Here is a 72,089-nt window from a genome sequence, read left to right as displayed (position 1 = left end):
ATCTGGTGTTCTTGCCCTGTCATCCAGCCCTTATGGAAAAAAGTCTACACACTTCTCCAATCCCTCGGCCTCACCCCTCCATTCACCCCAGAAGCTGCCCTTTTACACATGCAGATGCCGAATTCTCCCTCCTCTAGAGAAGCCCTCACAATCTATGTTCTCATGGCCACAAAATTAACCCTAGCAAGGGCATGGAAAACAGTAGAGTCCCCGATCCTATCCCAAGTAATTTCCACTGTACACTATATAGGCCAAATGGAGCAATACTCATACAAAGTACTTGACAAGACTGATTCTTTCCATGAAATTTAGTTCCCATGGATGGCGAAATTTCCAAATTGGTCATCAAACTCTTAAATACCATTTCAGGTCCCTTCCTTGCCCTCGCCCCCCCCTCCATTCACCTTTCATCTCCCCCCCTTTCCTCTTCCCCCCCCTTCCCCCCTTTTTTTTTTCCTTTTCTCTCTTCTCCCCCTTTCTCCTCTCTCTCTTCTTCCTCCTTCCTCCTTTTATTCCTCCCTAACTCTTATCGCACTCATTTTTTATGAGCTTTACCCCCACAAAACTTAACAAAATCTATGTGTCAACACCACCACATCCTAAACCTCTGACACAGTTTACATCTGTAGATTCATACCAGATCACCTTCAGAAAAGAGACCCTATTCTTGCCTATGCCCACCCCCTTCATAATGTTACACACGTATATAAATGTTCAGCTTATGCCATATCCATTTATGTATTTCAGTTTTACATATGTACAGCCTAACTTTTCTGTATTTTTAGGCACTATTGTTTTGTAATAATTCTGTCTCAATAAAAAACTTTTGATTGAAAAAAAAAAACACCTGCCTTAAAATGACAGGACGGGCCATGGACTGGATACACCACAAGAGAAATAAATTTATCAGGTAAGCATAAATTTTGTTTTCTCTTCTAAGGTGTATCCAGTCCACGGATGATCCATTACTTGTGGGATACCAATACCAAAGCTATAGGACACGGATGAAGGGAGGGACAAGGCAGGCGCTTAAACGGAAGGTACCACTGCCTGTAAGACCTTTCTCCCAAAAATAGCCTCCGAAGAAGCAAAACTATCAAATTTATAGAATTTAGAAAAAGTATGAAGCGAAGACCAAGTCTCCGCCTTATAAATCTGTTCAACAGAAGCCTCATTCTTAAAAGCCCATGTGGAAGCTACCGCTCTAGTAGAATGAGCTGTAATTCTTTCAGGAGGCTGCTGGCCAGCAGTCTCATAAGCTAAGCGGATTATACTTCTTAGCCAAAAAGATAGAGAAGTTGCCGAAGCCTTTTGGCCTCTCCTCTGTCCAGAGTAGACAACAAACAATGCAGATGTTTGACGAAAATCTTTAGTAACTTGTAAATAAAACTTTAAAGCGTGAACCACGTCAAGATTGTGTAATAGACGTTCCTTCTTTGAAGAAGGATTAGGACACAGTGACGGAACAACAATCTCCTGATTGATATTTTTATTAGATACCACCTTAGGCAGAAAACCAGGTTTGGTACGTAACACTACCTTATCTGCATGGAAAATGTGATAAGGGGAATCACATTGTGAAGCAGTTAACTCTGAAACTCTTCGAGCCGAGGAGATAGCTACTAAAAACAGAACTTTCCAAGATAAGAGCTTAATATCTATGGAATCCAAAGGTTCAAACGGAACCCCTTGAAGAACTTTAAGAACTAAATTTAAACTCCATGGCGGAGCAACATGTTTAAAAACAGGCTTGATTCTAACCAGAGCCTGACAAAACGCCTGAACATCTGGAACCTCAGCCAGACGTTTGTGCAAAAGAATAGACAGAGCAGAAATCTGTACCTTTAAGGAACTAGCTGATAAACCCTTCTCCAATCCTTCTTGGAGAAAAGATAATATCCTAGGAATCCTGACTTTACTCCATGAGCAACCCTTGGATTCACACCAATGAAGATATTTACACCATATTTTATGATAGATTTTCCTGGTGACAGGCTTTCGCGCCTGTATTAAGATATCAATGACCGACTCGGAGAAACCACGCTTTGATAAAATCAAGCGTTCAATCTCCATGCAGTTAGACGCAGAGAAATTAGATTTGGATGGTTGAAAAGACCCTGAAGTAGAAGGTCCTGTCTCAGAGGCAGAGTCCATGGTGGAGAGGATGACATGTCCACCAGATCTGCATACCAAGTCCTGCGAGGCCACGCAGGTGCTATCAAAATCACCGAAGCTCTCTCCTATTTGATCTTGGCAATCAGACGAGGGAGCAGAGGAAACAGTGGAAACACATAAGCCAGGTTGAAGGACCAAGGCACTGCTAGAGCATCTATCAGTGCTGCCTTGGGATCCCTGGACCTGGAACCGTAACAAGGAAGCTTGGCGTTCTGACGAGATGCCATGAGATACAGTTCTGGTTTGCCCCAAAGTTGAATCAACCGTGCAAATACCTCCGGATGGAGCTCCCACTACCCCAGATGAAAAGTCTGTTGACTTAGAAAATCCACCTCCCAGTTCTCTACTCCTGGGATATGGATAGCTGATAGATGGCAAGAGTGAATCTCTGCCCATCGAATTATCTTTGAAACCTCCAACATTGCTAGGGAACTCCTTGTTCCCCCTTGATGGTTGATGTAAGCTACAGTCGTGATGTTGTCCGACTGAAATCTGATGAACCTGACCGCAGCTAGCTGAGGCCAAGCCTGAAGAGCATTGAATATCGCTCTTAGTTCCAGAATGTTTATCGGAAGGAGTGCTTCCTCCTGAGTCCATGATCCCTGAGCCTTTAGGGAGTTCCAGACTGCACCCCAGCCCAGAAGGCTGGCATCTGTTGTTACTATTGTCCAATCTGGCCTGCGGAAGGTCATACCTTTGGACAGATGGACCGGAGATAGCCACCAGAGAAGAGAATCCCTGGTCTCTTGATCCAGATTTAGTAGAGGGGACAAATCCGTGTAATCCCCATTCCACTGACTGAGCATGCAGAGTTGCAGCGGTCTGAGATGTAGGCAGGCAAACCGCACTTTGTCCATTGCCGCTTCCATTAAGCCGATTACTTCCATACACTGAGCCACTGAAGGGCGAGAAGTAGAATAAAGAACACGGCAGGAATTTAGAAGTTTTGACAACCTGGCCTCTGTCAGGTAAATCTTCATTTCTACAGAATCTATCAGAGTTCCCAGGAAGGAAACTCTTGTGAGAGGGGATAGAGAACTCTTCTTTTCGTTCACCTTCCACCCATGAGACCTCAGGAATGCCAGAACAATGTCCGTATGGGACTTGGCAATTTGGAAATTCGACGCCTGTATCAGAATGTCGTCTAAATAAGGGGCTACTGCTATGCCCGAGGCCTTAGGACCGCCAGAAGTGACCCCAGAACCTTCGTAAAGATTCTTGGTGCCGTAGCTAACCCAAAGGGAAGAGCCACAAACTGGTAATGCCTGTCTAGGAAGGCGAACCTGAGAAACCGATGATGATCTTTGTGTATCGGAATGTGAAGATAAGCATCCTTAAAGTCCACGGTAGTCATGTATTGACCCTCCTGGATCATAGGTAGGATGGTTTGAATAGTCTCCATCTTGAAAGATGTGACCCTGAGAAATTTGTTTAGGATCTTGAGAGCTAAGATTGGTCTGAAGGTTCCCACTTTCTTGGGAACCACAAAGAGATTTGAATAGAAGCCTTTTCCCTGTTCCTCCTTTGGAACTGGGTGGATCACTCCCATAACTAGGAGGTCTTGAACACAATGTAAGAATGCCTCTCTCTTTATCTGGTCTGCAGATAATTGTGAGAGGTGAAATCTTCCTTTTGGGGAAGAAACTTTGAAGTCCAGAAGATATCCTTGGGACACAATTTCCAACGCCCAGGGATCCTGGACATCTCTTGCCCAAGCCTGGGCGAAGAGAGAAAGTTTGCCCCCTACTAGATCCGTTACCGGATCGGGGGCTGATCTTTCATGCTGTCTTAGAGGCAGCAGCAGGCTTCTTGGCCTGCTTACCTTTGTTCCAGGCCTGGTTAGGTCTCCAGACCGGGTTGGACTAGGCAAAATTTCCCTCTTGTTTTGCATTAGAGGGAGTTGATGCATCGCTCGTCTTAAAAGTTTCGAAAGGCACGAAAAACAGAATTTATGCTTACCTGATAAATTACTTTCTCTTGCGGTGTATCCAGTCCACGGATTCATCCTTACTTGTGGGATATTCTCATTCCCTACAGGAAGTGGCAAAGAGAGCACACAGCAAAGCTGTCCATATAGCTCCCCCTCTGGCTCCGCCCCCCCAGTCATTCGACCGACGGTTAGGAGAAAAAGGAGAAACCATAGGGTGCAGTGGTGACTGTAGTTTAACATAAAATTTTAACCTGACTTAATTGCTAGGACGGGCCGTGGACTGGATACACCGCAAGAGAAAGTAATTTATCAGGTAAGCATAAATTCTGTTTTCTCTTGCAAGGTGTATCCAGTCCACGGATTCATCCTTACTTGTGGGATACCAATACCAAAGCTTTAGGACACGGATGAAGGGAGGGAACAAGACAGGTAACCTAAACGGAAGGCACCACTGCTTGCAAAACCTTTCTCCCAAAAATAGCCTCCGAAGAAGCAAAAGTATCGAATTTGTAAAATTTGGCAAAAGTATGCAGTGAGGACCAAGTCGCTGCCTTACAAATCTGTTCAACAGAAGCCTCATTCTTGAAAGCCCAAGTGGAAGCCACAGCTCTGGTGGAATGAGCTGTAATTCGTTCAGGAGGCTGCTGCCCAGCAGTCTCATAAGCCAATCGGATGATGCATTTCAACCAGAAAGAAAGAGAGGTAGCCGTCGCTTTTTGACCTCTCCTCTTACCAAAATAGACAACAAACAAAGATGATGTTTGTCTGAAATCCTTAGTTGCTTGTAAATAGAATTTCAAAGCACGAACCACATCAAGATTGTGTAAAAGCCGTTCCTTCTTAGAAGCTGGATTAGGACACAGAGAAGGAACAATAATTTCCTGGTTAATGTTCTTATTAGAAACAACTTTAGGAAGAAACCCAGGTTTGGTATGTAAAACTACCTTATCTGCATGGAACACCAGATAGGGTGAATTACACTGCAAAGCAGATAATTCTGAAACTCTTCGAGCAGAAGATATGGCAACCAAAAACAAAACTTTCCAAGATAATAACTTAATATCTATGGAATGTAAAGGTTCAAACGGAACCCCTTGAAGAACTGAAAGAACTAAATTTAGACTCCATGGAGGAGCCACAGGTTTATAGACAGGCTTGATTCTGACTAACGCCTGTACAAACGCTTGAACATCTGGTTCTGCTGCCAGACGCTTGTGTAAAAGGATCGACAGAGCTGATATCTGTCCCTTTAAGGAACTAGCTGATAAGCCTTTCTCCAATCCTTCTTGGAGAAAAGACAATATTCTTGGAATCCTAATCTTACTCCTCGAGTAACCCTTGGATTCACACCAACAAAGATATTTCCGCCATATCTTATGATAAATTTTCCTGGCGACAGGTTTTCTAGCTTGGATCAGAGTATCTATGACTGATTCAGAGAACCCACGCTTGGATAGAATTAAGCGTTCAATCTCCAAGCAGTCAGCTGCAGAGAAACTAGATTTGGATGATGAAAGGACCCTGAATTAGAAGATCCTGCCTCATTGGCAGTGTCCATGGTAGAACAGATGACATGTCCACTAGGTCTGCATACCAAGTCCTGCGTGGCCACGCAGGCGCTATCAGAATTACCAAGGCCTTCTCCTGTTTGATTCTGGCTACCAGCCGAGGGAGAAGGGGAAAAGGTGGAAAGACATAGGCCAGATTGAAGGACCAAGGCGCTACTAGAGCATCTATCAATGCCGCCTTGGGATCCCTGGATCTGGATCCGTAAAGGGGAAGTTTGGTGTTCTGACGGGACGCCATCAGATCCAACTCTGAAATGCCCCAAAACTGAGTCAGCTGAGCAAATACCTCCGGATGGAGTTCCCACTCCCCCGGGTGAAAAGTCTGACGACTTAGGAAATCCGCTTCCCAGTTGTCTACTACTGTATGCTAGTCGTGATGTTGTCCGATTGAAATCTGATGAACTTGGCCATCGCTAGCTGAGGCCATGTCTGGAGCGTATTGAATATCACTCTCAGTTCCAAAATGTTTATCGGGAGAAGAGACTCTTCCCGAGACCATAGGCCATGAGCTTTCAGGGAGCCCCAGACCACACCCCAGCCTAACAAACTGGCGTCGGTCGTCACAATGATCCACTCCGGTCTGCGGAAGCACATTCCCTGAGAGAGGTGATCCTGAGACAACCACCAGAGAAGAGAATCTCTGGTTTCCTGGTCTAGTTGGATTTGAGGAGACAAATCTGCATAATCCCCATTCCACTGTTTGAGCATGCACAATTGTAGTGGTCTGAGATGAATTCGAGCAAAAGGGACTATGTCCATTGCTGCCACCATTAATCCGATTACCTCCATGCACTGAGCTACAGATGGCCGAAGAATGGAATGAAGAGCTCGGCAAGTGCTTAGAAGCTTTAACCTTCTGACCTCCGTCAGAAATATTTTCATTTCTACCGAGTCTATTAATGTTCCCAGGAAGGGAACCCTTGTGAGCGGGGACAGAGAACTTTTTCGGTGTTCGCCTTCCACCCGTGAGACCTTAGAAAGGCCAGAACAATATCCGTATGAGCCTTGGCTCTGAGAAAGGACGACGCCTGTATCAATATGTTGTCCAGATAGGGTGCTACTGCAATGCCCCGCGGTCTTAGTACTGCTAAAAGGGACCCTAGCACCTTTGTGAAAATTCTTGGAGCGGTGGCCAACCCGAAGGGAAGGGCCACAAACTGGTAATGCTTGTCCAGAAAAGCAAACCTTAGGAACTGATGGTGATCTTTGTGGATAGGAATATGAAGGTACGCATCCTTTAGATCCACGGTAGTCATATATTGACCTTCCTGGATCATTGGTAAGATTGTCCGAATGGTCTCCATCTTGAAGGATGGAACTCTGAGGAATTTGTTTAGAATTTTTAGATCCAGGATTGGTCTGAAAGTTCCCTCCTTTTTGGGAACCACAAACAGGTTTGAGTAAAAACCCAGTCCTCGTTCTGTAATTGGGACTGGATATATCACTCCCATCTTGAGTAGATCTTCTACACAGCGTAAGAACGCCTCTTTCTTTGTCGTGTCTGAAGACAGACGAGAAATGTGGAACCTCCCCCTTGGAGGAGAGTCCTTGAATTCTAGAAGATATCCCTGAGCAACTATCTCTAATGCCCAGGGATCGGGAACATCTCATGCCCAAGCCTGAGCAAAGAGAGAGAGTCTGCCCCCTACCAGATCCGGTCCCGGATCGGGGCTTACCCCTTCATGCTGTCTTAGTAGCAGTTGCAGGCTTCTTGGCCTGTTTACCCATGTTCCAGCCCTGCAAAGGTTTCCAGGTTGCCTTGGGCTGTGAAGTTACCCTCTTGCTTTGCGGTCGCAGAGGTTGAAGCAGGACCGCTCCTGAAGTTGCGAAAGGAACGAAAATTAGCCTTGTTTTTAGCCTTAAACGGCCTATCTTGCAGGAGGGCATGGCCCTTTCCCCCGGTGATATCCAAAATAATCTCTTTCAACTCGGGACAGAAAAGGGTCTTTCCCTTGAAAGGAATATTCAGTAACTTTGTCTTAGACGACACATCGGCCGACCATGATTTAAGCCAAAGCGCTCTGCGCGCCATGATGGCAAAACCAGGATTTTTCGCAGCTAACTTAACTAATTGAAAAGCGGCATCAGTGATTAAAGAATTAGCCAGCTTTAGCGCTTTAATTCTATCCATAATTTCGTCATATGAGGTCTCCGTCTGGAGCGACTCCTCCAGCGCCTCAAACCAGAAAGCCGCTGCAGTAGTTACAGGAATAATGCAGGCAATAGGCTGGAGAAGGAAACCTTGTTGAACAAATATTTTCTTTAGTAAACCTTCCATTTTTTTATCCATAGGATCTTTGAATGCACAACTGTCTTCAATTGGTATGGTTGTGCGCTTGGCTTGTGTTGAAACTGCCCCCTCTACCTTAGGGACCGTCTGCCATGCGTCCCGCCTGGGATCTATAATGGGGAACATTTTCTTAAAGATAGGGGGGGGGGGGGGGAAAGGGTACACCTGGTCTCTCCCATTCCCTATCCACAATATCCGCCACCCTCTTCGGGATCGGAAACGCATCAGTGTATACAGGGACTTCTAGATATTTGTCCATTTTACACAATTTCTCTGGGACCACCATGGGGTCGCAATCATCCAGCGTAGCTAATACCTCCTTAAGCAGCACGCGGAGGTGTTCCAGCTTAAATTTAAACGCTAAGGAATCGGATTCTGCCTGCTGAGAAACCTTTCCAGTGTCAGAAATTTCTCCTTCGGACAGCCCATCCCTCACCGACACTTCAGAGTGTTGTGAGGGTACAACAGATAAATCATCCAAAGCTTCTGATTGCTCATACTCTGTTCTTAAGACCGAGCTATCATGCTTTTTAGGAAAAACTGGCAGTTTGGATAAAAATGCTGCAAGGGAATTATCCATGACTGCTGCTAATTGTTGTAATGTAATAGGGGCCAATGCGCTAGAGGTACTAGGCATCACTTGCGCGGGCGTAACTGGTAACATTTATAAGTGAAACATGTGATCTTTAAAATGTTTAAACACATTAGCACACTTAAAACACAAATGTAAAGGGGGTTCCACCATGGCTACTAAACACATAGAGCAACGTCTATCTGTAGGCTCAGACATGTTAAACAGACTTAGACAGCACTCAAATACTGAAAAATACAATTTGAGAAAAAACGGTACTGTGCCTTTAAATAATAAAAAGCGCTCACTTTTTTACTAAAACACAAAAAATGATCCAATCTCCCTGAAATTTTTACCACACTATCTTAATGCTTTGGAATGATTGCACAGTAAGTTTCAAGTCAATTAACCCCTTAATGCCCAAACCGGAGCAACCTAAAGCTTACAACCGGATAGCAAACTACAGCACCACGCCACAGCAATCTGCTGTGGCCCTACCTTGCCCCTGGGGATTAATTTGATGAAAATAAGCCTCTATGAAGTCCTCAAGTATTCTGTGGACCCTCCACGTGAAGCTGCATGAAGCTGTCTGTAATATGAACTGCGCAACTGAGGCGCGAAATTTAGGCCCCCTCCCTCTCCACTCCGGAGTTGTGGGGCCTTCAAAACCCTTAATAGGTGTCTAAAATTCTGCCATGTGGAATAAAAACCCCATAAACCACTCCAAAAGTAATAAAAACTTGTACAATCGTCATATTTTCACTATAAAATAATCGATTGCCCCTTAACAGTGTCCACCAGTCTTTGAGCCCTGTTAATTAAGCCTTCCTTCTATACTGAGTCTCAGAATATGGCTTATCTTCCCCACATGGGGATTCTTGTCAGTCTTCTAGCATTACTAAATCTTGACTAGAAAAAGATGACTGAACATACCTTGTAGCAGTTAAGCCTGCAAACTGTTCCCCCCAACTGAAGTTTTCTGGTACTCCTCAGTCCTGCGTGGGAACAGCAGTGGATTTTAGTTACAACATGCTAAAATCATTTTCCTCTCAGCAGAATTCTTCTTCACTTTCTGCTAGAGAGTAAATAGTACAAACCGGCACTATTTAAAAATAACAAATTTTTGATTGAAGATATAAAAACTACAAATCTAACACCACATTCACTTTACCCTCCCGTAGAGATGCTACTTGTTAGAGCGGCAAAGAGAATGACTGGGGGGCGGAGCCAGAGGGGGAGCTATATGGACAGCTTTGCTGTGTGCTCTCTTTGCCACTTCCTGTAGGGAATGAGAATATCACACAAGTAAGGATGAATCTGTGGACTGGATACACCTTGCAAGAGAAATTAGTTTGTTTGGTCCTTAATTTATTAGACCTATCCTGAGGAAGGGCATGACCTTTTCCTCCAGTAATATCAGAAATGATCTCCTTCAGTCCAGGCCCGAATAGGGTCTGCCCCTTGAAGGGAATGTTGAGCTTAGACTTTGAAGTAACGTAAGCTGACCAGGATTTAAGCCATAGCGCCCTACGCACCTGTATAGCAAAACCTGAGTTCTTAGCCGTTAGTTTGGTTAAATGAACAACGGCGTCAGAAACAAATGAATTGGCTAGCTTAAGCGCTTTAAGCTTGTCAAATATATCATCCAATGGGGTTTCTACCTGTAAGGCCTCTTCCAGAGACTCAAACCAGAAGGCCGCAGCAGCAGTGACCGGGGCAATGCATGCAAGAGGCTGGAGAATAAAACCTTGTTGAATAAACATTTTCTTAAGGTAACCCTCTAACTTTTTATCCATTGGATCTAGGAAAGCACAACTGTCCTCGACGGGAATATTTGTACGCTTAGCTAGGGTAGAAACTGCTCCCTCCACCTTAGGGACCGTTTGCCATAAGTCCCGTGTAGCGGCATCTATTGGAAACATTTTCTTAAAAATAGGAGGGGGAGAGAACGGTACACCTGGTCTATCCCATTCCTTAGTAATAATTTCTGAAAACCTTTTAGGTATTTGAAAAACATCAGTGTAAACAGGCACTGCATAGTATTTATCCAATCTACACAATTTCTCTGCAACTATAATGGTGTCACAGTCATCCAGAGTAGCTAAAACCTCCCTGAGCAACACGCGGAGGTGTTCAAGCTTAAATTTAAATGTAGACATATCAGAATCAGGTTGAAGCATCTTCCCTGAGTCAGAAAAATCACCCACAGAAAGAAGCTCTCCTGCCTCAGCTTCTGCATATTGTGAGGGGATATCAGACATAGCTACTAAAGCGTCAGAGAGCTCTGTATTTTTTCTAGTCCCAGAGCTGTCTCGCTTTCCTTGTAACCCTGGTAGTTTGGACAATACCGCTGTAAGGGTATGATCCATAACTGCCGCCATGTCTTGTAAAGTAAACGCCATGGGCGCGCTAGATGTACTTGGCGCCACTTGAGCGGGAGTCCCTTGAGCGGGAGTCAAAGGTTCTGACACATGGGGCGAGTTAGTCGGCATAATTTCCCCCTTGTCAATTTCCTCTGGTGATAAATCTTTTAAAAACAGAATATGATCTTTATAACTTAAAGTAAAATCAGTACATTTGGTACACATTCTAAGAGGGGGTTCCACAATGGCTTCTAAACATAATGAACAAGGAGTTTCCTCTATGTCAGACATGTTTAAACAGACTAGCAATGAGACCAGCAAGCTTGGAAAACACTTTGATAAATGTAAACAAGCAAAAATTAAAAACGGTACTGTGCCTTTAAGAGAAACAAATTTTGTCAGAAATTGAAAAACAGTAATAAAAAGCAGTAAATCTTACGAAATTTTTACAGTGTGTATAATAGACTAACAGAGCATTGCACCCACTTGCAAATGGATGATTAACCCCTTAGTATCAAAACTGGATCAAAAAAACGATATAAACGTTTTTTAACAGTCACAACAAACTGCCACAGCTCTGCTGTGGCCCTACCTGCCCATACGACTTTTGAAGGCACAAAAACCCTTTGTAGAGGTCCTAAGTGTTCAGGGGACTCCTTCAGGGAAGCTGGAAGTCTCAAGCTGCAAAAACTACTGCATGATTTAGGCCTGAAATTAGGCCCCTCCCAACCTGTACTCACAGTGAGAGGGCCATAAAAAACTATCCCTAGGCAAAATCTAGCCAGCCATGTGGAAAAAACTGGGCCCCAATAAAGTTTTATCACCAATATGTAGAAAAAACGTTTAAACACTTCCAGCAAACGTTATCTTATTTTCAGTAATGTGAGAAAGTAATAAGAATATTACCTTTTACAGCAAGCATGATACTAGTCGTTATTAAATCACTGTAATCAGGCTTACCTTAAATAAATCCGGTATTAACAGCATTTTCTAGCATATTCATTTCTCTAGAAAAATTTAAACTGCACATACCTCATAGCAGGAGACCCTGCACGCCATTCCCCCAGCTGAAGTTACCTCATCTCTTCAGTTATATGTGAGAACAGCAATGGATCAAAAAAATGATATAAACGTTTTTTAACAGTCACAACAAACTGCCACAGCTCTGCTGTGGCCCTACCTGCCCATACGACTTTTGAAGGCACAAAAACCCTTTGTAGAGGTCCTAAGTGTTCAGGGGACTCCTTCAGGGAAGCTGGAAGTCTCAAGCTGCAAAAACTACTGCATGATTTAGGCCTGAAATTAGGCCCCTCCCAACCTGTACTCACAGTGAGAGGGCCATAAAAAACTATCCCTAGGCAAAATCTAGCCAGCCATGTGGAAAAAACTGGGCCCCAATAAAGTTTTATCACCAATATGTAGAAAAAAACGTTTAAACACTTCCAGCAAACGTTATCTTATTTTCAGTAATGTGAGAAAGTAATAAGAATATTACCTTTTACAGCAAGCATGATACTAGTCGTTATTAAATCACTGTAATCAGGCTTACCTTAAATAAATCCGGTATTAACAGCATTTTCTAGCATATTCATTTCTCTAGAAAAATTTAAACTGCACATACCTCATAGCAGAAGACCCTGCACGCCATTCCCCCAGCTGAAGTTACCTCATCTCTTCAGTTATATGTGAGAACAGCAATGGATCTTAGTTACAACCTGCTAAGATCATCAAAAACCACAGGCAGACTCTTCTTCAACTTTCTGCCTGAGGCTAAAACAGTACAACTCCGGTACCATTTGAAAATAATAAACTTTTGATTGAAGATAAACTACCTAAATTCACCACATCTCTCTAGCTACTTCCTATCTTGTCGAGAGCTGCAAGAGAATGACTGGTAGGTGGCAGTTAGGGGAGGAGCTATATAGACAGCTCTGCTGTGGGTGATCCTCTTGCAGCTTCCTGTTGGGAAGGAGAATATCCCACAAGTAATGGATGATCCATGGACTGGATACACCTTACAAGAGAAAATTGGGTTCAGGGTCCCTTTAATCATCACATGTATCTGTTAGCTTACAACATCCTGGCATTCTGCTAGCTTATCTAAAAACAGTGCAGAATTTTATCTCCCCCACCGGAGGAGGCATCCTGGCTTGTGATGTGTATCTTTCTTTGTTCTACACATCTGTGTTTCAGAATAAGAGGGGGTCGATGCCATCCGCTTTAGTGTCATTTACAGTGCAGCTAACACTTTAGATATTAGCTAAATGAGATATTAAATTATGTGATATCCAATGCCATTCAGCCATACCCTGACGAGTTACTATACCTTGATGAGTAACTATACACTATTCCCTGAGGAGTTACAATACCCTATACCCTTATGAGTTACTATACACTATACCCTGATGAGTTACTATACCCTGATGACTTACTAGACACTATACCCTGATGAGTAACTATATCCTGATGAGTTACTATACACTATACCCCAATGAGTTACTATACCCTGATGAGTAACTATACACTATACCCTGCTGAGTTACTATACACTACACCCTGATGAGTTACTATACGCTAATGAGTTAATATACCCTGATGAGTTACTATACACTATACCCTGATGAGTTACTATACACTATACCCTGATGAGTTACTATACCCTGATGAGTTACTATACACTACACCCTGATGAGTTACTATACACTATACCCTGATGAGTTACTATATCCTGATGAGTTACTATAAACTATACCCTGATGAGTTACTATATCCTGATGAATTACTATATACTATACCCTGATGAGTTACTATGCACTATACCCTGATGAGTTACTATACACTATACCCTGATGAGTTACTATACACTATACCCTGATGAGTTACTATACACCAGGAGTGGGCAAGACGTCTATCCCGGTCTACCAGTGGACCGCAAGTGAATTTTGAGGTGACCGCCTGCCTTGCCTACATTATTTGACAGGACACGCGCACTGTATATTTAGTAACTGCATAGACACTCCCATCAGTTCCTGAGAGAACCGCATAGCCACGCCTATTAGTTCCTGTCATTTCATTTTATTCCGGCCGAAGCTCTCTATTTGCATTTTTTTAAATCATTGGAGGATTGCGGGAGTGGGCGTGGACACTGAGTTAGAATTCTATCCGAGCTGAAGTGTAGATTCCTATAGGCGCGGTCCTAATCTAAACACTTTAATCAGACTGTAGAACCTCTCTATTTGCATTTTCTTTATTGGAGGATTACGGGAGTGGGCGTGCACACTGACTTAGAATTCTATCTGAGCCGGAGTGTAGATTCCAATAGGAGAGGTCCTGACCTAACCATTTCAATTAGACTGATTAACCCGCACTGTTCCTCCAGTGCCACTGCCTTGCCTACAATACATTATTTGACAGGACACAAGCCACGGTATAAGACTGCTTAACCCGCACTGTTCCCCCAGTGCCACTGCCTTGCCTACATTATTTGACAGCGAACAGTGCAGGTTAAGAAGTCTTATATCGTTGCTTGTGTCCTGTCAAATAATATATTGTAGGCAAGGCAGTGGCACTGGGGGAACAGTGCGGGTTAAGCAGTCTGATTGAAGTGGTTAGGTCAGGACCGCTCTCCTATGGGAATCTACACTCCGGCTCAGATAGAATTCTAAGTCAGTGTGCACGCCCACTCCCGCAATCCTCCAATGAAGAAAATGCAAATAGTGGTTAGGTCAGGATGAGTTGAAGTGGTTAGGTCAGGACCGCTCCTATGGTGTTTTTTTTTTTTTTGTTAGGTGACCACATCACTTGGAAAAAAAATTGAGGTAGCCCTTGCCTTACAAAAGTCTGCCCACCCCTGCTATACACTGATGAGTTACTATACCCTGATGAGTAAATATACACTATACCCTGATGAGTTACTATACCCTGAGTTACTATACACTGATGAGTTACTATACAGTATACCCTGATGAGTAACTATACACTATACCCTGAGTTACTATACACTATACCCTGAGGAGTTACTATACCCTGATGAGTTACTATACCCTGATGAGTTACTATACACTATACACTGATGAGTTACTATACAGTATACCCTGATGAGTAACTATACACTATACCCTGAGTTACTATACACTATACCCTGATGAGTTACTATACACTATACCCTGATGAGTTACTATACCCTGATGAGTTACTATACACTATACCCTGATGAGTTACTATACACTATACCCTGATGAGTCACTATACATTATTCCCTGATGAGTTACTATACCCTGATGAGTTACTATACACTATACCCTGATGAGTTACTATACATTATACCCTGATGAGTTACTATACCCTGATGAGTTACTATACATTATACCCTGATGAGTTACTATACACTATTTCCTGATGAGCTACTATACCCTGATGAGCTACTATACATTATACCCTGATGAGTTACTATACACTATTTCCTGATGAGTTACTATACACTATATCCTGATGAGTTACTATACCCGGAGTTACTATACACTATACCTTAATGAGTTACTATACCCTGATGAGTTACTATACACTATACCCCGATGCGTTACTATACACTATATCCTGATAAGTTACCATACACTATACCCTGATAAGTTACCATACACTATACCCTGATGAGTTACAATACCCTGATGAGTTCTAATACCCTGATGGGTACAATGCTCTGTATAAATATGATGAGTATGCATACGCTGATGAGTTACTATACCCTGATGAGTTACTATACACTATACCCTGATGAGTTACTATACATTATACCCTGATGAGTTACTATATACTATACCCTGATGAGTTACTATACATTATACCCTGATGAGTTACTATGACCTGATGAGTTACGATACCCTGATGGGTACAATGCTCTGTATAAATATGATGAGTATGCATACGCAGATGAGTTACTATACCCTGATGAGTTACTATACACTATTCCCTGATGAGTTACTATACACTATACCCTGATGAGTTACTATGACCTGATGAGTTAATATACCCTATACCCTGATGGGTACAATGCTCTGTATAAATCTGATGAGTATGCATATGCTGATGAATATGCTGTACTGTATAATGATGTATCTATACACTGAGTACACTGCTCTGTAAAAATATGAGTATGCATACGCTGATGAATATGCTGTGCTGTATAATAATGGAATATCTATATACTAATAGTAAACACAAGTTGCACTTTATAATATACACTATGCTGCACACTATAATGGTGAATATCTACACACAGATAATGACCACATAGGCACACACCTATGTATAGATTGGCTGTTATGGGCACCCCACCTTCACTGGTACCACTAGAATTGCTGCACCAATGGTAGTTCTGCCCCTGTATCATTGGGAAAACATTAAAGGGGAGAACATTTTACAGTAAACTACACCTTCACATCTGGAATTGAGAGAAGACATTGTGGACAAAAAGGCTGATTTTGCTTATACATCACTGATTGCTATATACCATGTGATATAATCACATGACCGGACAATGCCTAAACTACAGAAGAAGGAGCTCTGTATGAGACACCGCTGTTTAGAAGAACTGGCGTATATCACACAGATAGATATTAACTAAAAGGACAAAGTAACTTTATTTCAGTTTTAGAAACCATTTTTGTGGATGCTCTGCAGTATGTACTCTATACGTGGAAGATTCTAACACTGTAAGACAGATTTGGGCTTTCTTAAATTAAAATGGAAGTATACATTTTAAGCCAAAATTTGGATACATCATTTTTATCTAACTTTAGGCTTGGGCATTTTATTTCTATAATGTAGAAGACGTCCCACATTTTTTTTTTTTGGGGGGGGGGTTTCCTTTGTGTAAGTAAACATTAACTTACTGATATATATTTTGAGTGTTCTTACTACATTTTAGGTAAATTTTTTTAGAAAACTTTGTGGTAATAAAAAAAAAAATATCTGATATACTGGACATATTGTGGCTTGGTTTTACTTTTAGTATTTTGTAGGTGGCTTTACACAGCTGAGAGAAGAAATCATACAAAGGGTAGCAGATTTAGGCTCAAGGTTGCGGAGAAGGGGAGAGAGAGAAAAAGAGAGAACGAAAGAGAGAAAGAGAAAAAAAAAAAAGGCAAATAATAAAAGAAACCAGGACATGGCAATGAAGAACAATAAAAACCAAACCAAAGCTGAAAACAAATTCTCTGTGAGTCAATTTATGTCAATGTTCTTTGCCTTTATGTATTTAAGGTTAACAAAATAATATTTAGTACTTGTATAAAAATATAACCAAGTGAAAGAGAATTCGATAACACAAAAATTACAATATACAATTTTAATAAATTACAATGTTTAATATCCACATATAAAAGTGTTTTATACTTCTTGTTTCTTTTCTTTATCCAGCTCTGGTTTAATGCTGCTGTCCCCCACGAGCTCTTTAAGCCTTGATAAATGAAGTAAAGCCCTTAAAAAATAATAATAATAATAATAATAATAATAGTTTAGAGAACGCTATAAAACAAAGCAACATAAAATAAAAAAAAAAAATTAGAAAATGTCATTGTTGTTGTAACTGATTATGATTATTATATGGGATGTCATTAAAGGGACATGAAACCCAAAATCTTTCTTTCATGATTCAGATATGTTTCCCAACCGCGGTCCTCAAGTACCCCCAACAGGTCTGGTTTTCAAGCCGAGACACTGCGAAATGCGCGTCAGGCGCTATCAGAGACCAGTTAATGCCTATATCAGATTCCACATATTAGTTACGTATAGACTACCTTGGTAGCTACCTGATATTGACTTATTGTGTTTTGGCATCAGGCGTTTAGTCTCAGAGCTGCACTTACCGCTCCAGTACAGCACTTTATAGGTAACATGTAGTGAGGTTAATCCTCTTGTATAGATTATAATCCTTTTGTGCAGTCCGTGAGCCCTTTCTGGTTTGTGCGGTCCTAAGGGTTGCCATTGCCTTCACTTGATCCTTAATTTTGTAATCTGGTATAACTGGTTCTCATCTTTATGTGTTTAATTTTTAATGTAAGTTTTATGTACACCTACAGGGTCAGTTCACATGTTTTATCTAATTCAATAATAAATGTTAAGTTTTAATATAAAATTCCCCCTCTTTTGGTGGTCTTTCCTACCTCATTTATGTATTAATCAGTACGTGTGAATGCTCCATTACTGTCCACTTTCCCTTTTCTCTTTTTGAACTATTCACATTTAGACAGTGAGCACCCCCCCCCCCAGCACACTAATTTTGCTATGAGGATTGTGATACCTTTCTGATTTGCCAAGGTTTATTCTATTATTGATAACACTGGCAACTAACCTATTTTTGTCTATGGGGTACTAATGGATATATTTCCCTGTAATCTATATTATTCTAATACTGGTTTTCAATCAAGCTGAACCAGTGCACAGGTGAAATAATCAGCTAATCAGTAACCATGGTTACTAACCTGCTCTCGTCCATCAGCCGATTATGTCACCTGTGCTCTAGTTCAGCTATAATGAAAACCAGGACTGTTGGGGGTACTTGAGGACAGCGGTTGGGAAACATTGAGAATACAATTTAAAAAAAAAAAAAGTTTCCAGTTGCATTGTTTTCATGTTTGTTGAAGAGATATCTAGATATGTAGTGCTACCGTCTAGTGCTCTTGCTAATGTATAATGTTGATGCAAAAATGCTGCCATATAGTACTGAAGAAATGTGCACTCTCATGAGTTTACCTTCCTGCTTTTCAACAAAGGATAACAAGAAAATAAAAGAACATTTGATAATAGAAGTAAATTGGAAGGTTGACTAAAATTGTGTGTTTTATCTGAACCATGAAAGAAAAATATATTCAAAAATTGGAGAAAAACTTATTTTAAAAGCTCATATATATCAACATATAATATAAATTGGTGCCGACCCTTAAACCAATAGGCAACCATGAAAGAAAACGATTGGGATTAATGTCCCTTATGATTTTCATTGCACATTTACTAAGCTTCAGTGGCTATTGAATTCACTTGCTCCAACCTCCTGCTTTCTATGTAGGAAGAAAAATAAGTCTGTGCATTGATTCCCAGGCCCCTTAAACTAGTGAGGCTCACGTTAGCCACGGTTTATCAAATAGACAGAAATCTGCTCACTTTAAATGTTCATCTTCTCAATCATAAGCCTCTTTCAGGAATTATAATTAATGTAAAATTAATTTCAGTCTTTAAAAGGACATAAAACCCAAACTGAATTTCACATAAAAGAGCTAGATTTGTAAGTTATGGGAGAGTTGGAATAAGTGTTTTTTTAGAAATCTGTGCATTTAACTCCTATACGGTATAACCATAGCAGCTCATCACTGCTGCCATTACTTATGTCTGATAAGATAGTTATTTTGGTTACTTAAAGAAAAAAAGAAGAATTCTGAACACTTACTTTTGTAGAGATCTATTAACAGGAGACATTTCTTGATCAAAATCCAACAAATGAGAATCAGCTTCTTTAGAAATCTTAAAAACACAAAGGTTCAAATATATATTATAGAGTGAAACCAATCCAATATTCTTGAATACTGATAAAAAAAAACATTTCCAAAATGGGGATAAAACTTTGCATTGCCACGAAATTTTGCGACATCGTGCCTCTCGAGTCACTCCTCAGATGATCAACTTACTTTTTCAAAGTCATCCACCTGGGCTGTGGTTTTGCACTGATTTAAGGTTTGTTGAAATGTTTGCAGGTTGAACAGCATGTGCTTCAGAGCTTCAACAGAACCATGGTGGTTTCCTCCAGAGAACGTACTTGTCTGAAAAAAATCATGTGACATTGGTAAAGAGACTAACAGACATTCTTACACTATACAATAGTTCCTTCGTATGTAAACACTTTTGTGCAAGGAGACCTTTATAAAAGCTGCTAACTGCTCTATCGTCTCTTTAACCCCTTGAGTGCTAACCGCGGCTCTGAGCCGTCGCATAGTTTCCCACTCTGGTGCTAATGACGGCTCAGAGCCGTTGCTAACACTCTCCCTGTGATATACCTTTAAGGTATATCCCCGCCCAGGTACTTGTTCCTCCCTATTTATAGGAGATCAGTGGCACCCAATCCTTGCCTGAAAATTGAAGCACATTTGTGTGGAAGTAACAGTCCTCATAGTTATCTACTTATTCCAGACCTGGGATTATATTTCTCCTAACCTCTCTCTACCTTAACATCTATCCCTCAACTACGCTTAACTTACTTTGTATTCTAATGTAGTAACTTTAAGGTTACTCGTAACATCTTCTCAGCTCCGGTTCTGTTACCATCCACACCGTATCCAGGAGCCGGCGGATCTACTTCTCAGCGTTCCGGAAGTCGCACTCACACCGCAACCTCGGACCGGACCGGTCCTGCTGTTACTTTCTCCCCGCATTAACGCAACTTCCAGCAGATATTCAGCAAAGGTAAACTTTACTCCATTTATTGTTACCTGTTCACACGGATATATCTTCCTCTATGGACTGTCTATTATACCTATTGAGGGTAACCAACAAACAACCTAATATCTGTAAGAGGATTGTTGCGATATGAAAGGACTTGTAAATATTTTATGTGTGTAAGTGTGAGTGCGTGAAAACGTCTGAAGACTTAAAGTGACAATATTCAAAGTTAACCCTAGCTGATTGCATCAAGTTAACTCTTAAGTGATTCTGAGACTTGCTGCATACAAATATACTCAAGTCCTATTGTTATAAGCTTATGATTTGATCAACTTACAAACCTATTGATCATAATAAGTTAAGCATCCATTCAGTAACTGTCTCACTATTGTCTTATCAGGTAATGGTAAATATTCTTTATCTGGTTAGACATATACAGAGCAACATTCCCTATAAAATACACTACAAAGTATTCCTGTCCCAGACAGGACATCACACTCCCACCTTGAGGGAGATCTGGGGGGTTCCACCCGCTCCTACCCCAGCGATCGTGCCTGTAGAGTGACAGGCATCGCCGGGGCTTCCCGTTTTGCGTGGTGACATCACGCGCAATAACGTGATGACTTCACCGCACAACTTTATTTATACTTAACAATGTTAAGTATAGGAGGAGGGGGCATGCTGCTTAGAAGCCTGTATCTCAGGCATCTAAGCAGCTACAGACCCCCAAGATCCACCATTGGAAAGGTAATCACCTTTCCAAAAGTTTAAAAAAAAATTGTTCAAAATATAAAAAAACATTAAAAAATCTTAGCACCCAGGTGGGAAAGTGCTTAGCACTCAAAGGCTTAAAAGAGCATGCTTTAAAAACACTAAGGGCTAGATTACAAGTGGAGCACTAATTTATCGCGTGCCCATAAACAGGCAAATTCACCCATTCACGGGCGTGATAAATAACCAGCCATTACGAGTGGCTGGTTATTGCTACCTCGAGCTCGCGGTAGCAGTTAGCGCTCCGAAAATTAACCAGAAATCAGATTTCTGGTTCATTTTCTAAATGACTTCCAATTGCCCCAAAATTTCAGTTAAAGTTAGTTTAAAAGAATAAAGAGAGTAGCATCTTTATTTTTTAATAAAGTAACTGCATGAAGCAGTTATAAAGGTTTAAAGTTGGCGGGTGTGGGGTGTTAAAAAAAAACCTTTACATTGCGGCCTATATGAGTTAATATGTATGTGTGTGTATATATATATTGCAAGTGTTGGTTAACTGCATTTTTTTAATGTTTATAATATAGTGCAGTGGTTGAAATTTGCATTGCAAATTAGCAGCATACAAAATATAAGTTAAATGTCTCTTGAATAAATTTGTTTCCTTTTCTCTTGGTCTAACATAGAAATGTAGTAATAAAAAAAACATAAATTATGCCTACCTGATAATTTTCTTTTCTTCTGATGGAAAGAGTCCACAGCTGCATTCATTACTTTTGGGAAATAAGAACCTGGCCACCAGGAGGAGGCAAAGACACCCCAGCCAAAGGCTTAAATACTCCTCCCACTTCCCTCATCCCCCAGTCATTCTGCCGAGGAACAAGGAACAGTAGAAGAAATAGGGTGAAAGGTGCCAGAAGAATAAAATAAGGACGCCCCACATAAAATTACGGGTGGGGAGCTGTGGACTCTTTCCATCAGAAGAAAAGAAAATTATCAGGTAAGCATAATTTATGTTTTTTTTATTAAAAGCCCAGCGAGTGCTGTCTTCTATTATCTTTATCTCTACCTGCATTCAGCACCCTAACAACTGAACACCTGTTTGTGCGAGTGCACCAGCCTCTGTGAATATCTATAGGAATAGATATACAGGTATAGGTATATACAGTATAGAAATATGTATTTACAATAAAAAGTACATTATCCTGTAAGTGAACATTGGAATGTGAAATATGTACAGTAAATATTCAATAAAACACAAATACTTAAATACATATGTACACACATCTATGTGTGTGTGTGTGTATCACAGAAGAGTCCCTCAGTGAAAACCCCATCGAGTCAGTGCGCCTATCAGGCACGGAAATAAAAACCTTGCCCTTGCAACCGTCCCTCTGTGAAGCCGGAACCGCCACCGACAAGGGACAACAGGCGGCTGACCCCAGGGAACCACAGCTACCGGTTACAACCCACAGCGGGATCCAAAAGAAGGAGCCGAGAACAACTCCTCAACTACCGGAAGATCAGGATAAGTCCCCTGTGTCCTAAAAAGGTTAAACTAAACCATCATGCAGGAACAGAAATCCCTTGTCCAAGAGACCGATAGACCTCCCAGGGAACATCTGGACGAAGCCGGATAACAAGAGCAAGAGCTCTGCAAGTCCCAATTCAAAGGGAAGAGACCTCCTCACAAAAGACAAATGCTCTAAAAGTAGCAAGGACTCTCAAGGACGTACAAAAACACTAGATAATTATTCAACCAAGCGACATGAACACGAATGTGCTTGACCAGCGCGGCTAATCCCCTACCAGGGATCAAGCGCCACCTCGTAAAACTACCTGAAGGAGGGGAGGCTGAACACACCTCCCGGAGATCTAAACTGTAACCCATCAGGTTACCACGATGCCGAGCACCTTCAGAGTATAGCAGGCTGATCTAGCCTTCCAGCTAGTCACGAACTTCAGAAACAAGAAGACAGTGAGGACAAGCTACCAACAGAACACTGCAGGACTCTATACCCCTCAGGATAAACCATAGGGGAAAAATACATGGTTATGGAAGCCACATAAGCAGCAATCCCTAAACCACATGAGAAAGGTCATTAGGACCTATAGATCGCCAGACTACACTGTCAGATGTCCTTAAGAGGAACAAAATAACCCCCGAAGGGAAACAGATCCCCAAAGGTGACCCATCCCCAAGGAGAAACAGAGATAGTCCTAAAGGTCGTAAAACCAGTGACCCCCAATGGAACAAGTCCTAAAAGGAAAAATTCCCGAGCCTCCAAAAGGCTAAAACCTACCCTGACGGGCGGACAGAAAAGCGCTAGGGCCTCTATCCTTCGCACCACGTGGAAGGAATACTCCAACTCCCCAAAAAGCGGGAACAACAGAGAGAGACGCAGCATTTTCGCTGACCGGTCCCCCGAAAAAAAGTTATAAAAAAACGAAACACTACCAAGAACCACTCAGACCCAAGAGTCCTGGTAAATGCTTCACTAGAAGCAAAATAACAAACATTATTGTGAGAAATCAGCGCCCCTACCAAACCAGCTAGGCCACGTGTCTGAAAAAGTTGCGTGACAGCAGAACTGAATCCAAGCAGGGCCGGTCCGCAACAGGGTTACCACTGACAAGCCGTCTATTCTACTCTCAGAGAGAGGCAGAAAATATGTAACAGATTAATGTGGAACCAACGTGTTCCTAACAACTTCAATAGAAGCAAAACCACGAGCATCGATCCCAGAAAAAAAAACTTCCCACAGGAACTATTAAAAGGAAAACCAAAAATCATCCTACCGGACAAAATTAAAACAACCGGCAACCCGAAGGTTAACGCCCCCAAAAAACAGAAGGCCCGCAGGACCCGCCTAACGGAAACCTGTTCTACAAAAACTGGGAAGGATCTCGATAACAAGACGTAGAGGAGATTATACCATCTCCCCCCCCCCTCATGTCCAATAAGGCTGTGTCAATGGAAGAAAAAGCTACCAAGTCCCATAACCCATAAGGTTAGGGTCCCCCAGTAACCCAAAAACGTTTCTGAGAAAGACACTGAGGTGAGCCCGTCTGTAACGAAAAGCACAGCACTCTGGAAAGGTTACTCCCTCAGGGAGCTGCATATGTCCTCCCAGGGCCGAGAGACCTGGGCTAATTGGGCACGAACACAATCGTGAACAAACATCCAGACTCTGCAGTCGAGCCAGCATCAAAAGGAAGTAGAAACGAAAACGCGCCACCACCTCCGGTGGGGGGACAGACTCCCATCCCAGGAGGGAAAGACATAACTTGGGTTACCCGCATATGTAGTATTAGAGCTGTAGGGAACTCGCCTCCCGGAGGATAGGGCCCCCCCAAAGCGGAAGGCTCAGCAGTCTCTTGAATACCCGAGTTTGAGGAACAAGGAGCTCTAGAACAGCCTGAGGAACATAACTGATGAACCTGTGTCCAAGGGTCCGATTCACACTCATCACAGGACGAGGAGTCTGACCCAGAAAGTTAACCCGATTCAACATCAGTATCCTCCATAGTTGGATACTTAAAGTTGACTATAAAACCAAAATAAAAACAGCACCAGACACCCCCAAACAACAGGGGCATTAACCACCTCCTGATAACCAGTTCGCAGGAATGCGGAAATGGAAGACACGGACGTAAAACGCTGGTCACCAGGTGAACCGTACAGTCCAAAAAACAAAAGCGTGCCCAGCCGTAGGGCCGTATCACTTTGAAAGCCTATATGTTCCAAGCCAAGAGCCAGAAAAAATACTACATGCTCTATCTGAATCATAAAAGTTTATTTTGGCCTAGACTGTCCCTTTAATTACAGTGAGTAATGTACCATTGAGACTATAATTGGCCTTTGGGTTTTTGGATCCTATATGCATAATTTTGCTCTTGGTAATATTACATTTCAGATCCCATTTATTTGACCAGTCCTCTAGTTTATCAATATCACAGTTCATTTGATCAACTCCTCCTGGAACATCTACCCTGTTACAAATTTTTGTATCATCAGCAAACAAGCAAACCTTCCCCATAAGCCCACTTCCAATATCACTTATGAACATGTTAAACAAAACAGGCCCACGAACTGACCCTTGGGGAACACCACTAGTAACTGATGCCTCATTTGAATGTACTCCATTAATTGAAACCCTCTGTCGTCTATCTTTAAGCCAGCATTCTACCCACTTAACAATCTTAGCATCTATTCCAAGGCAATACATTTTGTGAATAAGTTTGTTGTGTGGGACGGTGTCAAATGCTTTGCTAAAGTCTAGATATGCAACATCTACGGCTCCTCCCTGGTCTATTATTTTAGTTACATAGTCAAAGATATCAATTAGATTAGTCAGGCATGATCTTCCAGCAGTGAAACGATGCTGTCCTTTGTCTTCTAAGTTGTTTGTCTGAATGAAAGATACAAGTCTTTCCTTTAAAAGGCCATAATACCCAAATGTTTAAACACTTGAAAGTGATGCAGCATAGCTGTAAAAAGCTGACTAGAATATATCACCTGAACATCTCTATGTAAAAAAGAAAGATATTTTACCTCAGTAGCCACCTCCCATTGTAAAGGATTTGTAAGCAGAATTTTAGTGTGTCTGTCCTGGGACAGCTGAAAGGATGAGCCTCGTGAACTCTCATATTATTTCACCAATCAGGTAAAGGAAGCTTACTATGAAATCTCATGAGAGTTAAGTCAAATCTCATGAGATCACAGTAAGAGTTCATGACCTCAGCACTGCTGATGCCGATTGGCTGCTGTTCATTTCTTCATTTTTTTTTTTACCTGCAGGTGGGAGCAGGTGAAGTATAACTTTTTACACAGAACTAACTCTGCTGAGCTGAGGAAATTGTGAGGTAAAATATCTTCCTTTTTTATATAGAGATGCTCAGGTGATATTTTCCTGTCAGCTTTTTACAGTTATACTGCATCAGTTTCAAGTGATTTAGCATATGAGTATTATGTCCCTTTAAAAGAGTTTCCATTAATTTCCCTGCAATTGAGGTCAAACTGACTGGCCTATAGTTAGCAGCATCTTCCCTACTACCCTTTTTATGAAGAGGGACTACATTGGCAATTTTCCAGTCTTTTGGAACAACTCCTGTTAGAAGTGACTGATTAAATAAATCAGCTAATGGAGTAGCTATTACAGATCGAATTTCTCTTAGAACCCTTGGATGAATATTATCTGGACCCACAGACTTGGGTGACTTACCCCCTTCGCTGCGCTAGGTTTTCATGCCATCTACGACGGCATGAGAACGAGGCTCCCATTGGATCCTATGGAAGCATGCTATCATGAGCGCAATGCTTCCGTGCAATGCGAACGCGAGGCTGCGTTCTCATTGCACCTAACTCACATTTGCTTGAGCTGGTATTACAAAGTGGAGAGTAAATATGGCCCTTGCAAATGCGATATTCTGTGCTTTACTTGTAACCTGGCCCTAAATAAATTATATATTCAAATGCAGTCATTAGCCTGAGAATAATATGCAAATGAAATTAAGAAAACCTACTAGATTACGAGTTTTGCGGTATGAGTGAAAAAGCATTGTTATGGCTCTTTTTCACTGTTCCAATCAGCCAATAGAATGCGAGCTCAATCCTATTGGCTGATTGGATCAGTCAATAGGATTTTTTCACCTTGAATTCCGATTGGCTGATAGAATTCTATCAGCCAATCGGAATTGAAGGGACGCCATCTTGGATGACGTCCCTCAAAGGAACCTTCAGTCTTCATTAGCCGTCATCAGAAGAGGATGCTCCGCGTCGGATGTCTTGAAGATGGAGCCGCTCCGCGCCGGATGAAGATAGAAGATGCCCTCTGGATGAAGACTTCTGCCGGCTTGGATGAAGACTTCTGCCGCTTCGTTGAGGATGGATGTCCGGTCTTCAAAAACTGTAAGTGGATCTTCGGGGGTTAGTGCTAGGTTTTTTAAAGGGTTTATTGGGTGGGTTTTATTTTTAGGTTAGGGTTTGGGCAGAAAAAGAGCTAAATGCCCCTTTAAAAGGCAATGCCCATACAAATGCCCTTTTCAGGGCAATGAGGAGCTTAGGTTTTTTTAGATAGGATTTTATTTGGGGGGTTGGTTGTGTGGGTGGTTGGTTTTACTGTTGGGGGGTTGGTTGTATTATTTTTTTACAGGTAAAAGAGCTGATTTCTTTGGGGCAATGCCCCGCAAAAGGCCCTTTTAAGGTCCATTGGTAGTTTATTGTAGGCTAGGGTTTTTTTTTATTTTGGGGGGGCTTTTTTATTTTGATATGGCTATTAGATTATGTTTAATTAGTTTAAATATTTCATCATTTCTTTTTTATTTTGTGTAATTTAGTGTTTGTTTTTTTGTAATTTAGTTAATTGTATTTAATTAATGTAATTTATTTAATTGTAGTGTAAGGATAGGTGTTAGTGTAAGACAGGTTAGGTTTTATTTTACAGGTAAATTTGTGTTCATTTTAGCTAGGTAGTTAGTAAATAGTAAATAACTATTTACTAACTAGTCTACCTAGTTAAAATAAATACAAACTTGCCTGTGAAATAAAAATAAAACCTAAGATAGCTACAATGTAACTATTAGTTATATTGTAGCTAGCTTAGGGTTTATTTTATAGGTAAGTATTTTTTAGGTATTATTTAGTTAATGATAGTAATTTTTATTTAGATTTATTTTAATTATATTAAAAGTTAGTGGGTGTTAGGGTCAGGGTTACACTTAGGGTTAGGTTTAGGGGTTTATAACTTTAGTATAGTGGCAGCTACGTTGGGGCGGCAGGGGGTTAATAAATGTAGGTAGGTGGCGGCGATGTTAGGGGCGGCAGATTTGGGGTTAATAAGTGTAGGTAGGTGGCGGCAGATTAGGGGTTAATAAGTGTAGGTAGGCGGCAGCGATGTCGGGGGTGTCAGATTAGGGGTTAATAAGTGTAATTAGGGATACACCAAAATTTCGGCCGCAGAAACGCTTCGGCCGAAAATGGCATTTTTGGTTATTTTGGTTTTCGTTTTTTTTGCCTGTTATTTTCTGTAAAATTATTGTGTAGCATATTTCAAATTTGATGCTAGCCTAGAGCTGCTGTTTGAGTTAATTTCTTGACTTACTGTTTCTCATATAATAGTTTTCTAGGACTATACTTTATTTGGATAATTGGTAAAAAAAATACTGTTAAATCTGATTATGTTACACAGAACTAAATACAGAACAATACAGTATATTGATATTTAATATTGTTTTAAGTAGGGATGCACCGAAATTTGTTTGCAGAAACATTTTGGCTGAATATGGCATTATCGTTTTTTTGTTCTTGGTAAAATTATTGTGTAGCATATTATTTATTGTTTTAAGATATTTTTGTCCAATTTTAGTGTGTTGCTTTCAATAAAAGTGTGGTTATTTTATTTTATTGGCTTGCAGGTTTTCAATTCAGATTCATTCATAAAATAGTCTAATTATGCAAAAAAAACTAAAAAAATATTTTAAAATAATTTGGAAAAAGACATTTTCGGTTTCTGTTTTCGGCTAAGTGCATTCTGGATTTTCGGATTCGGTCCATAATTTCCATTTTGGTGCATCACTAAGTATAATGTAGGTGTCGGCGATGTCGGGGGCGGCAGATTAGGGGTGTTTAGAGTCTGGGTTTATGTTAGGGTGTTAGGTGTAAACATAACTTTTGTTTCCCCATAGGAATCAATGGGGCTGTGTTACGGAGCTTTACGCTCCTTTATTGCAGGTGTTTTTTTTAACCGGCTCTCCCCATTGATGTCGATGGAGAAATCGTGCACGAGCACGTAAAACCAGCTCAAAGCAGCGCTGGTATTTAAGTGCGGTATGGAGCTCAATTTTCCTCAACGCTGCAATATTGCCTGCTAACGCCGGGTTTTTGCAAACCTGTAATAGCAGCGCTATAGGGAGGTGAGCGGTGGAAATAACTTGCAAGTTAGTACCGAGCCGGTCTTACCGCAAAACTCGTAATCTAGCCGATTGTTTGTTTAATATTTAAAAAATAAGTTCATAGTTTTATTCTCCATGAGTAACAGGCACCGTCCCTCATGTTATAACCTAGGTTTACTTTTCTACTGAAGCAAATTAGGGACTGTTATAAATGGGTCACTATGGCATAAAACCACTTTGCAAAATGTTTTTATGAGAGCAAATCAAACAGATTATATTTCAGTCAAATAGTGTGTAATGTCCCTTTAAACATCACCAAGGGTTTTTGCATAAATATCAAGTCAAATTGAATCTGCACTTCCAACCTTCTACTAATATTTAAATCCCTACCTGCTCTTGTGTGTTGGTACTAATGCACCACAAACCTAGCACATCAAAGATGTCTCACTCAGAAAACCAACAATACCTGCACCGAAATACTATGTTTAAAGTGATGGTAAATCCTACAAATAAAGGGGGATTTATAAAATACTACATGTGGAAAGTTCTTTTATTTGCCTGCATGATATGCCGCGCTGAGTGCCTCAGGTCCCCTACGGCAGAACAATATTTTTTCAATGAGGTAACGTTTCCACCTCTTAGCCAATAGCCACGATGGCATTATGCTGTATGGCTATCACACTATTGGCTAACATAACCAGCATGAAGTATTTTATAATATACTTTTAAAAACAGGGGCACTTTCATTCAAAGTTTACATTGCAGCGGATTTTACAAATACTTACTTTCTTCTCCTGAAATGCCGGATCGCTGATCCCCCGCCTGCAGGTCCTCTGTACTTCGTCAGCAATGACGAAACCGGCTTCCTCTGGTGAGGCCACGCGGTGATTGGAGGAAGCCAGTTTCGCCATTGCTGTGTAAGTACAGCAGGAAGAAGCAGGCGGGGGGATCGGAGATTTGGCATTTCAGGAGAAGGTAAGTATTTGTAAAATCCGCTGCAATGTAAACTTTGATGAATGAAAGTGTCCCTGTTTTTAATAGTATGTTTAAAAACCGGGCACTATTTCATCAAAGTTTACATTCACTTTAAAGTGAAGGTAAAGTTATCGTTTACTGAATCAAATATACCATTTCTCCCTATCACCTTATAATAGTCGCTAAGGAATTTATTTTTATTTTTCAAATATTTGTGTTAAAAAAGTAATTTCCAATTCCCTACCGTTTATCGCCCGACTCCTCCCAAGCCCTACTTCCTCCTTAGGCATTCAGCGGTCCCACCCGCTCCCAAATGCGCGTGCACAACCCCAAATTCAATTGCGCATGCGCTAATCGCCGATGGTCCCATCCTATTACTTGACAATGCGCATACCAGGTGGATATCCCCACAGACTACGTCATCTCTCTTTACACACGCCTTCTATAACCTGATTACACACGCCTTCTATAACCTGCTCAAGTTGTCGATGTGCCTTGTTACATGTCTGTACGATCAGAGACAGGAGCTGCATTTATTGCAACGTATTGAAACGTTTCTTAAAAACATCGATCTATTAACTTTGTTTGCCCAATGTACTATAGAATCTATATTACAATTGGGCAAACCGAGTTGACAGGTCAATGTTTTTAAGAAAGTTTCAACGATATCAATAAATGCAGCTCCTGTCTCTGATCGTACAGACAGGTAACAAGGCACATCGACAACTTGAGCAGGTTATAGAAGGCGCGTGTAAACAGGTTATAGAAGGCGTTTGTAAAGAGTGATGACGTAGTCTGTGGGGATATCCACCTGGTAGTAGGAAGCACGCATGCGCGAAATGGGTGCGTGCAGGGTTGAGAAACCTATTAAAAAGTCATTAGCATATGCGATGACGAGTAAAGGGGTGGATGACGTCGGTTGATGGCCGCCTAACGGCCGAAAAATCAGTTGGTTAAAAATAACACGTGATTGAAAGGAATAAAAAAATATTTTTTACAGGTTGTATTTGGGAACGAATAGAAATCAAATTATAAAGGTAATATATTTAAATATAACGATTTATATCAAATATGATGAATGAAAGTCATATTATTTTTAAACATTTAATGATATTATAGATAGAGATGAGGTTAACTTTACCTTCACTTTAAGCTGCAACAATAAATTTCCTCTGATGTCACTGTTTATTAATAATACATTTGAAAATTTTCTACCACTACATTTGTGGATAATACTGGATTCTTGTCATTAGGGCTGTGCATTCGTGAAATTCGGGTCGATCCGAATGCTGAAGATTGCGCCCGAAAGCCAAATTTGCCAATTTTCGGAGATGGATTTCTTCTTGTGACAGTGCAACACACTAAGACCTGGATTTGCAAAGATCTTAGTGTGTTGCACTTTCACAAGAATAAATCCGGCTCCAAAAACTGCCAAATGCACATCCCTACTTCTCATTATGGTATGAGTGCAAAATTAGTTTTCCATGTGAAACACATCTGATGTGCTTTATTATTCCTTACTTTACAAAAATGCCTCAATGTATTACTAGTAGTAGAATCTAGTATGGCACAGAGTAATATAATGACCATAATGTTCAGTTTCATATGATCATGTATTTTAACCCCTTAACGACCAGCGTCGTACCCTGTACAACGCTGGTCGTTATGCCCTTAAGGACCAGCGAAGTACCCTGTACGTCGCTGCAGTCCTGAGCTTCTCTCACAATCTCGCTCAAAATAGCGAGATTGCGCTATTTCTGCATGCCCTACGAGTGGGGCACTGCAGAAATAGATTTGCAGAGTTACTGATGCTGAGAGGGCCACTCTGTGGCCTTCTCTGCATCGGACAGCTGTGGTTCCGATCGTTGGTGGGTGGGAGTGAAACAAGGGGGGTGGCGGCCCATCGCTGGAGGGGGCGGGAGGACGGGATCGCTACGCCATGCTACACAGATACAAAAGCTGGGAAGTGAGGAAGAAGGAAGGAGGAAGGGCAATAAGGGGAATCCTATATGGGATCCATTGTGGGAAAGAGATCTGGGGCGCGATCCGATAAAGAGCGTAGTTTGCGGCGCAAGCGAGGGAACCCCCGCCGCCCGCAGTTTCAGCTCGCAACTCGAGCTATCCTATATACGGCGCCATCAGAGGCTAAAGTGCCGTAAGTGTGACAAACCAGCGATGTCCAGAAATCTGCGTAAGCACAAATTTCTGGAGTCGCCAGTGACTTACGGCACTTTAGAAACTGCTGGCGCCTACAAAACCTGACTAAAGTTATAAAATCTTCCGTACTGTCTAATACGCCTCCCAAACATAGCCCGACACGTCTAACCCTCTAACCGCTATCCCCCCTCACTATCCTAACAATAAAAAAATGTATTAACCCTAAACCGCCGCTCCCGGAACCCGCCGCCAGCTATATTAAATCTATAACCCCCTAATGTGATCCCCCTACACCGTCGCAAGCTACATTACATACCCCCTAATGTGAGTCCCTTACACCTCCGCCATCTACCTTACCTACCCCTAAAGTGAGCCCCTACCCCGCCGCCATGTATCTTACCTACCCCCTAAAGTGAGCCCCTTACCCCGCCGCCATCTATCTTACCTACCCCCTAAAGTGAGCCCCCTACCCTGCCGCCAACTATCTTACCTACCCCCTAAAGTGAGCCCCCTACCCCGCCGCTATCTATCTTACCTACCCCCTAAAGTGAGCCCCTTACCCCGCCGCCATCTATTTTAAAAATATTAACCCCTAATTTAATCTCCCTAAACCGCCACCAGCTATATTAACTATATTAATGGAAGAAGACTTCACTGCCGCTTGATTGAAGACATCGTCCGGATGGAAGAAGACTTCACTGCCGCTTGATTGGACATCGCCCGGTTCGGATGAAGAGTTCGGCCCGGCTGGGTGAAGACAAGGTAGGGAGATCTTCAGGGGGGTAGTGTTAGGTTTTTTTAAGGGGGTTTGGGTGGGTTTAGAATAGGGGTATGTGGGTGGTGGGTTGTAATGTTGGGGGGTGGTATTGTGTTTTTTCTTTACAGGCAAAAGAGTTGTTTTCTTTGGGGCATGCCCCGCAAAAGGCCCTTTTAAGGGATGGTAAGGTAAAAGAGCTTTGAACTTTTTTAATTTAGAATAGGGCAGGGAAATTTTTTTATTTTGGGGAGCTTTATTATTTTATTAGGGGGCTTAGAATAGGTGTAATTAGCTTAAAAATCTTGTAATATTTTTTTTATTTTTTGCAATTTAGTGTTTGTTTTTGTAATTTAGTTTAGATTATTTTATTGTATTTTAGTTTAGATATTTGTAGTTAATTTAATTTATTGATAGTGTGTTGGTGTTATTTGTAACTTAGGTTAGGATTTATTTTACAGGTAAATTGGTAATTATTTTAACTAGGTAGCTATTAAATAGTTATTAACTATTTAATAGCTATTGTACCTAGTTAAAATAAATACCAAGTTACCTGTAAAATAAATATAAACCCTAAAATAGCTACAATGTAATTATTTATTACATTGTAGCTATCTTAGGGTTTATTTTATAGGTAAGTATTTAGATTTAAATAGGAATATTTTCTCCAACATTGGTGTGTCCGGTCCACGGCATCATCCTTACTTGTGGGATATTCTCTTCCCCAACAGGAAATGGCAAAGAGTCCCAGCAAAGCTGGTCACATGATCCCTCCTAGGCTCCGCCCACCCCAGTCATTCTCTTTGCCGTTGCACAGGCAACATCTCCACGGAGATGGTTAAGAGTTTTTTGGTATTTAAATGTAGTTTTTATTCTTCTATCAAGTGTTTGTTATTTTAAAATAGTGCTGGTATGTACTATTTACTCTGAAACAGAAAAGGATGAAGATTTCTGTTTGTAAGAGGAAGATGATTTTAGCAGACAGTAACTAAAATCGATTGCTGTTTCCACATAGGACTGTTGAGATGAAGTAACTTCAGTTGGGGGAAACAGTTAGCAGACTTTTCTGCTTAAGGTATGACTAGACATATTTCTAACAAGACTGTGTAATGCTGGAAGGCTGTCATTTCCCCTCATGGGGACCGGTAAGCCATTTTCTTAGTCAAAAACAAACAGAATAAAGGGCTTATTATGGGCTAAAAAACTGGTAGACATTTTTATGGGCTAAATCGATTGCTTTATTTGTGCATATTATTCAAATTTAGGCTAACAATTGACATTTATAATCTTGGGGAACGTTTATAAAACGGCAGGCACTGTATTGGACACCTTTTTCAGTCAGGGGGCCTTTCTAGTCATAGACTGAGCCTCATTTTCGCGCCATTAATGCGCAGTTGTTTTTTGAGAGCAGGGCATGCAGATGCATGTGTGAGGATCTAAGAATCTCTGAAAAAGCTTTTACAAGGCGTCATTTGGTATCGTATTCCCCTCAGGGCTTGGTTGGGTCTTAGCAAAGACTGTATCTGGGACTGTATAGGGGTTAAATTGAAAAACGGCTCCGGTTCCGTTATTTTAAGGGTTAAAGCTCTGAAATTTGGTGTGCAATACTTTTAAGGTTTTAAGACACTGTGGTAAAAATTTGGTAATTTTTGAACAATTCCTTCATACTTTTTCACATATTCAGTAATAAAGTGTTTTCTGTTTGAAATTTAAAGTGACAGTAACGGTTTTATTTTAAAACGTTTTTTGTGCTTTGTTGACAAGTTTAAGCCTGTTTAACATGTCTGTACCTTCAGATAAGCTATGTTCTATATGTATGAAAGCCAATGTGTCTCCCCATTTAAATTTATGTGATAATTGTGCCATAGCGTCCAAACAAAGTAAGGACAGTACTGCCACAAATAATGATATTGCCCAAGATGATTCCTCAAATGAGGGGAGTAAACATGATACTACATCATCTCCTACTGTGTCTACACCAGTTTTGCCCATGCAAGAGGCCCCTAGTACATCTAGTGCGCCAATACTTATTACCATGCAACAATTAACGGCTGTAATGGATAACTCCATAGCAAATCTTTTATCCAAAATGCCTACTTATCAGAGAAAGCGCGATTGCTCTGTTTTAAACACTGAAGAGCAAGAGGACGCTGATGATAATTGTTCTGTCATACCCTCACACCAATCTGAAGGGGCCATGAGGGAGGTTTTGTCTGAGGGAGAAATTTCAGATTCAGGAAAAATTTCTCATCAAGCTGAACCTGATGTTGTGACATTTAAATTTAAATTAGAACATCTCCGCGCACTGCTTAAGGAGGTATTATCTACTCTGGATGATTGTGACAATTTTGTCATTCCAGAGAAATTATGCAAGATGGACAGGTTCCTAGAGGTTCCGGTGCCCCCCGACACTTTTCCTATACCCAAGCGGGTGGCGGACATAGTAAATAAAGAGTGGGAAAAGCCCGGCATACCTTTTGTTCCTCCCCCTATATTTAAGAAATTATTTCCTATGGTCGACCCCAGAAAGGACTTATGGCAGACAGTCCCCAAGGTCGAGGGGGCAGTTTCTACTCTAAACAAACGCACTACTATTCCTATCGAAGATAGTTGTGCTTTCAAAGATCCTATGGATAAAAAAATTGGAGAGTTTGCTTAAAAAGATTTTTGTACAGCAAGGCTACCTTCTACAACCAATTTCATGCATTGTTCCTGTCACTACGGCAGCGTGGTTCTGGTTCGAGGAACTAGAAAAGTCGCTCAGTAGAGAAACTCCATATGAGGAGGTTATGGACAGAAAGCAAGTCAATAGTGAAAAAGGGTGTGTGTACAAGCGCTAAGGTAATCCCCAAGCTGTATCCAAACAGAGATCCTAACCAACCTCCAAAAAATATGCACAAGTAGTAAGAAGTGAATACAGCGCCAACAAGAGGCCAAGGGATAAATATACTCAGAGAGATAAAAGAAGAAGATTATTTAATGAACCATGTTAAAAAGCATCAGTAATAAAAGACTATATATAAAAAATGTAAAAAGCACATATAAATAAAATTACAAATACAGGAATATCTTACAGAAGCGGCTCAAAGGGCCAAAGCTGATAATTACAATAAAAACAGAGGTAATAACAGGTGATCAGTGTGAGTGGTACACCAGAATAAGAGTGTATACTGATGAAACAGAATTAGCCTAAGTACAACTGTAGCAAGTGCATCAAGCAAAAAACTAATAAACAATAATACAAACAATAGTGTTCAAAATTAGTGTTAGAAAAATAGTGTTCCAAAAAATAGAAAAATGCACTGCAGTGCAAAAAAAAAAGGGGGGGTAGCAAAATAATTGTATAGACACAATCAAATAGTGAGTGAGTGCAAATGGATATAAAAATGCTAGCTACTTAATCCAGTGAGGTTAAGATATAATTAAATAAAATACACAATATGCAATAACATAAAAAATAAAATACACAATATGCAATAACATAAAAAATAAAATATAATCCAAAAAAGTGTTCAAAAAGTTGATCAACAAATGTTAGTGAAGAACAAAAATAAGTCAATCAAAACTAAAAAATGGAAAAAATGGGTGATGAAAAGCAAGGTGAAAGTGAGGAAATTGATTCCTTCCAATGTTAGTTACTTTAACAGATCCAAATTCCTGAGTGTGGTTGCTGAAGTAGCTGATTGGATCCTAGCACCTGTCAGCTGCTCCTATGGTATCCTAAAAAGTGTCCCTGTAAAAAAAAAGAAATTCACAACATAGTGTATCCAATATGAGAATGAAGTAAAGATTAAAGTAATGCTTACCAATATGTCAACGCGTTTCTGCCCTCAAAAAAGGGCCTTTCTCAAGACTAGAATATTGGTAATGGCAGCTGGCCTTATATACAGTTTAGAAGTAGCCTATATGGTAGTTTAATTGATTAATTGTATTGTTTGGGCGCCAAATCCCTCCACTTCCTGTGTAACATCTAAAAGATTCCCCCATAAAGTGTAGCATCACTTCCTGTGTAACATCTAAAAGATTCCCCTCCACTTCCTGTGTAACATCTAAAAGATTCCCCCATAAAGTCTAGCATCACTTCCTGTGTAACATCTAAAAGATTCCCCCATATGGCAAACCGGAAGTTTATAAATTTTCCCGGATTAATTTTATACATATCTAAATATATAGGTAATTCAAAAGGCATGTATATGGCCTTAGATTTATCCAGTTGTTTCTTTCTCAATTGCCGGTATCTTTGTTTTGGCTTACCAGTTTCAAGCCCAATATCGGAGCTACCCGGTAGTGACGTAACCGTTGACGTCACTTCCGGTCCGGCGATATTACATAGACAAGCCGCTAGCAACATTAGCATGCTGTACAATGCTAATATATGCGGCTGTCAGTTACGCCTCCCATCTAGTATATTAAATCCTTAGAGAGCCCTGGGGATAAAGATGTCAGAACAATGCCCACCAATGTGTCAATAAAGGGGATAAGTGTCAAGGCACTATTGGCCCCCAAACGTTATAACGATAGATAAAGGCTATGTAATCACAAACATTGAGATTTACAATAAACTAACACATATTTTATGTCAGTGGGACAAAGGAAACAATAAAAACAATAACGGCAAGTATTTTTGGAAATTAAATAACGGTTTTGTTATCTATTTCTCTTAAGTCCAAAGGGGTCAGATAATATTTTCTTTCTATAGCCATATTTTATATATCCATCATTATACTAGTAGATGGATTGAATGATCTCAAATATTATAATATGTGTTAACATATTGTCAAAGTGTGTTTAAGATACACTGGTAGTGGATTAAGTGATCTTAAATATTATAATATGTGTTAACATATTGTTAAAATATTTTGAGATATGTTTGACATTTCATAAAGAGAAGAGAAGTTGTATATACTTTTATGGATCCTTCAATGTCATTGAGCCATGCTCAGATGGTAAGATCTCACATATTTATAAGAAATAAAGTTATTTTAATTTATTTTATAAAAGATCAGAATCATAGTGAGAGGAGGAAGAAATTAACATGTGATGAATTATTTACAGAGGGCAAACTGCTTAGTTATTAAAAAAGTCCTAGAATGTATTTTTATATATATATATATATATATATATATATATATACATATATATATATATATATATATATATATACACACATATATATATATATATATATATATATATCGTTTGCTCCAAAATTTGAGCATAGAGAATACAAAGTCCCAATAGAAACAATTTGGACTTAGTTGTCCATCTATCTGATATGTAAAATTAGTTATATGTATATAAAGATATAGATAAAACCAGGACATGGTATCTCATATTTAGCGAGAAATAAAAGGGATATGTACCTGATTCTGGTCGCATAAATATATTAGATTACAACGCCATCATAGTAATTTAATAAGGAAACTAGTGATAGCTGGACAAGTCCAGTGTATAAATTTCTATGTCAGAGAAAGAAACATTCAAATGTATGCTCATGAATGTAATTAAGGGTATATATATAAAAGGGTATATAAATAGGAAACAGTCTACATTTGCTGTTTAATAGTTGAGAACTAGAACAATAGAGGAAAATAGAGGAAAAAGCCTTCTTCTTATGTTAATAGGATAACTGTATAGATGTCCACACTAATTGCTTTGAAGATTGAATCTGCAAAACCTACTTTTAAATCATTCTAACCCACAATTATATAGTATTGTGGAGCTTAGATTTTAATGGTGATCAGAAGATGGTAAACAAAGATGTGGTAGGGTGAAGGGTAACCTTAAGCAGACAAAAATTGATACGCAATTAATGAGTAAAAATGGATGAACTTCTATATATTTGGGTGGAGGGCTACAATGCCTATATAATGAGACTCTGTTAAAGTAACTAACATTGGAAGGAATCAATTTCCTCACTTTCACCTTGCTTTTCATCACTCATTTTTTCCATTTTTTAGTTTTGATTGACTTATTTTTGTTCTTCACTAACATTTGTTGATCAACTTTTTGAACACTTTTTTGGATTATATTTTATATTTTATTTTTTATGTTATTGCATAGTGTGTATTTTATTTTTTATGTTATTGCATATTGTGTATTTTATTTAATTATATCTTAACCTCACTGGATTAAGTAGCTAGCATTTTTATATCCATTTGCACTCACTCACTATTTGATCGTGTCTATACAATTATTTTGCTACCCCCCTTTTTTTTTGCACTGCAATGCATTTTTCTATTTTTTGGAACACTATTTTTCTAACACTAATTTTGAACACTATTGTTTGTATTATTGTTTATTAGTTTTTTGCTTGATGCACTTGCTACAGTTGTACTTAGGCTAATTCTGTTTCATCAGTATACACTCTTATTCTGGTGTACCACTCACACTGATCACCTGTTATTACCTCTGTTTTTATTGTAATTATCAGCTTTGGCCCTTTGAGCCGCTTCTGTAAGATATTCCTGTATTTGTAATTTTATTTATATGTGCTTTTTACATTTTTTATATATAGTCTTTTATTACTGATGCTTTTTAACATGGTTCATTAAATAATCTTCTTCTTTTATCTCTCTGTGAGTATATTTATCCCTTGGCCTCTTGGCCTCTTGTTGGCGCTGTATTCACTTCTTACTACTTGTGCATACTGGATACAGCTTGGGGATTACCTTAGCGCTTGTACACACACCCTTTTTCACTATTGACTTGCTTTCTAACCAGTGTACTAGCAGCTTTGGAATCTACTCACTTTGAGGTTATGGATTCCTTCAGTGCCATTAGACAAGAGATTGATTTTGACACTTTATATTTTGATAAAGAAGGTGATGACTGTTTAGATGTTCAAACCATTTTCAAAAACCTTGAAAAACTATTGGTTTCTGAGGTAAAATATAAGGCTGATATATCATTTCTTAAGAAATGCCTTGAACTTGAGATTGTGCCTAAGGGTCTATTAGTCACAAAAGACTGTGCTTTCCCTATATGTAAACCAAAATACTCAATCAGATGGGCAGAGGCATTATCTATTGCCTCAGTCACTTTAATGAACATTATTATAAACTATAGGGAAGAATTAATGCAAGAAACGGATAGTGAAATAAAGGAGGATGAGCAAATTTTGATGAATTTAGAAAATTCAGGTATTGACATCACTGACAGAAAAGTAAATTTAGTCAAGAAAGTCACTAAAATTAGAGAAGACGTGATTACAAAGAAAACCAAAAAGCTGAGAAGAGAACTAGATGAGAAAAAAACAAATGAGGGAGGTAATGATGATACAATGAATCAAACAGAATTTAATTCTGGTGGAAACAATATGGAGGGTGACACACTAAAACAACCAAATCAAATTCCTGAAGATCCACCATTAGGAACACATCAGAAAACACAGCAGGTTAGGTTTGATAGACCTCGTCCACAAATTCCAAGATTCTATATGAATAGATCTCAGAGGAATAGGCCATATAGAGAATATAGCCCTAATCGATACGAATGGAATGGGGCTGACAACTATCAGAACCTATACCATCAGAGAAGGGATAATAGAAACCATTGGGGGTCACAATATTCTAGATCAGAACCCTATTATAGGCACTATGATAGCCCAGCACAACCATGGGAACCAACTTCCCAACATAGATTTCAGAGGAATAACTATAGAGACAGAGGAAACTATGGTCAAAATAACTACTCACCATGGAATCATAGGAGAGGGACACAAAGAAGCTATCATAAAGATGAAAAAGGAAATTACCCTCACAACTACTATTATACAGAAGAGAAAAACAACCACTATTGGACTCCGAAACATAAGTCTACACATCAGGATAACATTGAGGCACCAAGGAATGATCAAAATTACAACGAATACGTAAGGAGAACCCATGAACCATACGGTAAGGAGGGATCTAAGAAGACCGGTACAATCGTCAAACAGGGTGAACAACCACAAAAAAAGATTTCAGATGTGGACACCAACTTGGGGAATTCTCTGAACCAGATTGCCTCATCATCACATTTTTTAAGAATGAACCCTTCAACAGTAAAGGACAAGACAATACAACAACAACAAATACGTCTGAACTAAAAACAACAAAGAAGAAGAGAATCAGAGGCAAACGTGGAGGGGGCAAAAGGAAGAAGAAAATAAAGGTACTGCACAGAAATGATAAAGAAGGACTGGAGCCATATATTAAGGATCTCCAACAGATAGCTACATCCTCTAAGTCAGATATAGAAACAAGTATCTCTGACAACAGAAGGAACATAAATTCAGGCGATGGCATTTTTAACCTCAGCAGGCATGACATTAAAAAAGAAGAGAGAGAAGTTCTGAAATACGGCCTCTCATTTGCTCCTACTAGAAGCCTGGATAAATTCCAAACGTTTACTAATACAAAGGAATTTATAAGGAAATTAACCTTAAAAATATACTTTCTCAAATCTCCTTTGGAATCCATGGCACCAAAAAGCTACACTACAGCTGATGCTGGGAACAACTATATACATACAGGATTGAAACCGAAATCAAGTTTCTACCCTACTTATGCAAAGGGAAATGCCATCGATGCATTTGAGATCATGGTTACTAAAGACATCAGAGATATCAAACCAAAGAAATTGAAGAGGATAAGACAAAATCTGTCCAGGCAACACATAGAGACTATCAGAAGTCTTGAGGAAAATAACCAACTGACGATAAAACCAGCCGATAAAGGAGGGGGAATCGTCATCCTGGACAGAGATAAATATATGGCAGAAAACCAACGCCTATTAAAGGACACAACAACGTATTTGAAGCTGAAACAGAATCCCGTTACAGGTTTCCAAGAAGAACTCAGAGAACTGTTAACAAAAGCTAGAACAATGGGTATATTAGACGAAAAAGAGCACAGATATTTGGACATTGACCATCCTATAACACCTATACTGTATCACTTACCCAAGATACACAAAACTTTAACGAACCCTCCGGGTCGTCCTATTATCTCTGGAATTGGCTCTCTCACAAGCAACTTATCGGAGTATGTGGACCAACATCTACAGAAGTACGTAAGGGCCCTCCCGTCATATCTAAGAGACTCAACACAAGTCTTAAATATCTTAGACAACACACCATGGGAAGGCTATATCCTTGCAACCTGCGACGTAGCAGCATTATACACCAGCATACCTCATAAAGAAGGACTTGAGGCTATCAAATGGTTTCTGGATAAAGATCCACTGATGTTAGAAGATCAGACCAAATTCATATTGGATAGCATCCAGTACATTCTTACACACAACTATTTTAACAATGAGGGGATGTACTACCAACAAATTTGCGGGACAGCTATGGGGACCAGGTTCGCGCCCAGCTATGCTAATTTGTTCATGGGAAGATGGGAGAGCATCTTCTGGGATTCATGCCCAGCAAGCACGGACCTGGTCCTATACCGCAGATATATTGATGATGTCCTAATAGTCTGGAAGGGCTCAACAGAAGATCTCTTGTACACAATTGAGGTCATGAATCAAAACCATCAGAATTTGAAGTTCACCTACAACTGGAACTTTAAGGAAATCGTCTTCTTGGATCTAAAAATAGAAGCTCTAAACGGAAAATGGGAAACATCTACGTACTTCAAATCGGTTGACAGTAACAGCTATATACACTATGAGAGCTGCCACCATGAGAAATGGAAAGAAAATATCCCAAAGAGCCAATTCCTAAGGGTCCGAAAGAATTGTTCAAATATCGAAACCTGGGAAAAACAAGTGAGACTACTAAAAGAGAAATTTGTGGAAAGAGGTTATAAGGAGGAACATCTAGACCAAAAAATAGAAGAAGTACGACAGGTGGAGAGGAAAGAGTTAACCAAATACAAAGATCATAAGCAATATGAGACAGAGGATGCTATAAATGTACCATTAATAACAGAATACAGCAGCAATCGATACATCATTGAAAATATCTTTAAAAGACACTGGCACCTTCTAAAAAATGACGACATTATAGGAGATAAACTCCCCAACCAGCCAAAATTCGTTTATAGAAAGACAGGAAATCTCAAAAATAGATTAGCACCAAGTCTACCCAAGAAGAAGAAGACCAATACACATGATGCAATGGGGAGACCAGTAAAGGGATTTTTTCCATGCCCCACCTGCAAAGCATGCAGAAGAGGGGTAAAGACTAAAAAATTCAAGTCCAATCAGACTGGAGAAGAATTTACTATCAAAGATCTGATTAGATGTCAAAATACGGGGATAATCTACCTTATGGAATGCTCATGTGGGCTCCAATACATCGGCCAAACCTCTAGAAGCCTCAGAGATAGGCTCAGAGAGCACATACTGTTGATCGAAAAACAAAATAAAGAAACAACACTTTATAAACATTTTGCCACAAAGCACAATGGTAGAATACAAGACATGAAATTTATAGGTATACAAAAAGTTGCCAAGAACTGGAGAGGGGGTAATTTTGAAAAGAGCCTCTTAAAAGCAGAATCCAAATGGATCTTCTTATTAGACTGCTTACACCCGAAAGGTCTGAATAATAGGGAGGATCTTACCTACCTCTTCAAATTATGATATGTATCTGCCAATGTCCTCATAGGACAGTATAAAATTCCTCTCCAAAGACTTTTTAAAAAAACAAAAAGACCTTTGAATCATCTGGGCTATTGAACAACTAGTCTATATAAAGACACAAGCTAGACTTATAAGATAGTGCTGTATCATTTAGAATTCTATAAACCCGCTGTTGTAAAGCTTCTGGGTTATTACACAATTTAGCCTTTATAAAGACCTAAATTTATAGAAGGTCCGGTATCGTATATATCCAATCCAAAGTCTCATTATATAGGCATTGTAGCCCTCCACCCAAATATATAGAAGTTCATCCATTTTTACTCATTAATTGCGTATCAATTTTTGTCTGCTTAAGGTTACCCTTCACCCTACCACATCTTTGTTTACCATCTTCTGATCACCATTAAAATCTAAGCTCCACAATACTATATAATTGTGGGTTAGAATGATTTAAAAGTAGGTTTTGCAGATTCAATCTTCAAAGCAATTAGTGTGGACATCTATACAGTTATCCTATTAACATAAGAAGAAGGCTTTTTCCTCTATTTTCCTCTATTGTTCTAGTTCTCAACTATTAAACAGCAAATGTAGACTGTTTCCTATTTATATACCCTTTTATATATATACCCTTAATTACATTCATGAGCATACATTTGAATGTTTCTTTCTCTGACATAGAAATTTATACACTGGACTTGTCCAGTTATCACTAGTTTCCTTATTAAATTACTATGATGGCGTTGTAATCTAATATATTTATGCGACCAGAATCAGGTACATATCCCTTTTATTTCTCGCTAAATATGAGATACCATGTCCTGGTTTTATCTATATCTTTATATACATATAACTAATTTTACATATCAGATAGATGGACAACTAAGTCCAAATTGTTTCTATTGGGACTTTGTATTCTCTATGCTCAAATTTTGGAGCAAACGAGATATATATATATATATATATATATATGTGTGTATATATATATATATATATATATATATATATATATATATATATATATATATATATATATATATATATATATATGTGTATATATATATATATATATATATATATGTGTATATATATATATATATATATATATATATAAAAATACATTCTAGGACTTTTTTAATAACTAAGCAGTTTGCCCACTGTAAATAATTCATCACATGTTAATTTCTTCCTCCTCTCACTATGATTCTGATCTTTTATAAAATAAATTAAAATAACTTTATTTCTTATAAATATGCGAGATCTTACCATCTGAGCATGGCTCAATGACATTGAAGGATCCATAAAAGTATATACAACTTCTCTTCTCTTTATGAAATGTCAAACATATCTCAAAATATTTTAACAATATGTTAACACATATTATAATATTTAAGATCACTTAATCCACTACCAGTGTATCTTAAACACACTTTGACAATATGTTAACACATATTATAATATTTGAGATCATTCAATCCATCTACTAGTATAATGATGGATATATAAAATATGGCTATAGAAAGAAAATATTATCTGACCTCTTTGGACTTAAGAGAAATAGATAACAAAACCGTTATTTAATTTCCAAAAATACTTGCCGTTATTGTTTTTATTGTTTCCTTTGTCCCACTGACATAAAATATGTGTTAGTTTTTTGTAAATCTCAATGTTTGTGATTACATAGCCTTTATCTATCGTTATAACGTTTGGGGGCCAATAGTGCCTTGACACTTATCCCCTTTATTGACACATTGGTGGGCATTGTTCTGACATCTTTATCCCCAGGGCTAAGGATTTAATATACTAGATGGGAGGCGTAACTGACAGCCGCATATATTAGCATTGTACAGCATGCTAATGTTGCTAGCGGCTTGTCTATGTAATATCGCCGGACCGGAAGTGACGTCAACGGTTACGTCACTACCGGGTAGCTCCGATATTGGGCTTGAAACTGGTAAGCCAAAACAAAGATACCGGCAATTGAGAAAGAAACAACTGGATAAATCTAAGGCCATATACATGCCTTTTGAATTACCTATATATTTAGATATGTATAAAATTAATCCGGGAAAATTTATAAACTTCCGGTTTGCCATATGGGGGAATCTTTTAGATGTTACACAGGAAGTAATGCTACACTTTATGGGGGAATCTTTTAGATGTTACACAGGAAGTGGAGGGGAATCTTTTAGATGTTACACAGGAAGTGATACTACACTTTATGGGGGAATCTTTTAGATGTTACACAGGAAGTGGAGGGGAATCTTTTAGATGTTACACAGGAAGTGATGCTACACTTTATGGGGGAATCTTTTAGATGTTACACAGGAAGTGGAGGGATTTGGCGCCCAAACAATACAATTAATCAATTAAACTACTATATAGGCTACTTCTAAACTGTATATAAGGCCAGCTGCCATTACCAATATTCTAGTCTTGAGAAAGGCCCTTTTTTGAGGGCAGAAACGCGTTGACATATTGGTAAGCATTACTTTAATCTTTACTTCATTCTCATATTGGATACACTATGTTGTGAATTTCTTTTTTTTACAGGGACACTTTTTAGGATACCATAGGAGCAGCTGACAGGTGCTAGGATCCAATCAGCTACTTCAGCAACCACACTCAGGAATTTGGATCTGTTAAAGTAACTAACATTGGAAGGAATCAATTTCCTCACTTTCACCTTGCTTTTCATCACCCATTTTTTCCATTTTTTAGTTTTGATTGACTTATTTTTGTTCTTCACTAACATTTGTTGATCAACTTTTTGAACACTTTTTTGGATTATATTTTATATTTTATTTTTTATGTTATTGCATATTGTGTATTTTATTTTTTATGTTATTGCATATTGTGTATTTTATTTAATTATATCTTAACCTCACTGGATTAAGTAGCTAGCATTTTTATATCCATTTGCACTCACTCACTATTTGATCGTGTCTATACAATTATTTTGCTACCCCCCTTTTTTTTTTTGCACTGCAGTGCATTTTTCTATTTTTTGGAACACTATTTTTCTAACACTAATTTTGAACACTATTGTTTGTATTATTGTTTATTAGTTTTTTGCTTGATGCACTTGCTACAGTTGTACTTAGGCTAATTCTGTTTCATCAGTATACACTCTTATTCTGGTGTACCACTCACACTGATCACCTGTTATTACCTCTGTTTTTATTGTAATTATCAGCTTTGGCCCTTTGAGCCGCTTCTGTAAGATATTCCTGTATTTGTAATTTTATTTATATGTGCTTTTTACATTTTTTATATATAGTCTTTTATTACTGATGCTTTTTAACATGGTTCATTAAATAATCTTCTTCTTTTATCTCTCTGAGTATATTTATCCCTTGGCCTCTTGTTGGCGCTGTATTCACTTCTTACTACTTGAGGTTATGGACAGAGTTCACGCACTTAAATTGGCTAACTCTTTTATTTTAGATGCCGCTTTGCAATTAGCAAAATTAGCGGCGAAAAATTCAGGGTTTGCTATCGTGGCGCGCAGAGCGCTTTGGCTAAAGTCTTGGTCAGCGGATGTGTCATCCAAGACAAAATTGCTTAACATTCCTTTCAAAGGTAAAACTTTATTTGGACCTGATTTGAAAGAGATTATTTCAGACATCACTGGGGGAAAGGGCCACGCCCTTCCACAGGATAGGTCTTTTAAGGCTAAAAATAAGCCTAATTTTCGTCCTTTTCGCAGAAATGGACCAGCCTCTAATTCTGCATCCTCTAAGCAAGAGGGTAATGCCTCACAACCCAAACCAGCCTGGAAACCAATGCAAGGCTGGAACAAGGGTAAGCAGGCCAAGAAGCCTGCCACTGCTAACAAAACAGCATGAAGGAGTAGCCCCCGATCCAGGACCGGATCTGGTGGGGGGCAGACTCTCTCTCTTTGCTCAGGCTTGGGCAAGAGATGTTCAGGATCCTTGGGCGCTAGAAATAGTTTCTCAAGGTTATCTCCTGGAATTCAAGGAACTACCCCCAAGGGGAAGGTTCCACAAGTCTCACTTATCCTCAAACCAAATAAAGAGACAGGCATTCTTACATTGTGTAGAAGACCTGTTAAAGATGGGAGTGATACACCCAGTTCCAATAAAGGAACAAGGAATGGGATTTTATTCCAATCTGTTCGTAGTTCCCAAAAAAGAGGGAACGTTCAGACCAATTCTGGATTTGAAGATCCTAAACAAATTTCTCAGGGTACCATCGTTCAAAATGGAAACTATTCGAACGATTCTACCCACCATCCAGGAAGGTCAATTTATGACTACCGTGGATCTAAAGGAGGCGTACCTACATATCCCTATCCACAAGGAACATCATCAGTTCCTAAGGTTCGCTTTTCTGGACAAACATTACCAGTTTGTGGCTCTTCCATTCGGATTAGCCACTGCTCCAAGGATTTTCACAAAGGTGCTAGGGTCCCTTCTAGCGGTTCTAAGACCAAGGGGCATTGCAGTAGTACCTTACTTGGACGACATTCTAATACAAGCGTCGTCCCTGTCAAAGGCAAAGGCTCATACGGACATCGTTCTAGCCTTTCTCACATCTCACGGATGGAAGGTGAACAAAGAAAAGAGTTCTCTGTCCCCGTCAACAAGAGTTCCCTTCTTGGGAACAATAATAGATTCCTTAGAAATGAGGATTTTTCTGACAGAGGTCAGAAAATCAAAACTTCTAAGCTCTTGTCAAGTACTTCATTCTGTTCCTCGTCCTTCCATAGCGCAGTGCATGGAAGTAATAGGATTGATGGTTGCAACAATGGACATAGTTCCTTTTTCACGAATTCATCTAAGACCATTACAACTGTGCATGCTCAAACAGTGGAATGGGGATTATACAGACTTGTCTCCAATGATTCAAGTAGATCAAAAGACCAGAGATTCACTCCGTTGGTGGCTGACCCTGGACCATCTGTCCCAGGGAATGAGCTTCCGCAGGCCAGAGTGGGTCATTGTCACGACCAACGCCAGTCTAGTGGGCTGGGGTGCGGTCTGGGAATCCCTGAAAGCTCAGGGTCTTTGGTCTCGGGAAGAGTCTCTTCTCCCGATAAACATTCTGGAACTGAGAGCGATATTCAATGCTCTCAGAGCTTGGCCTCAACTAGCAAAGGCCAAATTCATAAGGTTCCAATCAGACAACATGACGACTGTTGCTTATATCAATCATCAAGGGGGAACAAAGAGTTCCCTGGCGATGAAAGAAGTGACCAAAATAATTCAATGGGTGGAGGATCACTCCTGCCACTTGTCTGCGATCCACATCCCAGGAGTGGAAAATTGGGAAGCGAATTTTCTGAGTCGTCAGACATTTCATCCGGGGGAGTGGGAACTCCATCCGGAAATCTTTGCCCAAATAACTCAATTATGGGGCATTCCAGACATGGATCTGATGGCGTCTCGTCAGAACTTCAAGGTTCCTTGCTACGGGTCCAGATCCAGGGATCCCAAGGCGACTCTAGTAGATGCACTAGTAGCACCTTGGACTTTCAACCTAGCTTACGTATTCCCACCGTTTCCTCTCATTCCCAGGCTGGTAGCCAGGATCAATCAGGAGAGGGCCTCTGTGATCTTGATAGCTCCTGCGTGGCCACGCAGGACTTGGTATGCAGACCTGGTGAATATGTCATCGGCTCCACCATGGAAGCTACCTTTGAGACAGGACCTTCTTGTTCAAGGTCCATTCGAACACCCAAATCTGGTCTCCCTCCAACTGACGGCTTGGAGATTGAACGCTTGATTCTATCAAAGCGTGGGTTTTCAGATTCGGTGATAGATACTCTGGTTCAGGCCAGAAAACCTGTAACTAGAAAAATTTACCATAAAATATGGAAAGAATATATCTGTTGGTGTGAATCCAAAGGATTCCCATGGAATAAGATAAAAATTCCTAAGATTCTCTCCTTTCTTCAAGAAGGTTTGGAGAAAGGTTTATCTGCAAGTTCTCTAAAGGGACAGATCTCTGCTTTATCTGTCTTACTACACAAAAGACTGGCAGCTGTGCCAGATGTTCAAGCATTTGTTCAGGCTCTGGTTAGGATCAAGCCTGTTTACAGACCTTTGACTCCTCCCTGGAGTCTAAATCTAGTTCTTTCAGTTCTTCAAGGGGTTCCGTTTGAACCCTTACATTCCGTAGATATTAAGTTACTATCTTGGAAAGTTTTGTTTTTGGTTGCAATTTCTTCTGCTAGAAGAGTTTCAGAGTTATCTGCTCTGCAGTGTTCTCCTCCTTATCTGGTGTTCCATGCAGATAAGGTGGTTTTGCGTACTAAGCCTGGTTTTCTTCCTAAAGTTGTTTCTAACAAAAATATTAACCAGGAGATAGTTGTACCTTCTTTGTGTCCGAATCCAGTTTCAAAGAAGGAACGTTTGTTACACAATTTGGACGTTGTCCGTGCTCTAAAGTTCTATTTAGAGGCTACTAAAGATTTCAGACAAACATCTTCCTTGTTTGTTGTTTATTCTGGTAAAAGGAGAGGTCAAAAAGCGACTTCTACCTCTCTTTCCTTTTGGCTTAAAAGCATTATCCGTTTGGCTTATGAGACTGCCGGACGGCAGCCTCCTGAAAGAATCACAGCTCACTCCACTAGGGCTGTGGCTTCCACATGGGCCTTCAAGAACGAGGCTTCTGTTGACCAGATATGTAAGGCAGCGACTTAGTCTTCACTGCACACTTTTGCCAAATTTTACAAATTTGATACTTTTGCTTCTTCGGAGGCTATTTTTGGGAGAAAGGTTTTGCAAGCTGTGGTGCCTTCCGTTTAGGTAACCTGATTTGCTCCCTCCCTTCATCCGTGTCCTAAAGCTTTGGTATTGGTTCCCACAAGTAAGGATGACGCCGTGGACCGGACACACCAATGTTGGAGAAAACAGAATTTATGCTTACCTGATAAATTACTTTCTCCAACGGTGTGTCCGGTCCACGGCCCACCCTGTTTTTTTTTTTTTAATCAGGTCTGATGAATTATTTTCTCTAACTACAGTCACCACGGTACCATATGGTTTCTCCTATATATATTTCCTCCTGTCCGTCGGTCGAATGACTGGGGTGGGCGGAGCCTAGGAGGGATCATGTGACCAGCTTTGCTGGGACTCTTTGCCATTTCCTGTTGGGGAAGAGAATATCCCACAAGTAAGGATGACGCCGTGGACCGGACACACCGTTGGAGAAAGTAATTTATCAGGTAAGCATAAATTCTGTTTTAATTAATAATATTAATTAGATTTATTTTAATAAGAATTTAGTTAGGGATGTTAGAGTTAGATAGGGTTATTATACTTAATATAGATATTAACCCTAATATAATTAGGGTTAATATAGTTAATATATATAATATAATAACTATATTAACCCATTAGGGGTTATGTAATGTAGCTTGCGACGGTGTAGGGGGATCACATTAGGGGGTTATACTTTTAATGTAGGTGGCGGCGGGGTCCGTGTGCGGCGGTTTAGGTGTTAAATACTTTATTAGGGATTGCGGCGGGGGATCGCGGTTGACAGGTAGATAGACATTGCGCATGCGTTAGGTGTTAGGTTTATTTTGCAGGTAGTTTAGGGAGTTACGGGGCTCCAATAGAAAGCGTAAGGCTTACTACGGCTGCATTTTGTGGCGAGGTGAAAATGGAGTAAGATTTCTCCATTTTCGCCACGTAAGTCCTTACGCTGTATATTGGATACCAAACTGCGCTGGTTTGGTATACCTGCCTATGGCCCAAAAAACTACGAGCGAAGGCAGAAATATACAGGCGTAACTTCTAGGTTACGCCGTATATAGGATACCAAACCAACGCAAATGTCGGCGTCGCCGGCTTTTGCGGGCGACGCTGCATATCGGATCGGGCCCCTGGGAGGGGGAGGGTAATGAGGGAGGGGCAGTTATACTACAGAAAAAAAATGGTTAATGGGTTGTTGTTTTTTTTAAATAAAAATATGCATAAATTGAGGCAAACTGTGTACTGCAGACAGCTGCCAGTACCTAAGATGGCGGGAAAATAGGTAGAGGGGGGAAGGTTAGAGAGCTGTTGGGGGGGGGGGGGGGTGATTCTACACTGCAAAAAATATATAAAATATATATATATATATATATATATATATATATGCGCCTTTTAATTTAGTACAGGCAGACTTTCTGCCAGTACTTAAGATGGGGGTGAAAATTGGGGGGTGGGGGGTGGAAGAGAGCTGTTTGAGAGGGTCAGGGAGGGATCAGGGGGAGGGATGTGTCAGGTGGGAGGCTGATCTCTACATTAAAGCTAAAATTAACCCTACAAGTTACCTAATTAACCCCTTTACTACTGCTGGGCATAATACAAGTGTGGTGCGCAGCGGCATTTAGCGGCCTTCTAATTACCAAAAAGCAATGCCAAAGCCATATATGTCTGCTATTTATGAACAAAGGGGATCCCAGAGAAGAATTTACAACCATTTGTGCCATGATTGCACAAGCAGTTTGTAAATAATTTCAGTGAGAAACCTAAAGTTTGTGAAAAAGTTAACGATTTTTTTTTATTTGATCGCATTTGGCGGTGAAATGGTGGCATGAAACATACCAAAATGGGTCTAGATCAATACTTTGGGTTGTCTACTAAAAAAAATATATAGTTTTGATAGGTAAATATAAAAAACGCTCTATTTATGTTTAAATGTAGTGATGGCAAAAATGCTCTGGTCTTTTGGGGAAGTTTTTGTCTGAAGTGCCCGGTCCCTAAGGGGTTAAAGGATCAGTAATCATAATAAACAAGTGCATTTTTAAATTTTACTCCTATTATCAATTTTTCTAAGTTCTCTTGGTATCTTTATTTGAAAAAAGCAGGAATCTAAGCTAAGGAGCTAGCCCATTTTTGGTTCAACACCCTGGAGAGCGCTTGCTGATTGGTGGCTACATTTAGTCACCAATCAGCAAGCACAACCCAGGTGCTGAACCAAAAGTGGGCCGGCTGCTAAGCAGTCATTCTTGCTTTTCAAATAAAGATAGCAAGAGAATGAAGAAAATTTAATAATAGGAGTAAATTAGAAAGTTGCTTAAAACTACATGCTGTATCTGAATCATTAAAAAGAAAAAAATGTATCAATTGATAACATTTTTAATGGTCAAGTAAAAACACTAAATGTAAAGATACATTTATAAGCGCTCACTCCTCCAACAAATATGAGTAAAAGAACAGGACTAAGGAGAGGATAAGACTAGAAACAGGTTGAGCTGATCACAGTATATTTTATATACTCACTTCACTACTCTCATTGAAGCTGTAGGCTACTGCTTTACAAATCCGTGTGTGTTTTTAACTTCATCCTATTTTTATTTTTTTAATTGTACTTAATAAATGTTATGTTTTAATTGTATGTCTAGTCCTATCCTCTCTTTGGTCCTGTTATTTTAGTATATATAGTGAATGATTGCTTAAAATGTATCTTTAAATCCAATGTTTTCACTGGAACCATTACAAACTCTGACCACTATTTGCCTTATTTGGAGGAGCCAATCAGGGCTTTAGTCAGCAGACTACAAAGCCAGTCAGTATAAATAGAATTATTTTGCAGTTGAAAACAGTCAAAACCAATTAGAGTCAGATATGTAGCAGGGTTACACCCTAAAGAAGTCAGCAGATGTATTTTAAGGTCTGAGAGAAATTGCTATATTTTCAGAGATAAATTCCATAAAAAGGGGCAAATTAATCGTCAAATATATCAAAGTTGTTTCATTACTAAACATTTTATATTAAAAATCTCAAGGGGTTTACTTTCCCTTTAAGGCATGACAAGGGTGTTTTTATCCAGTCAAAACCATCCAACTGCCCTGGTATTAGAATCATTCCTGCTGGAAAAGCAGCTTATTTACCTGGGCTTAGTGGCTATGTAGGACCACATACGTACCACTGGCACAAATCCCACTTTGTAAAGCAAATGAGATGCTGTGTGTTATTGCAGCACTAATACGCTATTATAGAATAATATTATATCTAGATAGATAAATCTTACCATAATTTGATCATCATTTTTAAGGCAATCATTGAGAAAATTATTAACCAGATTTGATTTTGTAGAAGCTTCAAGAGTTTGATCCTCTTCACATAAAACAGGGACAGGAGATTTACTAAAACAAAAAGGAAAGGAAAGGTGTGTTTATGGTAAAAATAACATAACCATGTGCTTAAATAAAGGGGAATTGAGGACATGATATTAATATTGAGATATTAATATAAAATGTTTAATTGTATCTATTAAAACAACTTTGCACTACACTTTCATTATTTATTTTGTTCCATTTTCCTGTAATTAAATTCTAAATATTGTGGTCTTCCCTATTAAAAGTGGAAGTGCAGACACAGCTGTAATACACACAGTGATTGGTTACACACTCTAGTAAGGTATTTATAACGGTCCCTAATTGGCCTTAGAAGAAAGAAAAAAACAAATATACTGCTTTATGGATATTTGAATGTTACCCTTATTTTTTCAACTAATGTAATTTAAACAAAAATACATGTAAACAATATTCTCGGGCTTATATTTGCTCTGAATACATAATTTTAACAATGATTTATTTAGTGTGTAATGTCCCTTTAAGGATATTCCATTTTCATGCATGTTCTTTCAGAAAATCCTTTGAAAACAGAGGCAGGTTACCTTAGTCTCGGGTACTATAATGTAAAAAGGGAGTCCTGGTCTGTATAACTACAGTAGTTTGGTTTCTTACTCTAAGGTAGTATTAAGCAATTGGGGATAAAATGTCAAAAAATGACAGTGTCTAGATGTGTTCAGATTGGCTCCCACAAACAATACAAGTAGTTTGGCCACTGAAAAACAATTGCAATAAACACAATGTTAATGTATTTGAAAGCTTTTGTTTTTTTTATTTACTGGTATGTTAATTTATTGCAAGACTACAGAAAAATCTTGTAATTAAAAATTGATTTGCCTATATTGTTATAAAGAATAACAAGGTCTTTATTTCTTTCAACGAAGAAGTATCATGTCCATATACATAACAGAAAGAAGCAATGTTTAATCTTGTAGATTCATACCCCCACCCACAAAGACCGCTGGGACATTTAAAGGGACAAGAAACCCAACATTTTTCTGTCATGATTCAGATAGAGCATGCAATTTTAAACAGCTTTCTAATTTAATTCTATTATCACATTTTCTTTGTTCTCTCAGAATCTTTTATTGAAAGCACAGTAGTGAGCATGTGTCAGCAGCACTATATTGCAGCAGTTTTTCAAGAATGCTATTCACCTGCAAGAACACTAGGGGCAAGATTACATATGCGACGGCGCCCGCAAAAGCCGGCGACACTGGTTTTTACGCAGTTTTGGTATCACATAAACGGCCAAAATTTTTCACCTGTCGCTCACAATTTTTACTCCCATAAGCTAACATAGAACAGAGTCGCAAATCGGTATCACATATTCAGCGCAAGGACTTACGCGGTGAAAATGGAGAAATTTTACTCCATTTTCACCTCGCCACACATAGGCAGGCACAGCAAGACTTGCACTGAGTATTTCAGCACCGCAACCCCCTGAAAATAGTAACTAACACCTAACGCATGCGCAATAGCTACCTGTCAACTGTCATTCCCCCACCACAATAACCAATAAACTATATTAACCCCTAATCTGCCAACCCCCATATCGCAAAACATCTAATTAACCTATTAACCGTTAAGCCGCCATCACCCCATATCGCAAAGTACCTATTAAAACTATTAACCCCTAAACCACCATCCCCCACCAACGCAATAAGCTTCATTAACCGATTAACCTCCTAATCCGCCAAACTCACACAACGCAATAATCCTCATAAAACTATTAACCCCTAAACCGCAAATAACTAAATTACTAAGCCCCCTAACTGAACCCCAATTACCTAAATTAAAAGATACTAAGTTACAAACAATTAAAATAAAAAAGCTAACATTAATTAAAATAAACAGAATTATCAAACATGAAAAAATTAAACCTAATCCCTATGAAAATAAAAATGTCCCCCAAACTGAAGACAAAACCGCGGAACTGAAGACCGGTGACTGCATTATTTTCTGTAATGTTAAGACTTTTTTTTGTAATTTTAGATTAATATATTTTAATTTAATGTTAGGTTTATTTTTTTAAGTACTGTTAGGATTTTTTATTTTAATTAAAATTTTGTATTTTATTATTTTGTGTAATTTGGGGTTAATTTAGTGGGTATTAGGTTAGGGGCTTAATAATTAAATTAGCTATTTGCGTTGTGGGGGTTTAGTGGATTAGGGGTTAATAGGTTAATTAGGGTACTTGCCTTGTGGGGGTTTGGCGGATTAGGGGTTAATAGTTTTATTAGGATTATTGCATTGTGTGGGTTTGGCGGTTTAGGGGTTAATAGTTTTATTAGGATTATTGCATTGTGTGGGTTTGGTGGATTCTGGGTTAACTCTTACTATTCTGCCCTCAATCTATATAATTAACACTACTTCTCTACTCTTTCTTCAAACCCAAACGTCTGTTCTCCACATTCAATACTCTTCTCCCCCACCCTCACCTCCCACCACAACTTTTCTCTCAGCCCAAGATTTTGCCAGCTACTTCCACAACAAAATCGACTCCATCAGAAATGAAATCAGCTCTCAACTTACTACCGGTCTCCCACCCCCTCAAAAGCTCACAATCATCCAAAACCCACATAGCCATAAATGTATCTCTTTTGCCCCTGTTACAGAGGATGAAGTTTCTGTACTTATACTGTGCTCTCACTACCTGTCCACTCGACCCCATCCCCTCACAGCTACTCTCCTCCCTCTCTTCTACCCTTACCCCATACTCACACACATCTTCAACCTCTCCCTCAGCACTGGTATATTTCCCTCATCTCTTAAACATGCAATAGTCACACCTATCCTCAAAAAACCTTCTCTCGATCCAACCTCCCCATCCAACTACCGCCCTATTTCCCTATTACCTCAAAGCTTCTTGAAAGCTAGTATATGCACATCTATCCCATTCCCTTACATTAAACTCCCTCCTTGACCCACTTCAATCTGGATTTCGCCCCCTTCACTCAACAGAGACAGTAATTGTTAAGGTTACCAACGACCTACTTACCGCAAAATCAAAAGGCCACTTCTCTCTACTTATCCTCCTTGATCTGTCTGCAGCCTTTGATACTGTTGACCACCCTCTTTTGCTCCATACCCTCCAATCCTTCTGCATCTGTGACACAGCTCTCTCTTGGTTCTCTTCCTATCTGTCTAACCGTACCTTTAGTGTAGCCTTCTCTGGGGCATCTTCTGCCCCCTTACCTCTTTCTGTTGGGGTACCGCAAGGCTCTGTCCTCGCTCCCCTTCTCTTCTCAATCTACACGTCCTCTCTAGGTTCCTTAATAAAGTCCCATGGGTTTCATTATCATTTGTATGCCGACGATACCCAAATCTACCTCTCTGCACCAGAACTATCTCTTTCCTTGCTAACCCGTGTCACTAACTGTCTCTCTCATATCTCATCTTGGATGTCCTCTCACTACCTCAAGCTAAATCTCTCCAAAACTGAGCTCCTTATTTTCCCCCCTTCTTCCAAAATCTCCACCCCCCATGTCTCTATAACTGTTGATAACTCCATCATTACCTGAATAGTAGTGCTCCCTGAAGATACTACTATTCAGGGACGCTTACAACCTACACTAACCTTCCTATCTCCACGGCTATCCCCTAAAACCCCACAGCATGTAAGCCTATGAGCCCAGCTGTTTGTAGTTCGCCTTCATAAGAGTCGACTACAACAGTGCAACTCTCAGCAGGACCCTCACTCCCCATTTGATCCCTGTATTCGTTTTTTCCATACCACCGATGTCCATATTGCTGCAGAACCTGTTGGCGCTCTACAAATACCTGATAATAATAAAAAATAATATAAATTTATAAGGTTGTTGCGACGTGGGTTAATGGAAGATAAGGGGTTAATAGTTTAATTAGGCATATTGCGTTGTGGGGGGTTGTCAGTTTAGGGGTTATTACATTTACTATTAGTTGCGATGTGGGGGGGATTGCAGATATAGGGGTTTTACATGTCGGGTTTATTTTTGGGAGGCGGGTTAGGTTTTTTTTTTTTTTTTTTTTTTTGGAGCCGGCAGTTTCTAAAGTGCTGTAAGTCACTGGCGACTACAGAAATTTGTATTTACGCTCATTTCTGGACATTGCTAGTTTATCTGACTTACGGTACTTTATGAACTGCCGGCGCTGTATATGTGATACCCTGATGTGCAAGGCGAAACTACGGGTGGTGCGGGTTTCAGCAGTTGCGCTGACGCCACATATTTAATCTCGCCCTAGATGTCAGCACTACTTCCTGCCATGTAGTGCTCCAGACACCTATCTAGGTATCTCTTCAACAAAGAATACCATGGATGGAAACTGAGCAAATCTGATAAGAGAAGTAAATTGTAAACTTTTCTATAAGTGTATGCTCTGTCTGAAACACAAACTTTTTGGGGGGGTTTATATCCCCTTAAACCAGATAAGCCTGACATTTATAAACACGCAGAGCAAAGTAAAACGATTAGGCTTATAAAAGAAGTAGCAAAAAGGAATTAGTTATATAATAATTATTATTGTACAGATGTCTTGGCATACAGCAGATACTAGCCAATTAGCACAAGACCATTGGGCAATGTTATTGGGAAAAAACAGGCTCACATAGAGGAAGATGAGCAGAAAAAAAACGTCTTTTTTCAACAGCTTGTGATTTGCCTTTAACGGAACGCTTTGTTTTACTTACAGTGTAAAAGGAAGTTTTTCCCATGATCTCTCTGCCCCAAGCACATCTTCAGTCCGAGGACTCACATTATTTTTCAAAGGGTTCTGGCTCTTTTTTCTTGAAACGTCAAGTGTGTGTTCTGGTTTCTGAAGAAGTAGGTCAGTGGCATTACCTTAAAAGTGAATAATAAATGTATAGTTTACACATAAAACATTATGTATTGTACTTGTTTTTCCTGTAATTTAACTTTGGAAAACTTTTTTTTTAACCCCACCTAGACAGACTAGAGTGTCTCCTACATACTTTAGTATAGTGAACACTGTAAAGTTGAACACTATACATTTGTTGTGTTGCTACATATCAGCCAAATCTTAACAATTTAAAAAACAAACTAACATTTTGTAATTGTTGATTCAATAAATAAAACTCCACCGCTTGCATTATTTGGAGGAGCCAATCCCTGCTTGAGTCTGCAGCTGACAAGGCTCACTACAGTCACTACATTAGAATAAAGTGTATTGTTTTGCAGTTCTTATCTACTGAAACCAAATGAGAAAAGATATGTAGCAGGGTCAGACTTGAGAATTTGTCAGTATGCATTTCTAATTCTTTGGAGATTAAGTATATGAAGATGGGACAAAATAAATAATGAAAGTATATTGTAAAGTAGTTTTACTACACATAACTAAACATTTTATATAAAAACTCAAGGTGTTTACTGTCCCTTGTGGCTTCATGCTCAGAAAAGTATAATTGTGCCGACACATAAAAAGTAAGATTTGTAGCCCTCTGATCTCCCAACACTCATTATTCATTTGATAAAATATGTTGTAATATTTAAAACCTGTTGTTTTTAATCCGCAATAAAACAAATAAATTATTCCATTGAGTTACAACTGTGCTGAACTAAGAATACTTACTACTTAAATGTTCATAAATATCCAAATCACTGTGATAAGTTTGTCCCTTCTTTGTACGTTTTTTTATTTCTTCATGACTGTGCATGTTTGGGACGCGGGTATTGGACTGCAGACCCAAAGACTCGTGCTTATGGGAGGTTTGTGGGAAACTGCAATGGTTATTGGACTTGAATGTTTCACACTTTGTAATACTATCTGAATCAGACAGCAGGCCATAGTCTCTTAGCCATACAGGGTATTTAACGTCAGGTACACTTGTGATACCAGACATGCTCAAATCTGACTTGTGGCTTGTTAACCACCTTGGATAGGACTTTGACAAATCATGTGTAGCAGTTTCTTTCAAGGAATAAGGAGCTTCTGTCTGACTGTAAAACAGAGGTTTGTTTTCTCTTTCAGTTCTATAAGGAGCGTGCTCCTTTTTGGATCCTCTGTATAATGCATCTGTAAAACCGTTATGCTCAGGCGTTTTATGAAAATTAAGCTTAGTCCTTTGGTTTAGCGATGCAGCTTGTTGCAACGTCCGCAGAGGGGTGTGCATATTGGAATGTGGTCCGTGCCTTTTCCGCTCATTTCCCAAAAAACGTTGCTCATAGTGGTAGGACTGTGACAATGGTAAGGACCCGTCTGACGGAAAAGACAGCAAGTCATCTGTAGTGAGGCTGAGTAGATCTGGGTCACTGGACACGTGCTTCCTTGTTGAAGAAAGGTGATTCCTCCTCGTCACTTCAGAATAATTTTTAGACACTAAATAAATAAAGAGAGCAATAATTGCCTATGACTATGGGCAAAAGCAAGCAATTGAAGATTATAAGGATAACATTGTTGCAAACACTGCTGCCATTGTTGCAAACACTGCTAAAGACGTGCACACTCCTGAGCCTTCTTAGGCATACTCTTCAACAAAGGATACCAAGAGAGCAAAGTGAATTTGATAGCAATAATAAAAAAAACTGTTAGGTTTCTTAAAATTGCATGATCTATATAATCCATTTAGGTTTAATTGTAACATAACGGTCCCTAAATTACAGCATCTGAGCCTCTGTGTCATTCTTGGAGCAGTGTGCAAGGTTGTGTGTGCACACTTTCTGAGGCAACAGCTCCTTCTAAGCATGTGCAAGAGTTCAAAGTTCGTAGGGCATATTACTCTGTGATGGCTAATGAAATTAAAAGTAACTGAAATTTGCCATAAAAAAACATATATAGTGCAATTCAAAGTAAGTGTTACTGCAGTGTATTTTTATTATGCATCTGTTGATTATACAATTGTACTGTGACTGATGCTGTTTATTGGTATTTGTTACACTATGTAATGTGTTTGGTTAAAACTTACACTATTTTACTACCTGTGCACTGTTCTGTTACATTACTATTTTATAACATTTTTGATGTTTGAAGAAGGGACCTCTAACACACTATTTTTCAAGTGATTAGTCTCAATACCCACCAAAAAAAAATAAGTCATATAGGAAGGTGATCACAATCGGATCAGCCATTTTAATTGTTTATTGGCAGCACTCTTCATTATAAGTGTTGTGAAAAATGGCTTTGTACTTAAGGGACCATTATAGTGATAAAATAAAATGCTTTAATTTCCTAGATAACATGTCATTTTATCACTAGCAACAATGCACCTCAAAGGAGTTAAACACATAATTAAAATACTGTTCCGGACCAACAGAGCACTGCTGGTCCTGAGCAGAAACAGACACTGATCCAATCACAATGCTTGTCGCAAGACCCACTAGTGGCGCTACAATGCTATGTGTTTGATCACCGCAAAGGGGTAAAACACATAGCTTTAAAGAGTCACTAGTGATAAAATGACATGCTCTAAAGAATGATAGCATGTTATTTTAGCACTATAATGACCCTTTAATATTTTTTCCAGTCCTATCTAGACCAACATATTTACAGGGTCATTTTTCACTTATTGAATTCCACAGCTAAAAAAAAACCTTAATAAACCACTGATAACACTTTTTCGACTTGTTATTGGGTACTCCAAAACTTTTTTGGAGGTAAAATTTGCTTTGCACATGGGCAAAAACACGCAGAAATTACCTTCTGCCATATTGGATGTTGTTAGGAAGTACCATCACCTGCAAAATCAATTAAAGTTACAAAAAAACAACAACAAAAAAACACTTTTAAATTAATAAAAATGAGCAACATAAATAACCCAGCAAAAATGCATAGCCACTATACCAATAATACCCCGTTAATTTCCCTTAAAAGAAACATACACATATATCTCTATTGTTTTTCAGCACAGCAGGTTAATAGCACACGTCACATTAAACCATTAATATGGATCAATTAACAGGCCCTTCAATGTATGGTGCTATTGCTAGGTCCCTAAAATTGTCATCTTTGTCCTTAAAGTGATAGTAAATCCTAGTGTTTCACTTTACAACTGGAACAAATAAAGAGGACTTTCAGTCATGAAGTATAAACCATGAAATATCCCAGAGGGGGATATAAAAGCGCGCTGAAATATGTGCAAATAAATGTCAGAAAAGTTTGACAAGCAAAGTCAATAAGCAGATCTACTGTAACCGGCTTGTGGATGTATCCTTTAAACACAAAGTTTCTGTGGATCTGATTCGATGTTCTTCTTCTTAGGTTAAGTAAGCGTGTGAAGACAGGCAGCTCCTCTTGATCCCGAAGAGTAGGGAAAAACTGTTAGAAGATGAGAGATAGAAGAGAGGGCGCCACAATAGCATAATATCGTCTGGTAATACAGATATATGTGTAGACAGGTAATATGCTTACCGGAACAAATGGCACTGTGCTGTGACCAGTGTGTGATAACTTGCTAGCACTTAACAGTGGCTAGTACACTGGGGAGAATGCGTTCCTTAGGGTCTTCTCCTAGTTCCCACTAAGCGAACTCCTCTTGGTGTTTGTTGTTTCAATAGAGCAATGGACTTTGCGTGTTGTTATATTATTATTAAGATACCACAACACAGACAACTTCTCAATTAAAATGGCTTTATTATGACGCGTATCTCAACCCCAACTGGGTCGTTTCTTCAGATAAAAGCTTTCTCCCCAGTGTACTAGTCACTGTTAAGTGCTAGCAAGTTATCACGCACTGGTCAGAGCACAGTGCCATTTGTTCCAGTAAGCATATTACCTGTCTACACATATATCTGTATTACCAGACGATATTACGCTATTGTGGCGCCCTCTCTTCTATCTCTCGTCTTCATGAAGTATAAAGTACTTCATGCTGAAAGCTCCTTTATTTGTTGGAAGCGTTCACTGCACTGAGCTGCTCAGGCAGCCCACAGCAGAACGCTATTTGCTGAGGGGTGACATTTCTACCTCTCAGCAAAGAGCGTTCTGCTGTGGGCTGCCTGAGCAGCTCAGTACGGCAAACGCTTCAAACAAATATAGGAGCTTTCAGCATGAAGCATTTTATACTTCATGACTGAAAGTGCTCTTTATTTGTTCCAATTGTAAATGCTAGCGTTTCACAAACACTAGGATTTACAATCCCTTTAATATTACACATTTGTTTATTGGTTAAGGAAATCAGGAGAATAAAGGAAAACATTTTGTGTAGTTTTAGGGAGGTAAAGATTTATGGCAGAAGCATTTTAGGATTGTGAACACAGGGAAAACACACTGACAATATAGGCCGAAGTTTAGAAATTTGTATCTACCAAAAGCATGTGCAAGATTGTGATAAACCCCTCAGTTGTCTTCATAGGTATAACCTCTAACATGATACAAAACTCTATTAAAAAATAAAAAATGGATCTGGTTAAGGTTTCAACTATAAAATAAACGTTAGATACCTTTCTTTTTAGTTCGATGGCGGATCACAGATGTGCGGATTGTAATTTTTCCAGTACTGGCATTTGGGGACGTAAGACTTTCATCAAAGTCATTGATATATGCATCCAATGCTTTGCTTGCAGAACTATACAATTTGTCCTTGTACTGAACAGAAATCACTGAGCGAGAGGAGTTTTTACTGCTTTCAAGGCTGCAACTGGCCAAGAGTGAAGAAATTGATAAAGAGGAATCCGGAGAACTGGACTCAGATGTGGCCATTTCCACAGTTACAGTTGTCAGTGATCTTCAAACATCTTGTTCGACTGTAAAGAAAAGGAAAACACAAAGTTTACCTCTACTGTGCAACAATAAAATACTCTTCAGATAGACAGTTCAAATGTGTTTTATAACATTTATACAAGCAAGAAAATATATCCTTTGTTAGAAATTATCAGCATGGTGTTTACTGATGTAGATATAAGACTAAAGTGACATTCAATAACATTATAGAAAAATATATGCAATGCACCTTTATTATTTAGTCTGCTTTTCCTGTAATTTACTTTGAAAATTGTGTTATTTCTACTCCAATACACAAATCCAGAAAGTCTGGAATTAATGTATGTATATATATATATATATATATATATATATATATATATATATATATATATATATATATATATATATATATATATATAAAGGTAACAAAGGCAGAGTGCAGCAGACGAAATTGATTAAAAGTCCAAACTTTAATACAAATAGGTTAAAAGTCCACAACATCCATGGGAACAGTGAGTGAGACACAGTCACTTGTGCAAAACGGCTACATACACACATAAACATTCATACATATAGTATATATACACACATAAACATACATATAGTATATATACACACATAAACATACATATAGTATATATACACACATAAACATACATATAGTATATATACACACATAAACATACATATAGTATATATACACACATAAACATACATATAGTATATATACACACATAAACATACATATAGTATATATACACACACACATAAACATACATATAGTATATATACACACACACATAAACATACATATAGTATATATACACACATAAACATACATATAGTATATATACACACACACATAAACATACATATAGTATATATACACACACATAAACATACATATAGTATATATACACACACATAAACATACATATAGTATATATATACACACACATAAACATACATATAGTATATATACACACACACACAAACATACATATAGTATATATACACACACACACATAAACATACATATAGTATATATACACACACAACACTGCATAGATAGACAGATAGATAAATACAAACACAAACACACTATGGAAATTCACATTGCAGACTTTTTCAAGGCTAGCCCTACTACAAATGTTTTACTTACTGGATTTAGCCGATAACAACTACAAAACAATCCACTTCATACTAACAAAATGACCATGGTTAGATTTGTCATCCAAAAAATGTTATATTGGTGCAAGTATTGTTGTTTGCTATGTGAAGTGTTTTATTTGTAGTATTTTGCTCCTATTTAGGTAATACAGTTTATTTAAACATGCATATGTTACACAAAAAACAACAATATATGATTTGGGCGGGCAATTTACAGAAAAAGCAAGTGTATGAAACACTAGGATTTACAATTGGAACAAATAAAGGGGACTTTCATTCATGAAGTATAAAATACTTTTCCACCTCTTAGCCAATAGCCATGCGGGCTATCCGGCTTGGCGTCAGTTGGAATGCACGGCTATTTGCTAAGAGGTGGAAACGTCATCTCACAGCCAATCGCATTCTACTGCAGGCTGCCTGAGCAGCTCAGTGCGGCGAATGCGTCCAACAAATAAAGCTTTCAGCATGAAGCATTTTATACTTCATGAATGAAAGTCCCCTTTATTTGTTCCAATGGTAAATCCTAGCGTTTCACAAACGCTAGGATTTACAATCACTTTAAACTTATTGAGCACAAAATTCTAAAAACAACTTCAGCAACATGTTTGTAAATACTTCAAGGAGAGGGATAATCCGATATGCAAAGCAACATTACTTATAAAAGGTCTTCTTCTGTATTACACACATAATCAGTACTGTGCAGTGAGAGTGAGGAGCACATAGTGGGTGGATGCATTTGTTCTTTTAACTACATGATTTTCATAATTAAACATAGAAAATAGCATCCATTGTTGTCCCAACTAAAATTGACTTATTAGCTGCATTTAGTCTCAGTGCTATTATTTCAGTTTCTAAACTATAATCTACAAACGAGACTGCAATGCGTTTGCTCTTATATGCTTTGTGAATTGATAACTATAGTAATGTATTTTTGGTATTGCTACTAAAATATTGTGGCATAAATATTACTACACATCGCACTAGTGTTAATTTCTACTCCTGCTGCAGCCCAAGGAAGCCACAGTGACACACTCACTAATCATAAAAGTAATGAATGACTGGGGGGGGGGAAAGCGCATGCGTACAGCTCATCATGTGATTACCCAGCCAAGAAATTGTCCAATCAACAAAGAGCTATAACCTGAGAGCCGTTGAATAAAACATCCAATCAGCGTTAGCGCCAAAAGTGGAAACCAAAATTGACCAATCAGTGCACCTCGAAAACAACATCCAGCACGTCCGTATAAATAAAGTTTATCCTGGCACCTAACGGGTGGCAGCGCCGTCTCATTGAAAGAACAGATTGTGTACTATATAGAGTAACGGTTGTGAAATAAAACAATTCGGCCAAACCCAGTAAATAATAAACGGAAATATAACACACGGGTTATTACTCTCTCGTAAAAAGTATTAATCCTTAATACGCTGTCATTGTCTGCACTATTTATTTTATACGCGCAACTTCACTGTTGTGAAGTCAGCAAAAAACCCACTCACAGCCGGATCACTGCCGTGACCCACAGCATCAAGTACACCTCAACGTTATCACCCTTATAGTATTATCCGAGTCTAGGTTGCATTAACAGCCCTATTACATATAGTACGTAGTCTGCGTAATAAACTTACTCCCACTAGAGCCTGCAACCGTATAAACTGGTCATTGGTGATCGCTTCCTACAGTGACATCCAATGACAGAACCAGCCGTTACCAGTGATCATGCCGGACTAACTTCCTGCCGCTCCCAGCCCACAGGCAGCTGCAGACACCCGCCTCATGTTCTCCATCTGACGCTTACAGAAGGTACTACACCAACTCCTGGTGCCGCCCAATCCCTTTCCCGACCCGGGTGATGACACCACTCACCCGCCAAGTATAAGCGTCCTACTCTGCCCTAGCAACCCATTCAATCAAACGCGGTCACAACTCGGCTCGCCCCATGCAAAGGAATGCGAGGAGGCGGAGGGATACAGAATATTTAGTTTAGAATTGAATCAGCTCCTATACATGTGGCTCACAGATGTATATATTTCATTTGTATAAATTACTGACTGACGACTGCTAACTGCATTCTATAGGAAATCTGTACATAAAACTATTATTTATAGAAGTGTATGTTCTTTAGAGTCTAACATGATGGTTACATGTGTATAACTATGGACTAGGGCATGTAACATGCAAATGGAGACCAGCACTGCAGAGCAGGGGTCATCAATTGTGGCCCTCCAGAAGTTTTGGAACTTCCATAATTGATGATGACCCCTGCTCTAGAGATTATTTGTTAGTCAGGGTGTACAATCCCCAGGCTCCCCTTAGTGAGCCCAAACACATTTAAATAGAAGAAATAATGGAACTTGTTCCATCTAAATTTGCTTCCTCCTCGAGATTTGGTACCTGGGTGTGCACATGCACACACGTAATCACACTCCACGTATGTTTGAAAAGAATGTGTAGAATGTGATTACGTAATTACAAGCATGCGCATATGGAGGTAGCAAATTTTGATAGAGGACTAAATTACTCCTAACATTTGTTATTAAAGCTGCGCACATCTAATCCAAATTAACCTCTTAAGGACATATGACGGAATTTTTCCGTCATAAAACAATTGAGCAAACTGAAAGCTGCGTCCTTAAAGGGTTAAATAAAGTGTGTCTCCACCCATACAAAATTTTTAATACGCACATTATAGGAGTATGTTTTATTAAATAATGTGCATATTAAAAACTGTTGTAGGGGGGGATACGCTTTATTTCATTTGGATTAGATATGGAGCTGTAATGGCGTGTACATGGATGACCAGTCAAAAATCTTGTGTAATTGAAGAAAAAATTATTCAATAGAAATTTGTTAATTGGCCGCTTTAATAACAAATGTGAGGAGTAATTTAGTCCTTTGTTGAAATCTGCTACCTCAATGTGCGCATGCTTGTAATCACATTCTTTTCAAACATGCATAGTGTGATTACGTAATTGTGCGCATGCACACATCTCGACGATGGAGCAAATTTCGACAGAACAGCACTCCATTTGATTTTTGCTGGATGTGAAAACATAATTTATGCTTACCTGATAAATTCCTTTCTTCTGTTGTGTGATCAGTCCACGGGTCATCATTACTTCTGGGATATAACTCCTCCCCAACAGGAAATGCAAGAGGATTCACCCAGCAGAGCTGCATATAGCTCCTCCCCTCTACGTCACTCCCAGTCATTCGACCAAGAATCAACGAAAAAGGAGAAACCAAGGGTGAAGTGGTGACTGGAGTATAATTTAAAAAATATTTACCTGCCTTAAAAAACAGGGCGGGCCGTGGACTGATCACACAACAGAAGAAAGGAATTTATCAGGTAAGCATAAATTATGTTTTCTTCTGTTATGTGTGATCAGTCCACGGGTCATCATTACTTCTGGGATACCAATACCAAAGCAAAAGTACACGGATGACGGGAGGGATAGGCAGGCTCACTATACAGAAGGAACCACTGCCTGAAGAACCTTTCTCCCAAAAATAGCCTCCGAAGAAGCAAAAGTGTCAAATTTGTAAAATTTGGAAAAAGTATGAAGCGAAGACCAAGTTGCAGCCTTGCAAATCTGTTCAACAGAGGCCTCATTCTTAAAGGCCCAAGTGGAAGCCACAGCTCTAGTAGAATGAGCTGTAATTCTTTCAGGAGGCTGCTGTCCAGCAGTCTCATAGGCTAAACGAATTATGCTACGAAGCCAGAAGGAGAGAGAGATAGCCGAAGCCTTATGACCTCTCCTCTGACCAGAGTACACGACAAACAGGGAAGAAGTTTGTCGAAAATCCTTAGTTGCCTGCAAGTAGAACTTGAGGGCACGAACTACATCCAGATTGTGTAGAAGACGTTCCTTCTTTGAAGAAGGATTCGGGCACAGGGAAGGAACCACGATCTCTTGATTGATGTTCCTGTTAGTGACTACCTTAGGTAAGAACCCAGGTTTAGTACGCAGAACTACCTTATCTGAATGAAAAATCAAATAAGGAGAATCACAATGTAAAGCTGATAACTCAGAGACTCTCCGAGCCGAAGAAATAGCCATTAAAAATAACACTTTCCAAGATAACAACTTTATATCAATGGAATGAAGGGGTTCAAACGGAACTCCTTGTAGAACGTTAAGAACAAGGTTTAAACTCCATGGCGGAGCAACAGTTTTAAACACAGGCTTGATTCTAGCTAAAGCCTGACAAAAGGCCTGGACGTCTGGATTTTCTGACAGACGCTTGTGCAACAAGATGGACAGAGCTGAGATCTGTCCCTTTAATGAACTAGCCGATAAACCCTTTTCTAAACCTTCTTGTAGAAAGGACAATATCCTAGGAATCCTAACCTTACTCCAGGAGTAACCCTTGGATTCGCACCAGTATAGGTATTTACGCCATATCTTATGGTAAATCCTTCTGGTAACAGGCTTCCTAGCCTGTATCAGGGTATCAATAACCGACTCAGAAAAACCACGTTTTGATAAAATCAAGCGTTCAATTTCCAAGCAGTCAGCTTCAGAGAAGTTAGATTTTGATGTTTGAATGGACCCTGTATCAGAAGGTCCTGTCTTAGAGGTAGAGACCAAGGCGGACAGGATGACATGTCCACTAGATCTGCATACCAAGTCCTGCGTGGCCATGCAGGCGCTATTAGAACCACTGATGCTCTCTCCTGTTTGATTTTGGCAATCAATCGAGGAAGCAGCGGGAAGGGTGGAAACACATAAGCCATCCCGAAGTTCCAAGGTGCTGTCAAAGCATCTATCAGAACCGCTCCCGGATCCCTGGATCTGGACCCGTAGCGAGGAAGTTTGGCGTTCTGGCGAGACGCCATGAGATCTATCTCTGGTTTGCCCCAACGTCGAAGTATTTGGGCAAAGACTTCCGGATGAAGTTCCCACTCCCCCGGATGAAAAGTCTGGCGACTCAAGAAATCCGCCTCCCAGTTCTCCACTCCCGGGATGTGGATTGCTGACAGGTGGCAAGAGTGAGACTCTGCCCAGCGAATTATCTTTGATACTTCCATCATTGCTAGGGAGCTTCTTGTCCCTCCTTGATGGTTGATGTAAGCTACAGTCGTGATGTTGTCCGACTGAAACCTGATGAACCCCCGAGTTTTTAACTGGGGCCAAGCCAGAAGGGCATTGAGAACTGCTCTCAATTCCAGAATGTTTATTGGTAGGAGACTTTCCTCCTGATTCCATTGTCCCTGAGCCTTCAGGGAATTCCAGACAGCGCCCCAACCTAGTAGGCTGGCGTCTGTTGTTACAATTGTCCAGTCCGGCCTGCTGAATGGCATCCCCCTGGACAGATGTGGCCGAGAAAGCCACCATAGAAGAGAGTTTCTGGTCTCTTGATCCAGATTCAGAGTAGGGGACAAGTCTGAGTAATCCCCATTCCACTGACTCAGCATGCATAATTGCAGCGGTCTGAGATGTAGACGTGCAAAGGGTACTATGTCCATTGCTGCTACCATTAAGCCGATCACCTCCATGCATTGAGCTACTGACGGGAGTTGAATGGAATGAAGGACACGGCATGCATTTAGAAGTTTTGTTAATCTGTCTTCTGTCAGATAAATCTTCATTTCTACAGAATCTATAAGAGTCCCCAAGAATGGAACTCTTGTGAGAGGAAAGAGAGAACTCTTCTTTTCGTTCACTTTCCATCCATGCGACCTTAGAAATGCCAGGACTAACTCTGTATGATACTTGGCAGTTTGAAAGCTTGAAGCTTGTATCAGAATGTCGTCTAGGTACGGAGCTACCGAAATTCCTCGCGGTCTTAGTACCGCCAGAAGGGCACCCAGAACCTTTGTGAAGATTCTTGGAGCCGTAGCCAATCCGAATGGAAGAGCTACAAACTGGTAATGCTTGTCTAAGAAGGCAAACCTTAGATACCGGTAATGATCTTTGTGAATCGGTATGTGAAGGTAAGCATCCTTTAAATCCACTGTGGTCATGTACTGACCCTTTTGGATCATGGGTAAGATTGTCCGAATAGTTTCCATTTTGAACGATGGAACTCTTAGGAATTTGTTTAGGATCTTTAAATCCAAGATTGGCCTGAAAGTTCCCTCTTTTTTGGGAACCACAAACAGGTTTGAGTAAAACCCTTGTCCTTGTTCCGACCGCGGAACCGGATGGATCACTCCCATTAATAGCAGATCTTGTACACAGCGTAGAAACGCTTCTTTCTTTATCTGGTTTGTTGACAACCTTGACAGATGAAATCTCCCTTTTGGGGGAGAGAATTTGAAGTCTAGAAGGTATCCCTGAGATATGATCTCTAGCGCCCAGGGATCCTGAACATCTCTTGCCCAAGCCTGGGCGAAGAGAGAGAGTCTGCCCCCCACTAGATCCGGTCCCGGATCGGGGGCCCTCGATTCATGCTGTCTTAGGGGCAGCAGCAGGTTTCCTGGCCTGCTTGCCCTTGTTCCAGGACTGGTTAGGTTTCCAGCCTTGTCTGTAACGAGCAACGGCTCCTTCCTGTTTTGGTGCAGTGGAAGTTGGTGCTGCTCCTGCTTTGAAATTCCGAAAGGGACGAAAATTAGACTGTCTAGCCTTAGCTTTGGCTTTGTCTTGAGGCAGGGCGTGGCCCTTACCTCCTGTAATGTCAGCGATAATTTCTTTCAAACCGGGCCCAAATAAAGTTTGCCCTTTGAAAGGTATATTAAGTAATTTGGACTTAGAAGTTACATCAGCTGACCAGGATTTTAGCCACAGCGCCCTACGTGCCTGAATGGCGAATCCTGAATTCTTAGCCGTAAGTTTGGTTAAATGTACTACGGCCTCCGAAATGAATGAATTAGCTAGTTTAAGGACTCTAAGTCTGTCCGTAATGTCGTCCAGCGTAGCTGAACTAAGGTTCTCTTCCAGAGACTCCATCCAAAATGCTGCCGCAGCCGTAATCGGCGCGATGCATGCAAGGGGTTGCAATATAAAACCTTGTTGAACAAACATTTTCTTAAGGTAACCCTCTAATTTTTTATCCATTGGATCTGAAAAAGCACAGCTATCCTCCACCGGGATAGTGGTACGCTTAGCTAAAGTAGAAACTGCTCCCTCCACCTTAGGGACCGTTTGCCATAAGTCCCGTGTGGTGGCGTCTATTGGAAACATCTTTCTAAATATTGGAGGGGGTGAGAACGGCACACCGGGTCTATCCCACTCCTTAGTAACAATTTCAGTTAGTCTCTTAGGTATAGGAAAAACGTCAGTACTCGCCGGTACCGCAAAGTATTTATCCAACCTACACAATTTCTCTGGTATTGCAACAGTGTTACAATCATTAAGAGCCGCTAAAACCTCCCCTAGTAATACACGGAGGTTCTCCAACTTAAATTTAAAATTTGAAATATCTGAATCCAATCTGTTTGGATCAGAACCGTCACCCACAGAATGAAGCTCTCCGTCCTCATGCTCTGCAAGCTGTGACGCAGTATCAGACATGGCTCTAGTATTATCAGCGCACTCTGTTCTCACCCCAGAGTGATCACGCTTGCCCCTTAGTTCTGGTAATTTAGCCAAAACTTCAGTCATAACAGTAGCCATATCTTGTAATGTTATCTGTAATGGCCGCCCAGATGTACTAGGCGTCACAACATCACGCACCTCCCGGGCGGGAGATGCAGGTACTGACACGTGAGGCGAGTTAGTCGGCATAACTCTCCCCTCGCTGTTTGGTGAAATTTGTTCAATTTGTACAGATTGGCTTTTATTTAAAGTAGCATCAATACAGTTAGTACATAAATTTCTATTGGGCTCCACCTTGGCATTGGAACAAATGACACAGGTAT

The 72,089-nt window shown here is 39.6% G+C and overlaps 1 protein-coding gene across 3 annotated transcripts; it reads right to left on the bottom strand.

The window, feature by feature from the left end:
• Positions 1-17,123: 17,123 nt before the first annotated feature.
• Positions 17,124-66,184, bottom strand: C2H18orf54 (chromosome 2 C18orf54 homolog). Of its 3 annotated transcripts, none has more exons than XM_053701122.1 (8): positions 66,152-66,184; positions 62,856-63,158; positions 59,050-59,796; positions 58,151-58,301; positions 53,379-53,493; positions 19,579-19,710; positions 19,341-19,414; positions 17,124-17,375 (listed from the first exon to the last, which is right to left on the bottom strand). In XM_053701122.1, the coding sequence occupies exons 2-8, from the start codon at positions 63,112-63,114 to the stop codon at positions 17,285-17,287; spliced, it is 1,569 nt and encodes a 522-aa protein (XP_053557097.1). In that variant the 5' UTR covers positions 63,115-63,158; positions 66,152-66,184; the 3' UTR covers positions 17,124-17,284. The 3 variants fall into 3 exon arrangements, with proteins under 3 accessions (XP_053557097.1, XP_053557098.1, XP_053557096.1); XM_053701123.1 differs by lacking the exon at positions 66,152-66,184 and adding an exon at positions 65,914-66,122 and having other exon boundaries at positions 58,151-58,268; XM_053701121.1 differs by lacking the exon at positions 66,152-66,184 and adding an exon at positions 65,914-66,118.
• Between the last annotated feature and the right edge of the window lie 5,905 nt (positions 66,185-72,089).

Source organism: Bombina bombina, chromosome 2 (assembly GCF_027579735.1).
Source record: "Bombina bombina isolate aBomBom1 chromosome 2, aBomBom1.pri, whole genome shotgun sequence".
In the NCBI taxonomy this organism is placed as follows: domain Eukaryota; kingdom Metazoa; phylum Chordata; class Amphibia; order Anura; family Bombinatoridae; genus Bombina; species Bombina bombina.
This window is presented reverse-complemented; position numbering and strand designations above follow the sequence as displayed.

Coding starts and splice junctions, on each gene's coding strand:
- C2H18orf54 (XM_053701122.1), bottom strand. CDS start 63,114: ATGGCCACATCTGAGTCCAGTTCTCCGGATTCCTCTTTATCAATTTCT. Junction 19,711..53,378: donor AAAATGATGATCAAATTATG/GTAAGATTTATC, acceptor GATTTTTTTCAG/ACAAGTACGTTCTCTGGAGG. Junction 17,376..19,340: donor GTTAATAGATCTCTACAAAA/GTAAGTGTTCAG, acceptor TTATTTTTTAAG/GGCTTTACTTCATTTATCAA.